This window comes from Hylaeus anthracinus, unplaced genomic scaffold (genome assembly GCF_026225885.1).
Source record: "Hylaeus anthracinus isolate JK02 unplaced genomic scaffold, UHH_iyHylAnth1.0_haploid 11978, whole genome shotgun sequence".
In the NCBI taxonomy this organism is placed as follows: Eukaryota; Metazoa; Arthropoda; class Insecta; order Hymenoptera; family Colletidae; genus Hylaeus; species Hylaeus anthracinus.
The window spans coordinates 4,731,063-4,803,151 of NW_026534326.1; the positions used below are offsets into that span (position 1 = coordinate 4,731,063).

The following is a 72,089-nucleotide window of genomic DNA, read 5'->3' on the forward strand; positions in this document are numbered from 1 at the left end:
GAGAAAAATCAACAAGAATATATAGCGAAGTAAAAGTAAGAGTAAGAAAAAAAAAAGAAAAAAGACTTACCGTGGGACATCACAGACGGAGTAGGAAACAGACTGATTATAGTAGGTTTAGGATACGTGATATTAAAAAAAAAATTAGTACAAAAAAGTTCCTCAATTAAATATAAGAAACTGTTCGCAAATGTTTTTATATACTATACAAATAGAATACAAAGAAAGGTCAAACAAAAAAATATACGCTTAGATAAGGTTAAATTTCGCAAGGGAGCGAGTCAATAGTCCTTTATTTTATAAAAAAAAATTTTACATGTAATAATACATAGCAATAAGTAGCGTGAGTAAAGCATCACAGGCAATCAGCGCTGCAATACGTGTGTATGATTGATGTGATCGAAAGTACGCAAACTAAGCAAACAAAACTTAAATTATAAGCAATTAAATCATTCCAAAAACGCTAGTATACCCAATCTACACTGTGATAATATTGAAATAACTTGTGATACAAAGGATTAAATATTAAACACATGTATAAGTACAAGTATTAATGTAACATAGAAATAAGTATTGTTTATAATTGTTAATTCAGTTTTCGATAGTCTATTAGTCTATCCTGACAAGGATATGCAGGAAGTTTGTGGAAATTATAGTTTGTTAAAGAAGAAAATTAACTCACTCGATTGTCACACATAACTTTATTAACTCCGTTTCCGCGATGGAATTCTCGATCGGCATATAAATTCCACGCGATACGTCGAAATCGAAGCGAATATCGTCGTTACAGTTCGAGCACAAGCGATAGGCGCGTTGTTAGAGGTGAAAAGACAAACGTGTATTACTTTCGATGTTTTGGATAAGAATGATCCATCGATGACTAGCGGTCGCCGCAACCACGCGTGGCGCGAGGCTCGACGTTTTGTTACGTCATTAACTGGCGAGTAATTAGTCAAATGATATTTTAATTGTATTAAATTAATTAATAAATTTAAATCTATTTAACGTTATCCTAAATGTAATATTCACAACCTTAAACCTTAACAAAGCCGGTATGCGCATATTTCTCATAAAAAGACAAGACGTAGCACGTAAGTAGATAAATAAGAAAACTCAAATGTAAAAACATTTTTTTTTTTTTTTTGTAAAGCGACATGTTAACCAGTAATTGTAACAGTATAACGACCGGTGCTTTTGTCTAGAGTCTATCGGATGCACCTTAAATAAAGAAACTGAAAACTGAACAAACGATCTCGGGACTCGCAAAACAATGGCGAAAGAGAGATGTGAAAGTTTAAGTGTTGAATAATCTGGATGAATTTGAAATTTAATGATATTTTAAAGGTGAGATAAAGTGTGGAGTATTGAGCACCGCATTGAGGGAAGCTATGGAAGTCAAGGTGGAGCATAGCTTATGTGCAATAAAAAAATAAGTTGCTTAAAAGGATTAGTAAACTAAAGTGAGGTTATAGTAAGATCTAGTGGAAAAAAAGATAAAAAATGGTGGTCACGAGATAAGAAGCAGAAAAGAAGGAGATCATAGGGGATAAAAACTTTAGAGGAAAAGACTCCTCAGCCTAGTCGACTCTAGAGAATTCAGAAAGGAAACAGAGGGAGCTAGTGACTTGTCAAGAAACAGGATACGGAAACCAGAAAATAACATCCCGCCGACAGAAGCGGAAAGGAACCCTCAAAATAGAGGATCTAACAGAGGATTCGAAAGTGGAAGAAGGGGCAGTATTGCGCAGCATGCCAGTTCAGAGAAAACCGTTGAAAGTGAAAGAAGAGTCATAGGAAAACATAAAAGCGAAAATACAGATTGCGAAATTCAAAATAAAATTAAAAGAAAGTCGTGGAGAATTATCAATGAGGACGGTAAAAATGCAGAAAAGGAGAGAGCGAGAATTTGCATTAATCAGTTTTACAAAAATTTAGGTAGCAAAGCACACGTGCGCGACCACGTGGAAGTGGAAAATAAAATTCGCTATTTAAAAAGTCTAAATGAGGAGGAGATTAATCAATCTCAGAACAGCGAATCTTCTGAAGGATATAACGAAGAGAACTATTTAGAACTCTTCGAAAAGTAAAAAAATTAATTATTTAAGGATTTTTGGAACTCTCTCAAGTGAGTATGAGAATATAAAAAGAATTGAAATGATAAATACAAGGATGGCGGAAACTAAAATCAAATTTCCCCCTACAGGGAGAATTACCTTTAACAGACTAATTGATAAAAAGTTTGAAAACATGACTCTACGCATACCCAAAAGGGCAATTGAGAGATGGGGAGTGGTAAGAGATTGGGAGTTCTCCCCGAAAGAGCTGGAAGAAGTCGCTATTCCCGGACAAAGTATAAGTTCTATCAAAAGAATGAAGAAAAGGGTAAAAGTCGATAGCGGATACGACTACATAGACTCACCACTCCTCTTGGTGAAGTTTAACGGAGACAGTTTACCAACGAGGATAGTTATTTATAATGGGTTAACCAGTGTAGGGATGACACCGTACATAAAAAATGTCAGACAGTGTTTCTCCTGTTTACGATTTGGGCATTTTAAGAAATTCTGCAAGGCAACGAACAGATCATGCTTCAATTGCGGAGAGGAGTTTCATGGAGAGTGCAGAAAGGACAAAAAGTGTATAAATTGTGCTGAAGTGCACAGTGCACTCAGTAGGGACTGTGCTATGTGGCAGCTCGAGCACGCTGTCAATAAACTAATTGCGTATAAAAACGTATCGTATACCGAGGCTAGAGAATTAGCCAAGAAGGAGCTCGGCATCTAAGAAAGGCGAGGAGAAAGCTACAGAACAAGATAAGAAAACGGGTATTTATATAACGAAAGAGAATTTCCCAAGATAGGTGACAGATATAGATTTAGAAAAGAAGAAATTGAGAAATGGGAAGAAAAAGAGTGTTCCATTAAAAACGCGTACTAGAAAAAGAGGGAAGAAGAAAAGAGGACAAACGAATTAAAATAGACGCAGATAAGACAGGTGGGAGGAAACGAATGAACCAGAGGGTGATCCGTACCCTCAGGAGGCCTACTATAGAGACCCTAACGATAGAAATTACAAGAGTTATTGTACTTTTTCCAAAAGAGGGAAGGAACCCTCCACGGAGGACTGGAAGAAAACGAACATAACTGGACAAGACATCCAACCATTGCTTGATTGGATCAAAGAGTGCAAAATTGAAGACTTTGTCATAAACAAAATCAATTGCAACAGAAAGATCTGGCACCCGAGGAGAATAGACAGAGAGGATGAAGATTACTGGAGAACGAGGAAGTAACACCAAAAAATCAGGGTGGACAAGGGGCCCGAGAACCCTAAATTTAACCTTTCAAAATATACACCCACAACCACTAGGGATAATGACAGTTTCAATTACAGAAAGCAAGAGAAAAGCAAGGAAATCTTTCGCTTTGGCAAAACTTACGAGAGAACAAGGAAAGAAAACGTATACAAAAGATAAGAACAGAATGACAAGTACGAAGGATGAGCATCGACGCTCAAACAACCAGATTATAAAGAGAAGGAACAGGAACTCAGAATTCCTGGAGAAATCAAGGAAGAAAGAGATAGCAACACAGTGCAAATTATTCAAGATGTTCTCATGTTGGAGGAAGATTGGGAAGGCACCCCAATAGAAAACGCTTTGACAGACGCTGAAGATACAGTAATTCTGGATTCTCAAGGAGAGGAAGAGCTCGAAGTGGATGAGGATGAAACACAAATAGAAGAGAAAGAAGACTGTGTAATTAGAAAATCCTGTCAGTCCAGTGATAGTAAACATGAACGAGGATCTAGGAATTATGACGCAGAAGGAGTCAAATCGATAGAAAACGGGAAGACAAATAACACAAACGATGAAAACAACGACTACCCAGACGGAGGAATCACCTGGGATGAAGAACTCAACCATACGGGGTAAGTCGAGCTTGTTAGTAAATCCGATATTCTCAGACTCTAAGAAAAAAGAAACTAAAAGTAAGAATAGATAAAGTTAAATACAATACCAAATCAATTCATAAGATAGTCAGATTTTAATATAAAAGCAGCTAAATATAAAGATAAGAGAAAATTAGAAATATACTAAGGTTTAAGATCAAAGAAATAATTTCCAACTTTAAAAAAGAGACAAAAGCCAACAAGATAATATAATAATATTGATATAAACAATAGTTTCAGTCAACTAATTAGTTAACTGGACGAAGTTCACTTATTTATATAAATTCCCCAGGTACCGAATATGTGCAATAATGTGAATTTAGGAATTTGGAATGCACACAGCCTTTTAACCCTTTCCTTACGGATGCCGACTATAGTCGGCGGCCGCGTGATGACCTGTGTGTACGGGTGCCGACTATAGTCGGTGGCCGTGCGACGTCCTGTGTGTACGGGTCCAACTACAGCTGACCGCGGGGCCCACGGGATGACCTGTGTGTATGAGTGCGGCACATTTCGCGGCGCGATGCCCCGTTCAGTGGTGTCACTTCCGCGGCGCGTACTGCCGTAAGCAAAGGGTTAAAGAAAAGCAATGACCTATTAAATATAATTGACGACTTTGATATAGTATGTATATGCGAAACTTGGTTAAAAAAATTTCCAATCAAAAATATAAAAGGATACAGTATTAGACATAATAATATTCCCACCACGAACAGAAGAAAAACTCATGGAACTCCAGGAACAGGGTTGGTAGTTATATATAGAGATGAATTAAGTATAAAATTCACAAAAGAAAAATATATTCCGTTCGAGATAGAATGTATCAAATTTGATATATTAAATTGCGACGACACCGTCCTGTTTCCAATAGCATGTTTGCGAATCGGCTTTCAAATGACGCGCCGGGAGGCTGCCGGCATCCCATCGATCAGTCATCGATCGACAGCGGGCGCTTTTGTCCAGCAGACAAGATTTCGGCCGAGTTTCGGAACGCGCAACGGCCGCATGCTCGCGCCACGTGCGCTGAGCCGCTATTGTGAATCTAGCATTCAACGCCAACATATCGCTCATAGCATTTTTATATATTTCGCTCTGTCTATCTCAAGTGGAGCTCAAATTGTTGGATAAGCTCACTCCGGAGTGCGTTAAGGTGAAAGTTCAGCTCTGTAAAGAATCTACTCATCGACCACCGGCGGAAGAATTTACATATTAACTGCGCCAGGCGGTGGAGCCAGCTCAGAAGACCACAGAACAGCGTTCTTCATCAACCGTCAGCTCACGCATCGATAGTACGACTCATTGTTGACGGGTAGCTCTTAAGCCATCTCATTAACACCTCGATTTGACTTATTTTATGAATAGACGAGAATAAACGTTTTTATACTACAACCAAGGCCGAGAGCATTCATTTCTGTAGTCCGCGCAAACCCAACACCAGTTCGCGAACACATTTTGCTATAGAAACACGAGAAACCACTTTAGTAGAAGGGATTGGGCAAACCTTTTCTCTGACATTGAAATTACAGATGAAACTTTCATAATAGGCGACTTAAATGCTAAAAATACGTACTGGAATTCCACGAATACTGATCAATCGGGAAATTCGTTAGAAAAAGAAATGGACACCTGGGACCTGATAGTACATAACACGGACACGACGACTAGACATGGGACAGGTACAACTGAATCAAATATTGACTTAATTATTTCACGCCCTAATTTAGCCAGCTGCATTAAATACTCGGAAACCAATATATGTTTAGGTTCAGATCATCAAATCTTAAATTTACAAATATACTCTAACAAAGACTTCGGATTAAATTCAAGGTACAACGTCAACAAAATTAACAACAGATTATACAACCAAAGAAAAGGAATGGATTGGATAGAGTTCAGAGAACGTCTCGAATCAAGAAAAAGTAAGTTTATCCAGGATTTTCAAGTAACAAATGACATTACCGAAAAATGCAATATATGGAAACAGTGTATAATAGAAACCTTTAATAATATAGATGAAGAGCACAAGAAGCGATCAAATATCAAAAGAAGCAAGGGAATAAGGACTCGGTTACAAAATCGTCCAAACAACAAAAAACCTAATCACAATAAGAATAAAAAATCCTGGTGGGATGAGGAATGCAAAGAAGCATGGGAGAGCTGGAAGAAAAGTATGAACAACGTTTGGAAGACAGGAAACATGGAGGATTTTATAATTACGGAACACAATAGGAAAAAATGGACTGAACTAAAACAACACAAGAAGGAAAAGGCATGGACCTTGTTAACAGAAGAAATAGCCAAGGAGAAAGATATAGGGAAAATTTGGAACAAAGCTAAAGGTATTCAAAATTTCTTTATAAAGGAAAATTCGGCATTAAACCCACGAAGGAGGACGGAATTAGAAGAGGCTGAAATTATCAAGCTAAAAAACAAAAATACAACTGTTGCAGGTATCACATGCGAAAATAACTCGACAGGTAACATAGACATGAATTCTCTATACTATATTTGGGAAAAGGACATAGAAAATTACGAAATCATCATGACAATAAACAACTCAAGGAATAAAACGTCAGCTTCAGGGGATGAGAGAATAGACTATAGAACGATGAGCGAACTACCTTCGTACTTGAAAGAAGCCTATTGCGAAATTGTCAAAGAGAGCTGGAAAAATACAATAATCCCGAACGACTGGAAGATAGGAAGACTCTGTTTTATCGACAAGCTTATTGTAGCAGGTAACGCTACAATAAGACCGATTACCCTGACCTCCTGTCCGGAAAAAATTATGGAGAAATTAATAAATAACAGGTTAACATTGTGAGCGGAACAGTACAAAATAATAGAAGAAACGCAGGCTGGATTCAGGAGAAAACGATCTACCATCGACAACTTGAACCAGGTGGTGTCTCAAGTGAAACAGAATGCAAGGGAAAATCTAAAATCTGCTACAGCATTCATTGACATAAAAGGAGCCTACGACAACGTAAATTTCGACATTCTATTGGAAATTCTTAAAAAGAATGGCTGTCCTGTTAGAATATGGAACTGGATAAAGGTATGGCTAGAGGATCGTACGGTTGAAATAAAATCTACACAAGGGATAGAAAATATAATTCCTTGGAGGATCGGGGTCCTACAGGGATCGATTATTAGCCCGATTTTATTTAACATGTACATTACAGGATAAACGAAAAGATTAATATAGAAGAGGTAAAATTCGTCAAATATGCAGATGACATTGCAATAATCACTCAAGGAAAGAACATAGACCAAACCTCAATAAGGATAAAAGAGGGAATATCACAATTTCGAGACTTTTTAAAGGAAAGGAAGTTAGAACTCTCGATAGAAAAAACAAAAACACTATTCTTTAGCAACATCCAAGTGAAAACAATATCATGGTAAGGTTAAATGGTCAAATAGTCCCTATTGAAATAGCTCATCATGCAAAATTCTTAGGTGTAACTATTGACTATAAATTAAACTTCAATTTACAATATCAGGACGTAATCAGGAAAGTCAGGAAAAGACTAGACATTATCAACTACTTATGTCATGGAGAGAAAGGCATCAAACAAAATTACATCAGTGATGGAATATAGGGTTTCCATATACATGAATGCGACAAAACAACAAATCCTACAAGAGGAACTAAGGAAATTAGAATCGAAAGCCATCAGAACTGCGATAGGATACAGAATATCCACTCCACTAAACGTGATGTACCCAGAGGCTGGATGGATTGGCCACAGAGAAAGAGTAACATTTTTCTCGTGCAAATACTGGATTAATTAGATGGAAAAAGGTATAATGCAGAATCCTACATTAAAATTATTCAATGAAATTAATAATAAATCAGGTTTCTCCCAAGAAGGTGTAAGAAGAGGGAATGTAAATATCGCCAATAACCTATCGGAGAAGGCATTCAAAACTACAACAAAATACAAGGACATTATTCTCAAAAGAGATTTAACGAGAGATTTGAATATTGGAAGTGGATCTTCTACATAGAACAATCAAAGACAGAAAACAGAGGAATGATACTAGACACAAACACAGGAAGAATAATAGAGAATAAACAGATACCAATAACAAGAACGGTGGAATTTTTCAAATTTACGCACAATATAACAGACAATACCATTGTATTTTTCACAGATGGAAGCAAAATTCCGGAACGTATGTCAAATGGAATAGGAACTATTTTAATAAACAACGATACAACTGTAACAGAACGAATAGCAATAAGCAATTTATTTACGATTTCTCGTAAAAAGTTTCTCAACAACCAAGAATACACGAACTGTCTTATACTCACCGACTCTATGTCAGCCATAGAAGCGTTAAAGAGCATCAACATAAAATATAGAGAATCCAGAGACAACCAATGGATCCTTGACACTTGGAAACTAGGAAAAATAGAAAGGGAAAGGAAGATAATCATCGGATGGATACCAGGACACACAGGAATACATGGCAACGAGTTAGCAGATCAAGAAGCGAAATCACAAACGATGAGAGTTCCTGATAAGGAGATAATCACAGAATTAAAACAATCGTTTTGGAACAAATTTAAAGAGAAAATGACAGATTTAGAAAGAGAGAAATGAGCTCTATTCATGAATGAAATAGGAATGGATTATAAGAGATCCAGGTATATACCATGGTTTCAGAAATTCAAGAACTGTTTGAACAGGGACACCATAAGAACAATATCCAGAATTAGATGCAATCATTACAACTTGAAGGTCTCTCTGGCGAAGAAAAATATTATCGAAGATCCCATGTGTGATTGCGGTCAGGAAGAGGAAAATATAGACGACACGTTATATTTGACTGCGGATTGTATAACCTAGAAAGAACGATGATCTGGGATAAATTAGGCCCGGACATAGCTCAAGTGGGCAAATCCACCATAGCCCTTATAAAACTAAACAAACGTAGAATCTTTAAGACGATAGACCAATTTCTGAAACTTATCAGGAAAAAGTTATAACCAACGAGACTGAAACAGGTACAAACCAAAAAACTGAACGGAACTAGACGCTAGGATAACGATAAGCAAAACAAATAACGTAATGATAAAGGCAATAATATAATTTGATATTAGAATTTGAAAGAAACCTCGAGTATAGATTAGTCATGTATTAACAGGGTAAAATATATGAAATAAGGAATGAGAAAAATAGACAATAACTTATAAATACTAGGCATGAAAGTATGTAAAAAGAATGAGAGACGACTATAGACATAAGAATCACATAGTAGTGAAACAAGGGCTGTAACACCTTACCATTTTAATAAAGACAGAATTACAGAATAACGAACGATCTCGAGTATCAGTGGCGAGTGGCGAGCATGGCGCCGGCGGGTTGAGTTGGGAAGCGAATAGGAGAATGGTTTTGAGTCCAAAAACGTGGTAAATAGGTCCGGACACAGGAAGAAAGTGTATCGCCTCGTAGTGGTAGGTGCGTGTGCGCGCAAGAGCAGAAAAGGAAAGCGCAAGTGCAGGAAGAGTGGAAAACCAGCTTTTCTCCCAGGAAAGGGGCTGCTCTTTCCGGGGGGATAGTGGTGGGGGAGCCCTGGGGAAGGAGTATAAATAGAAGAAACATGGCAGGTATAGGGAATAAAAAACTCCCTAGGCTAATAAATATGAGAGTGGAGGAAATTATAGGAAGATTTGACAGTGGAACTCTACAGAAACGTAAGGTGGCGAACAGATCACCGGATGTGACTGAGAGCGAGGAAGAATGGGCGGAAGTACAGAGAAGGGGAAGAATAGAACAAAGTAACAGAACACACGAAGAAGCGACGCATAAGCACGAGGTCAGAACAAGAAAACCGAAGAACTACGTTGAAAGAGAAAAAATGAGAAGTAAAGAAAGCATAGGGAAAAGGTCTACAGAAAAGGAAGAAACTAGAAAAAACAGTAATTATAATACCAACAGTTACAAAAGGGATAAAGGATATAAAGACGCACGTGATAAAGCGGTAATAACAAAGAATACAGGTAAGAGTATCAAACTAACGGAACTTTATAGAATCAACCAAGATGAGGAAGAAGTAAATATCAGACAAGCTGACTATCTCAAATTTTGTGAATGTATAATTGACTTCAAGGAAGCGTCAAAAATTAAAAAAGTAAACTACATAAGAATATTTAAAAACGTAAGCACATTTAGTTCACAGATTGAATCGATAAGAATGATTACATATAGAGGAGCAGAGATAAAGTTCAAAGATCCGTATCGGGGCAAGACAATAGTAAAGGAGTTACAAAATAGGAATAAAGACAACATAGAAATCCAGATCCCATCTAGAGCAAAGGAAAGATGGGGTGTAACGAGGGAATGGGAGTTTTCGCCAGCCGAACTTCTCCAAGACGCAGAGGAGGGACAGGGAATAATTTCAGCCGAAAGGCTAAAAAACGTGTTAAAATAGAAAAAGAAACGGACTATAAGGAGACAGGTTTGATTTTATTAAAATTTGCAGGAGACTCGCTCCCAACGAGAATAAGTATATATGATGGGGTCATAAGTTTTAATATAACCCCATATGTCAAGGCGATGAAACAGTGCTTTAATTGCCTGCAGTATGGACATTTTAAACAAAAATGCAGAAGAGATGTTAAAATGTGCTTTATATGTGGTGACACTTACCACGGTAACTGTGACAGGAAGCCACAATGCGTGAATTGCGGGGGCGAACATGGAGCACTCAGCAGAAACTGTATACATTGGGCGCTGGAATCAGCCACTATCAAGATACACCGTTAGAACCTTTCGATAAAGTATTCTTGGATACAGTCGGACCCTTACCTACCACACCTAGCGGCAATAGACACATCCTTACGATGCAGGACAATCTGACAAAATACTGCATTGCCGTACCCATTCCCGATATAAAAGCTGAGACCGTTGCACATGCTCTTGTGACGAATTTGATACTACAATACAGATCCCCACGAGTCATCTTAACAGATAAAGGAACCAGTTTTATCAATAGACTAATTAAGAATCTGGCAAAAACCTTCAAAATTGAACACGTAACTACTTCCGGTTATCGACCCCAAACGAACGGTTCCCTGGAACGCAGCCACATAGTTTTAACCGAATATATTAGTCACTACCTAGGCGAATTTTACGATTGGGACCAAATAGTACCGTTTGCAATGTTTTCATATAACACCTCCGTTCACGAAGCCACCAATCTCACACCGTACGAGTTAATATTTGGCAAAACTGCTCGTTGGCCCACCTCATTCCCTTTCGAAGAGAAATTGGAAACTTACAGTTCATATCTGCAAAATTTAATAACTCGTCTATCCGAAATAACCAAATTGATTAAGAATCAAACACATATAGTTAGAAGCAGTTTACATAAGATACACAAAGCAATAGCGGAGAACAACCTAGCTATTGTAAGAACATTAAACAAAACAAAAGAAATAGCCAATAGACTAGACCGGGTTGAACATGTTGAAGAAATACTACGTTACACTTTGGAATTAACAAATTACGCGAACTCTCTCGAGTTGGGATTGAGTCAAATAATAAAAACCGAACAAAATTTTATCGCTGCAATAAACGCAGCAAGAGAGGGTAAATTTCACCATACCTTACTTGATAGACATAGTTTGAAAACCATTTTAGATGAAATTCAGACCTCAGAAACCAAATTCGAGGTCCCGATTCCGCGTGCTCATAGAAGAATAGAAGAAATTTCCAAAATTGCTCGTGTAGATTATGGATATTACAACCGAAGAGTTCTGTTTACCCTTCATGTACCACTTGTAGACTCTGAAACATTCCAACTGTATCAAGTACACTCTTGGGCTATCCCTCACAATTCAAATATTTCAGCTCGAATAGTTCCAACCGAACCTTATTTGGGAATATCAGCGCTCCATAACTCATATTTTACCGACAAACAGTCTTTTCTAGAGTCTTGTACTAAAACAGCGTATTGCTACTTATGTCCTACCGACGTACCATTAATCGAAGTCTCTACGTAAAAATCCTGCGAAATAGAACTCTTATTACGACCGAATAAAAAGATCTTTCCGACCTGCGACACACGCGTCACCCGCCATCAAAATCCACATTAGATCAAGCTGAAGACAACGGGATCATGGCTCTACTCCACCAATAGTCCGGAATTACTGCAAATCATCTGCGAAAATCTACCGGCGAAATTCATCACCATCCACGGGTCAAGCATCCTGAATTTCGACCCGAGTTGCATCGTTAAAACCCGACACACAACCCTATATGGAATCAGGATATTCAAAAGTTCGCAGCAGCTCGAGTACAATCCTAGTTTTCTACTGAACCTTTCGGAAATCTTGCCCAAATTAGAACTACATAAAGTTTTGGAACTCGTTGACGATATCGGTTACCCCAAATTCATGGACCAAATTCAGGATAGCGAAGGAATACCTCTCAAAGAAATAGAGGAAAAATTGGAAACCCTAGGAAACCATGAACGCGATAAACGCCACCAATCCAGATTGACTTACTGGGATTGTTCCTATATTACTTCCGTGCCTAGCTGTCGAAAGCCTCCGGAACCCTCCTCAACAGACGCAGACAGCGCAAACGCCTCAACGTTGCCAGAGAGCTGAAGAATTCGAAATGCAACCTCATCAACCGATTAGCAAACCAATCAGACGATCCAGTTCTTACGAACATGTCAGAACTACCGCATCGACCACCCCAAAGAGAGCTGAAACATTCCGACCTGCTCTGCCCATTCAACGGGCATTACTTAATTAATTAATCGATAACCTTCATCCTTCTTCAATCAAAATTGGTTATGAATCAATAATCCGCACCCTGGACCTGTCTGGAGTTATCATCCGCCCCATTGCTCTACGAGAAATAGCCACTAACATCCAGAGCTGGAGAAGCTTTACCTGGGCCAATGCATTGGACCTACCGATCTACACGTACTGGAAATCTTCAGGGAAAACAGGTCCCCATCATTCATCCACCCGATCAACAATAACCTTACAGGGAAGTGTCTGTCCGTTTTAAACGATTAAATAATTAAATTTTCCATATACGCTTGCCATAGTTTAAAATTCAATTATGCTGCAGAGCTCATTCAGCGCCAAAATAGACTTGCCGTTCTGGCGATGAGTAGATGTGATGTCCTAACCGGGGATCCGCTGATTCGTGCCTTCGTCCGCAACCCCAACACTGACCGAATCATTAAGATAATAGCAGTTTCACTGACATTGTCGGGGACGACGATGATTTTAAGGACTAAAGTAAAAGGATTAAAATCGTCGTAAAGCGAGAGCGAGAGCGAGAGCGACAGCGAGAGAGAGAGAGAGAGAGAGAGAGAGAGCACAATTAAACATTGTAAAACCGTGACCTGTCGCATATTGTCGTACTTGAAACCGTAATACCGATTTTTGTTAATTTTATCATTGTTAGCCCGTAACATCGCACTCCAAAACAATTTCATTTAAATACATTTTTATTTAAATTTCCTAAGTGGTGCCATTTCAATTGATTTCACCATGTGTTAATTTCCACTCCGTATCCCACCGAAGCCCTGTAGAGGACGAAGTACGAACCTCGTGTTCTGACCGCTCACATCCTTTTAACTTCTTAAACATTGCTCAACAGCGCGAGGAACATCCTCATCGATATTGCTCGAGATAGTTGGGCTGGTGTCACAATCCTGTCTTGAAATTTATCAAATTCTTTATAAATTCTTGTTATTCTTATAAACACTTCCACCATAAATTCCCTCTCGTTCCCATTCGACTACATTTTACCTTATACTTAACATTTCTTATTACGATTACTATTATTATTATTACTATTTTTTAGAATTCATTTATATAGAAATTTTTTCAGCTGTCTTGCGCGGTAAACGCGACACGCGCCACCATCACCACCTGGTACGTAACATACTATAGGAAGGTAAATATGGTTTACGGCCAAAGAAGAGTTCGTACGGCGTGTAATTTGTTGATTTCTGTATTGAGACATTACAGCTGAACATTGCGAACAAGATGTATTCATCCCAGTCTACCTGATTGGGTTTCATATAATGCTTTCAGTAATCTTTAAGAGTTAGGTGATATCTTTTAAGCGCGTCATTAGTTTGCGGACGATACGGCGTTGTAGTTACGTGTTTAGTCTTAAATATTTTGCTCAGATCTTTAATTAGCTCATCGGTTACAAATATTTTCGGTATTCCGAACTTAATAAAGATTTCTGTTAAGACCTCAGCAATAGTTGAAGACTCGACATTAGAGATTGATTTTCCTAGGCAAAATCTTGTCAGATCGTTCTGAATGGTGAGAATAAATCTATTGCCTGACTCCGTAAGGGGTAATGGGCCTACTATATCGACAGTTATCTTTGATGAGCTGTTTCAATTTTAATAACGTCTCAAAAATGTTTTTATATTTTAATCGATCAAAATGCAGATTTAGCGGAAAGATTAAATAAAGGGTATGCGTCTAGTTTTTTAGTTCTGTTATTCCATTAATACTTGGGTTGAGACTAGTTATATCAAAATTTAAACGTACATAAACAGAATAGGGATTAGCTTCAGCAAGTCTTGTGACCATATTAACACGATGTGATCTGTTATTTTGATTAAGTGGCCATTTTCTTTTTCGTAGATTATTACGTTTTGATTCGTGTAATGAAATTTAACGAAGTCCTGATAAGTTAACGTGGTAGCTAAATTTACGAATTCTTGATCTTGATTATTTTTTGAAACGAATCTAGAGAGACCATCTGCATTGGAATTTACACGACCCGGCTTGTATTTAATGTCATATTCATATTCGCTTAGTCTTAATCGCCATCGAACTAACTTAGAAGTTGGATTTTTATAACTGAATAACCATTGTAAGGGTCGATGGTCAGTGAAAATTGTAAACTTTCGACCATAAGAATAAGGACGGAAATGTTCCACGGAATTTACGATCGCCAATAACTCCTTTTCTATTGTTGAGTAGTTTTCTTCGGCTTTATTAAGAGATCTTGAATAGTATGAAACCGGTAAATCGCGACCCTCGTTGACTTGGGATAATACAGCACCGTTTACTACATTTGATGCATCGATAGTTCGAACGAAAGGTTCCTTGAATTTGGATATTGCAAAACGGGTTTTTCGATTAATTTATTTTTTAAAGTTTGAAATGCTTCTGCCTGTTCGTTTGACCACGTGAAACTTGTATCTTTCCTTAATAATTGTGTTAGAGGTTTAACGATAGTAGAATAATTTGGAATAAATTTTCTATAATATCCGGTCATTCCTAAAAACATTTTTATATGATTTTGATTTTGAAGTCGCGGCATGTTTGGGATTGCGTCTACCTTTTTTGGATTCGGTTGAATGCCTTTGTCCGTAATTACATGACCTAAAAATTCGCACGAGTGTTGCAGAATGTTACATTTGTCCGGTTGCAATTTGAGATTGTTCTCACGAAGTTTGAAAAATACGTTTTTTAGTTTTCGGTTATGATCTTGTAACTCTGCGGCATACACAACAATATCGTCAAGATAAACAAAACATTGCATTCCTATTAATCCCGTTAAAACAACATTTATTAATCGTTGAAACCGTGCAGGCCCGTTTTTAAGCCCAAATGGCATTCTAGTAAATTCGAACTGAGCCTGGGGTGTTGCAAAAGCAGTTTTAGGACTATCGAGAGGATCCATTGGGATCTGGTGAAAACCGCTTGCTAGGTCTAAAATTGCAAAATACTGGGCATGGCCCAACTGGTCGAGGATGTCTTCAATATTTGCAAGCGGGTAAGCGTTCTCCACTGCCTTTCATTTAGCTGTCTGTAGTCAATAACGATACGCCACTTCCAATTACCTGCAGCGTCCGTTTTCTTGAGGACAACCCATAAGGGGCTAGACCAGGAGCTAACAGACGGTTTAATTATACCCTGTTGTAGCATTTTTCCGATTTGCTTGCTGACCTCATTTTTATGAATATCTGGATATCTATAAGATTTTACGTGAATTGGTTGTTCGTCGCTAGTTACAATATTGTGAGACATTGTGTTTGTACAAGTCAATGAATCCGTAGGTAAATGAAAAATGTCATTAAATTCTCTGCATAAGTTTTCAATGTAATCGCGCTCCTCAGAATTTAAATAATCAAGGCTGAGTTTTTCATTCAATACCTTTAATATTTGTTCTAATTGATTATTTCCTTAACCTGGGGCTAATTTAAAAATTCGAGCTTGTTTAGACATTCGCTCAAGCGAGAGTTGAGGGATTGGAATTTGTTTTAATTCGGAAGAGGTGTTTATGACCGTGAGAATGCAAGTATTCTGACCTTCGACCTTTACAATTGCATTAAGAATTAATATCGATCCATCGTCTAATTCTTATGATCCAATAATTCCTTCTGTTAATTTTAAGGGATTTGAAACATTTAGTTTGACAACTGTTTCTGATCTAGGCCTCAATAGGATAAACGAAGTAGAAGGTTGTGTAACGTTCAGATAAATCGGTACTGGAAATGGAATTGGGGAAATTGAAATAGTGAGATTAGAATAATCGATTTTGCAATTGTGAGATTTAAGAAAATCAGTACCGATTAAACCATTGGACGGTATTCTAGTATTTGTTGAAAGAACTTGGAATTTTACGTCAATTTTCTTATTATGAATTCTAAGACATATTTCTGTTTCTCCTAGGGTGCTGATAGGCGAATTCAGTGAAATGCCGTTTAATGGAAGAGTTGTTGTGTTTTTAATTTTGAACCCTTCAAGGCTAGATACTTTTATGAGAGAAACCAAAGCGCCAGAATCAATTAAAAATTTTAGAATTTTAGAAGAACTGTTCCTAAAATTTTTGGAGACAGATCTTCTAGCCTTTGGTAAAATTGGTAGAGGTTCCCGTTACACTCCTGCCGAATACTGCTCAATTCCTCAAACATCTGATCAATTGATTTCTTATCTTGATATAAACGCATTAATAACCTCGATATTTCGTCCTAAGTGGTTAAATTGTAATGAACATCAACTTGTTCTCTGGCTTTACCAACGATGCGGCTTTTTACGAATAATAGCAACACTACGTGTTATTCTGGTTTGGCTAATTCAAACACGCCATCAATCTGATTAATGAAACTCCGAAATTTTAATCTATCGCCGTCAAAATTATCCGGAATTAGACGAACCAAAAACTCTAAACTGAGTTTTTCTGTTTCTTGCACTGAAGACGTTGTCGGAGGCGACATTTTGAAATTGAATTCTTAAGAACAAACTTATCAAACAACAGGATTAGATCTTTTGATTCAAATGATTAGGATAGAGATTGAATATTGACCTTGCAAATATTTGATATTAAAAGAATACTAGAATTCCGGTACTTACCGTGCTGCTTCTTCTTGTTTGAGCAAATCAGCAAAACAGGGTAAATTTCTTCCTAGGTACTTCGTCCACAAATCTTTTCCTTCGCTCCGACTTAATGCAAGTAAATTCAAACGAATAATTTCGCCGTTGCTTTATAGCGAGTTATCCTCTTGACATTGAGAGTAAAAGCATCACCAGAATCAAGCCTGTCTAGTTGCCTGTCTAGTATTCCAATGTTTTCGTAGTTTTCGTCTCTCTTCAGGGGAACACTGCTCAGCTACTTAGAGTCCTGTGACTTGGCCTAATTCGCGTCCGTCGAGGAGAACAGAAGCATTCTTATCTAGAAAGGAAAGTTCGGTTTCGTTTCGCGATGCGTGGCGAGTTGTAGCCGGAAAAATGCGTCTGGGTCCACGCTGGGCTCGTAAGAATCGGGTCCAACCTAGTTGCGTATTGCTTGTTTTAGTACTTGTTCGAACAACTGGAGATTGGATCGACACGCTTCGCTCAGCGTGAAATGCAAACGGGAGAAGGTTTAGAGAGTAGCATTTGAAAAAATAAACACCCTCGGAGAGATAGGCCCAGACCCACCAAATAGTACTTGACTTCGCTCGGTTCGCGCTCGACCGTGCTCCACTGGTCTGTTGGTTTTTTGACGAACCTCTTTGATCGTCTACTTTTCACTGAACTTAGTAGGAAGCATTGAGAAAGAGAGAGCACTATTGAATTTGACAAAATTTATAATCCAAGCGTATAAATAAATTTCAATGTATATTATTTAGAACTGTTTGCTTAAATATTTATTTTTAAAACATAAATCGATGTAAAAATGTCTGAAGGATGGGAATCCAAAGCGATTTTAGGATATTTTTATAAAAACGCATAATGAATTAATTATAAACATTGAAATGGGTATCCGATTATCAACATATAGGTTAAAAATTTAAAAAAAAATGGAAACCCTATTTATCTCCTTTGTGGAGGAACTTTTAAAATAATGGAGCAATTTAAATTGCCTGAGTGGAAATTAATTTAAGTGAACACTAATTGGTGTGCGTTACCACACCGTATGAAAAATTTCGTCGCGCGATTCAATTACCGATCGTATAGACCGATTGAAATGATGAATTTCTTCACCAGTTTACAATTTCTTTTTAAAATATAAAAACAGTGAATTGAAAATTGAATCTATAATGAAAGAAGTTAGTGACGCCATTATTGTAGAGTTGGAACGAAATATAAAGGTAAGAATTTTATACAAATTGCATTTTGCATCAAATTAAATTTGATTAGTATTTAATTGTTAAACCTAATGATAACTCCGGCATAACATTCAAGCATTCGCGGGTTAGAACGGCTGAATGTCTCCCGCGTTGTTCGTTTGTTGGGGTGTGGCTGTTGGAATTGGGCGTTGAGCTAAGTGTGATTGGCGCGCAGCATGTGGCTTGTGTATTCAGTTTATTAAATAAATTATATATTCTTATTCACCTTAACGGTGTTTATCGTTTTTCACTGCAAACCTTCCAACATTAATTAATATCTAATTTTTTAATACATAATTTCTCAATATCTAATTTCTTAATACCTAATTTCTTAATATCTAATTACACAGGGTGTCTATAATTTAAGCGTTAAAACTTTGGAGGCAGGTAGGGCACCGATAAACTAAGAAAAAAAGTCCATTGGAGATTTGCTCGTTTTTTCTCCGTTTTGGCGAAAATCGTATAAAAGAAATAAAAAAGTTTTCGTCTTTCTTCTCATTTATTTACACTTACTTATTTTGTTATCACTTATTTAATGCGAACGATTCGGCTTCTCAGCTATTCTCTCGAGTAGTTTGGTATCAACTAAATTTTCTACTTCAAAACTCCAAATAAATGTAAACACTGATCTTATTCTGTAAATTTTTGGGAGAATTTTGAAGTAAAAAATTGTACCAACCAACTCGAAAGAATAACTGAGTAACTGCATCCTTGTTCGCATTAAATAAGTGATAACAAAATAAGTAAATGTAAATAAATGTGAGAAAAGACAGAACCTTTTTTATTTCTTTTCGCCAAAACGGAGCCAAAACCAGCAAATCTCCAATACACATTTTTTCTTAGTTTATCGGTGCCCTACCTGCTTCCAAAGTTTTGACACTTAAATTATAGACACCTTGTACTACTAATTTTTATACACTATATTATCTAAATCTCTCTTAAATTATGAACACCTTGTACTAGTAATTTTTATACACTATATTATCTAAATCTAACGAAATTGTCTAATTGGTCTAATTGTTAGTTTGTTTCCCCGAAAGTACCGGGTTGAGGTTCATACTGCCCTCTATCCGCATTGAATAGGACATTTGAAATTAAATGTTAGACGGTGCCACTCGTCCAACTCGAATAGCTTTTTAATTTATTCGTTACAAATAGACCGTAACTTTCCGCTTCATCTAGATCACGGTCCTATGCTTCCCTCGGTTTTGCGGCATTAGTTAAAATATTAAACGCAGAAAACATCATTTCTTCTCCATTAAAATTCTTTTTTTTGCCGCTTTTTCGGGGGAGATATATCCTCCGCTGCAGGAGGCTCCTGTAAGGCTTCCACGGCATCTTCTTCCCATGATGCGACGAGTAGTCTCGATCTGAAATAAATAAGCACCCTAACTGCTAATTTTTAATTTACCGATACCAATATTAGCTGGAGAATGCATAAGAATTGTAGATCTGTTTTATGAGATATTCAATTTCCCTCATCGCCTTGGAGCATTGGATGGAAAACATTTTGTTTTACAAGCCGCTGACTTGACAGAGTCAATAAGTAATGTGACGTGGCAGATTGCCGCGTCACAAAGTGGGCGAACTCTCCACGGGGAACGAGACCGATCAAGATCGCGAGCGCCACCAGGGTAACTCAGGGTTATGACTAATCTACGTGTCTGAAGGGCAATAGCGTTAGGCTAACGACGGCAACATCGAGCGATGCGGCTTAGAGGCTACCGATCCCGTCCAACCCGGCGCCGGTTGCACGGACTGGTCAGACGAAGCTCAAATGGACAGGGGCTGGAGGATCTTGGTAACAGCCCCTGGATACCACTACGATCTTCAGGAGGCAGGAGGCAGGAGGCCGTTTAGGACAGCGGAATCGGTCGGGTTCTCGAGTGCACTGAAACCCGACTCGCTCCAGAGCCTTCGAGGGATGCCAGCACCGACACGCCACCAAAGTGGCTGAGGGACAGGACTGGACGACCGCCGATGACGAGCGCGCCGATAACGCGATTTGAATTTGGCCGCCATAGAGTGCCGCCTGCCGCCGAGCAATGGGGTAAAACTGGGGAATCGCGTGAGCCTACGCGTGCGACGAGCTCGCTTGGCTCGTCCTATTTCGTCAGCGACGCACGTGTGGAACGGTACGGTAAGCGTTTCCTCCTTTACCTTACGCTCATGGATAGGAAATCGTGTATTGGTCGGGTTACCTGGTGGCTGCCGAGCACCCTGTCGGGCGAAATAGCATTGTTAGCGGGAAATCGCCTTTTCGTAGGTTATCGAACGAAATAACGCACATCTAGTCGCGAATCCATTGTAACGCGCACGGTGTTTTGGTCGCTGCCGGTTAACGTTCTCGTCGAAGAGGTCGAGCCCATCGCGACCGCGTCAAGACTGTCCGAACATCGTTTCCAAAGTCACTTTTGTGCAAATCGCGACGGAACGTGGGCTAACGCGAACAGAATTATCGAGTGTTAACGACGCCGTAATTCTCGTGTCGGTTATCGGTCACCTCAGTGTCCTTGGACGCTATGGCAGCTCGGCAGCTACACCGAATCTTGTAACCTCGCTAGAATACAATAAACCGCAATATTTTTAAACGAGCGCTGTGTTAATCCGCCCCGTCTTGCCGTGAAGACGGCTTTCCCGAACTTCCTTTCCTCGCCGACGATCCACGCCCCTCTCCGCGATCCGGATCGCTAGCTGCGGTAAATTTCGCGAAGTTCGGCTTCTCACGCCGATATCTCCTGATACCTGGCGCCCGGGTTTTTTCCGAAAAGGCGTGAGAAGTCGGAAAACTCCCATTTTGCACGCTTCCCGGCGCGGATCGCGGACCGTGTCGGGAAATCACGTTGCAGTACTTACCGATTCTGTAATTGGTCGCGGTTTGTTGCGATCCATGATGAACGTCAATGCTTCGAAAGCAGACCATGTGCTCTTATAAACTTCATCGGCACCTATAGATTTACAAAACATATAATTTGTTATTAATCACGCTAATCATTATTTAATAAACCTAACGAAATTGAGAATAATAAACGCTCAACATTAATTAACCTTAAGCGTACTCGAGGTAACAATCAACATTTAACGCTCTCGCAATGAGCGATGCTTTATAGGTACCGCTTCGGAGGTGTCAGAGTGGGGGGCAATTGCCAGTAATTTCAATTTGAACCGTCGAGCGAACGGCCCGACGAGGTCAGGTTGCGTAACAACACTCGCTAATGGCCACAGGTGTTCAGCGTTTTTGCAACGCTTGCTGTGCCGTCAGCGAGCGAGGATGCCTTTGTTACTGGGCTGTGGACTCCAACCGTCTTCCGAAATTCGAACCTCGCCAAGACGCCCGATCTAACGCACTTCGGTCGAACTCTTAGTTATTTAATTAAGTTAAATTTAATTAAATTATTAAGAAATGTAAAATATATCGCAATATAGTACGACATAATATTGAAAAGTTTACATTTGTTAAAATTTCTTTCAACATGTTATTTAACTTTACTGGTTACGTTTTTCATTAAAAAATCGTATTCTACAATGTTTGATGTATGTTCTATCGTTTACTTTCTTGAATCATCATGATAATTTTAAATTAACAGCAATTTCAAAATCAATTGGGCACATTTGATACGGTGTGTTAATCGCGAAACCTTATGTAAGTGTGGCAATAATCAGTTAATTAGCCCGATAATTAATAAGTCTTACCTTTTCCTGTACTTGTGCTTTTGCTTATTTTTGCTTTTTCCTGACGGAATGATGCCAATAAACTGGATATTTTTCGTTTACATTCCTCTTCATTAACTTCCACCTCCGTCGCCAGTTAATGCCAAGCGTCATTTTTTTTTAATTTGTTGTAATAATGTGGATCCAAAGGATCCCACAAAACAGTTTTGTTTTAATACGCTTCGATCAAAAACATCGTCTTCACTTGATCCCACTCCATTGTTTGTATTTCACAAAAAATGATTTGACACGACGCGCGTCGTGAACACTGTTGAGGTGTACTCGTAAATGAATTTTCTTGGACCTTGCCGGTAGGTTAAGGAATTTTTAGAGAAGTGGAAACATTTGCTAAGGGTATGTGACCGTTGTCGAAATGCCGTTAACCGATGTCTCTATTTTGACGCTGGTTTGCGAGCAAATGTTCGCGTTGGTAGGTGTTCTATTTGTTTGTCGATTGTTTAACGGCAACAGTCAAGCGTTTACAGCGGTGTAAACAACCTGTACATTGGATTGTTGATGATTGGAGGAAAATTGTTTCTGTGACGAATCTCCTGTTTGTATAGGAACAGACGATAATGCTAGAAAATTCGTTTGGCGAAGAACGAATGAAAAGTTTCATTCAGACTGTTTCAAGTTTTGGTAGAAATACCCACAATCGTACATACTGGTGAGAAGTTGTATAAAGTTGTGTGTAGTTGCCATCGTAGCAAATTAGTACAAAATTATTTAATGAAAAATGGAATTAGAAGTATGAAATGGCCAGCCAATAGTTCAGACGTAAATCCAATTGAAAATTTATGGACAATACTGTAGTATCTGCGCCTCCCATACCCAACAATAAGGAGTCAAATAAGAACACGAAACGTAGGGTACGGGATTGGTCGCGTAAATAAAGCGGTCGACTGTGGATCCGAGCATTGTGGGTTCGAATCCCCGTGCCTTATTTTTCGTTTAGACTTCTTCAATACAGAAGAATGAAATTCATAAAAAGCTACCACAAAATAAAGGTGGATTATCGAGGGCAACTAAATCAGCGTGGAAAGAAATTCGTCAGAGAAATGCAAAATATTAATAAACTCAATGCCCACACGTATAAAAGTCGTTATACATGTGTTACGTCCCAGCTTATCCGTGACTCTTTCTTGGGATCTTCGTCTTCAATTAAAGAGCTAAAGCTCACCTTAACTGTATTCGCTAACGGGAAAGAGCAATTCGGGATTGCAATGATTGTTTTCAAGGTTTAGCATATAAATATGTATTTTTACAAAATAACGAGTTTATATTACAATATCGGTTTTAGGAAATCAAGTATACAATTATGTAGATACGTTACCGCTTGTCGGTCTTACAGTTTGGTTGTACCAGCTGTCTGTTGTGGTCCCAGGGCTGTGCTGTTGCAAGGATCTGTTTGTCGGCAACTATCACTCGCGACATGGCTCTCTACTAATTAACAACGTACTTTCCTCGGCAACGACGCGGCGCGCGTACGATTACTCTATCCGTGACTACAATAATTTAGTAATTAACGACCAAAGCGCGATGCTGAGTGCGTGTTCAATTGACGATAAAGGTTTGATGTGATCTTAACCGATTATACGTCGGACTTTCGTAGGTAACGACAACGCGTGAAGTTAACCTGTCCGCGACTACAAGATTTCGGTAATCACTACGATGAGAACGTACTGACAGCGGAATAAAAAAGAACACAGTGGGGCGTGTCCACAGGCTTATATATTAGCTGATCACCGCATTGCACGAGCCGCGTTCGAGAACCTTCGCTTCGGCATCCGTTGAAATCGGGAGGGGTCCCAAGTTCAGCGGATGTGCTGGCGTTGAGCGTTGACGCCTATATCGCTGATTCGCAGATCGCACGATTCGGTTCCCGAGAAACGGTTTCCGCATCGTTTGTCAAGCGCATTCCTAAAAGTATCTGATCTAACTATGTGCAATGCGAGATCAATGAAAAGGGACACTATTCGGCAGGGCCGAATGTAACACCCCCTTCGCCAGACACAAAACAATCTCGAGAGGCTGTTTTGTGTAGCAAGGGTGTACCTTTTCATCGAACGCTTATTTCATAACTGACTGATATTTTATTCTATTTTATTTTATTTCATGACAATGTAATAATATAAAGTAGTGTGTATCAATGTATATATAGAGAGAAAAAAAATATATGAAAATTAATATAAGATAATATATATAATATAATAATATAAAATAGTGAAATAATTATTCGGGGCCGGGGGGAAGGGGTTTGGTCCTGTGAGATGGAACTTGTATGGTGTGCCGTACCACCAGCTCGACCCAGGGTGTTGCAGCGATGGCCGTTATGCACTCCATGCATTCTTCTGGGTTGCCTCGGTTGAGTGCCCGTCTCCGGCACTCCAAACAGCGGGCCGTTGCGTGGGCCATACAGCCTTCTCGCACCAGCCGATGTACATGCGCCGGTGTGTATTTTCTTGCCTCGTCTTCTGAGAAGGTCCAATGGCATCCATCACAGACTATGGTGCCATCGGAAGCCACCCAGGGTAGGCGGCGGGAGCAGCCTCTCTGCTGGGGTGGTAAGTCGCGGCATACGTGTTACATCGAATACGGGCATAGCAGCTATTTAAGATGAAAGAAGGGAAAAGAAACTTCATTAGTTATGGGTTATTACTAGGGGGGCGTTGTTCTTTAATTATGTAGTTTCATTAAGATTCACACCGTTTCCTGGTTTTCTATAGAAACCCATTTTGCTTTATAGTGGTCTTTGTAGTTCACACGAAAAAAAAACTTTGATAATGGTATGGTGTAATTGTGCGATGGTTTATATAGGGTATATTAGGTATGAATGGAGGTGGTAACGGTGAGTTCTGATTGGATTTTGACATTACGTCTTTACCTGTGCTGTTTAGTAGAGGTGGACATTCCTTATTTTTTCCGCGAGATCTGCTGTGAGTGCAGGCGGACTTCTTGGAATTGGTGGTATGCAAAACGGTGGCGAGATCGTATGTTGTATATAGGGTGATGCTAAATTTTCTGTTTTCCTATGTTTTAGTGTTCCCATCTCTATTTGTTCAGTTGGTTTCTTTGCTGTTATGTTGAGTTTTGAACAATGATTCTTATAAAATTTTGTAACAACCCATATTATGCCAATTATGATAATTAGTATCCCTATCGAGGATATTCCATAGGTTGAATAGGATGTTAATCTTTGCGTACGGTGATGTGTCGCTAAATTGTTTACTTGTTGTTCGATTTCTAGTAAGGCAATGGATTTCTCGTTTATTTTATCATGTAATGGTCCTAGCGGTATTTCTTGTTGTTGATAATCGGATATTATTTGTATGTGATGAGGTGTAATCTGTGGTATCAGGTGCGTTATATTTAGGCTTGGTAGTTGTTTAAATGTCGAGTTTACTTTAGACGTTGTTTCTTCTGATGCAATAATTCTTGAATTATTTATTTGTACCTGGCAATTCTTTTTTAGTTTCAAAATTCCTGGACCTTGTATCAGTTCATAGCCTGTGGCGCGGTAATTGCATTTGATTTGCACCGGTGTTTTCTCTTTGACAGAGTATAGCTATGTGTTTGTAGTTTTGAGTTGGTTGATAAATATGCCAGTTGATTTTAATGATCTTATGTTACAGTTTTTCCATTCTATGGTACGTATTTAAATAAGAAGGTCGGTTTCACAAATTGGTGCTTCTTTCTAGGCTGTATAATGGCAATGTAAGCTGACAGATGTATTTGGTGGGATGAATCTTACATCCTTGTATGAAGCTTTCCCTTGGCAAGAGATATTCCTTATGAGAGTCATCGATTGCGAGGTACGGGGTTTGTGGTACAATGAGAATGGCACTGGAAATGTTACGTGAAATTGGTAAAAAGGATGGTAATGGATGTAGCCGATATAGATTGAAGGGTGCTTTATCTAGGAGGGGAATTTCGATTGATATTAGCATTCTTCCATTTGAATATATTGTGCTGATTGTGATTATTCTATAAAATCTTTCTAATCGTAGTTCTGTTAGAGAGAAGGGTAATACAGTATGGTCAAGAGTTATGCATATTTAGAATTAGGTGGTAATAAATTTTATTATTTATTTTTAGATCTGTTGTTTAAGTTGGCAAGGTTAAAGTTTTAACTTATTAAGCTTTGTATTACCGTATCGGCTATTGTTAACCGATACTAAATACCTTCAAGGCGGTTTTTCCTTGGAATGAGCATGTTTTAGCTTATCGAAGTGTTTCATGAATTTTTGACCATTTTCTTTCATTAGAATAGCATTATTTTGTTCCGTGATATTGCAAATTTTAAATGGTCCTTCATAATGGGAATCGAATTTCCCTATTCACGGTATTTTTAAAACGTAGACCAAGTCATTCGGTCTGAAGTTAACTTCGTTACTTCTACGGTCGTAGTATAATTTGGAACGTAATTTGCTATCATTTATATTTTTCCGTGTTATTGAACGAATTTCGTTTAATCGCTGTACCAAATTTTGTACATATGATGGGTAAGTTAGAATTTCATTGCGAGACAATGGCGTAAATGGGTCCCTAGCTAACTGGCCGAATACTACTTCGTATGGAGTGAAATTAGTTGCTTCGTGTACCGAAGTGTTGTACGAGTAGGTTGCAAAGGGCAATAGTAGATCCCAGTCTTCGTATCTCTCCAAATAGTGTTTCAAATATTCGGTGAGAACGATGTGGCTTCTTTCTAGTGAATCGTTTGTCTGGGGGCGGTAACCGGATGTTGTAACGTGATTTATTCTAAAGACGCGGGCTATGTCCTGAATTAAATTATTGATGAAACTTTTCCCGCGGTTGGTCAGAATAGCACGCGGTGTTCCGAAAATTGTGATAAAATAGCGTGAGAAGGTATCAGCGACGGTAAGCGCACGAATATCCGGTAATGGAATTGCTATACAAAATTTTGAAAGTTGGCATTGCATAGTTAAAATATGCCGATTTCCGCTGGGGGTTATAGGGAGAGGACCAACAGTGTCGAGAGCCACTTTATCAAACGGCTTTGCTGGCGTATCCGTTATGAGCATTGGTTCTCGCATTTTTATACGAACGAGCTTTTGTTCTTGATAACTGTAGCAATTTCGTATGAAGTTTTCAATGTCCCGACGCATTCGCGGCTAATCGAAGTGACTTCATATTCGCTGATATGTTTTTGTTACTCCTTTATGTCCCCCTATTAAACTTTCGTGATAATATCGGATGATATCCTCGCGTTGATCTTCCCCGGGCACTTTAATTTTCCCTGTGCATGCTGTAATTTTTATTGGTATATTCCAGAATATTTCTTCTAAATGTAATTTAAGGATATTCGCGTTGAAACGGTGTAAGGTTTCGCCGTGCGCTGCTATTCGGAACGGGGTAATGCGCTCTTTCTCTATCGTAGTTCGGAGAACGGTTAGCAAGCGTTCTAATTTTGATTCTCCAGCGTGCGAGCCGCGATGTTGGGTCTTTAATCGAAAATAGCCATTGTAATGGGCGGTGATCGGTAACGAGGACAAATTTCCGTCCATAAATATACGTCCTAAAATGTTTTACTGCATAAATAATAGCTAGACATTCTTTCTTCGTGGTAGAGTAATTTTGTTCGGCCCGTGTGATTACTTGTGATGCGTATGCGATTGGCGGGTCTTGTCCGACTTTTCCTTGGCTTAGAACTGCATCGACCGCTATATCAGAAGCGTCTGTCGTTATTATAAATGGTTCATCGTAATTTGGGTATTTCAAAACTGGTTCTTTGCATAGGGTTTGTCTTAGGTCTTCGAAGCTTGTCTGATGGCTTTCAGTCCAAGTGAAAGAGGTCTTAATGCTGGTTAAATTCGTAAGTGGTTTTGCGCGTTTTGCCGTATTAAGAATACATACAATTCCTTTCCAATTAACCCTCGTAATGTCTGATTCATTAACCTTTGGAATGTTGCTGGGACGTTTTTCAATCCGAACGGCATGCGACCATATTCATAGTGTCCTTCTGGTGTGGAAAATGCCGTTTTTCCTTGATCTTCTGGTGCCATTGGAATCTGGTGAAATCCATTTGCCACGTCAAATACCGAAAAATATCGAACTTTTCCTAATCGATCCAATATATCGGAAATGCGTGGAATAGGAAATTTGTTTTCTATTGTCTTTGTGTTTAATTTGCGAAAGTCAACTACCATACGCCAACGTTTATTGCCCGCGGAGTCAGCTTTCTTCGGCACTACCTAAAGCGGAGAATTATAAGGAGATTTTGATGGAACGATTATTCCTAAATTTTCAAGATTGATAATTTGTTTTTTAATTTCTTCTTCTGGAAACGGTGTGAATGAGTATTGCTGTGTATATACAGGGACGGAATCAGTTGTAGGGATCGAATGCGTTGCTGTCTCAGTTTTTTCGAATGGATCACCGGGAACGAAAAATCTGTCCGAAAATTCCTCTACTGCCTTTATTACCAGGTTGCGTGCCACGTTGTCTAAATGATCTATTTTCAGTTTGTCCATGATATTATCTAATCGTTCGTCAGGGGATGGGTAGCTAATTTGATATTCTCCCAAATCATATGCTTCGTGTTCAGCGAGCTGTTTTTCTGAAAGCTGTGTGAGAGGATGCGGTGAAGGTGCTTGTTCCAAATTTTCCTTAGACTCGTTTTTTAATTCTGGATGTTCAGCAAGGAAAGCCTGCAAGGTTTCGCGTCCCCTTTTGCACGATCGAAGAGCATCGTTCATTGAGGCTGAATTAGAGAAACGTATCGGGTGTATTGGGCGACTAGTCGTTAGTAACGAGCGATGAAAATACGATACACAGGCCTGTTCTTGTAGGAGATACGAACCACCTATTAGGCCTGATATTCCTGGAGGTAAATTTGAATTTTTAACAACATAAAATAGCACCCAGCTACCGTTAATTTTCATACAAGTGGCGCCTTCAGAATGAATTTTTCCCTTTAATCCTTCTATTTCGAACCGGTCGCGATTAACGACGGGTGCGTCAGGGTGAACTGCGCCTAATTCTACTATGCTTAATACGGCTCCCGTATCAATTAAGAATTCGCCTTCTCCTGCCCCCAACTCCTTCGCTTTGACGCGAATTCGTGGGGCGGGTGCCTCTCGAAGGGAGTCCTCGGAGTCTTGTTCCGGAAGGTTACCGTCCTCGAATTTGAGGAGGTCGCGCGATCCGCGCCCGCTCTGTTGTCGTTGCGTGAACGGGCGCCGTAGGAGTTTAAATGTTTCGTCTGACTCCGATTTTCTCCGTGTTGTTGACGCGATGCCCTAACATGTTGCGATTCATCATAGTGTTGCGTACGTCGCGGTGGCGTTTGGTTTCGCGATGCACTCCTACCATGATCACAAGGGCTACTCGATCCACCCTTGATCCTACGGCAGTTAGAGGCGAAACAAGGCATGGATAACCAAAACCCCTAACACGCATGTCTACTTTACATACATCTTATGCGAAGACTTACATTGGTAACGCATTATTCTACATTATTCAAGATTATCAGTAGTACTATCAAGTCTTATACACGCTAACTTAAGTATATTAACATGAACAATTTTAAATTTATTTGCTGATAAAACAATTTCAACATTTAAATCGTTTAATTTTCGAATTATTTTATAAGGACCAGTCCAATAAGAATCGAATTTCGATGTTTTAGGTTCCCTTAGCAGGTATACATCATCATTTAAATTAAATTTGTGAGAGTTTGCATTTTTGTCATAATGTATTTTACTTTTTTCTTTAGCTCTTTCAAGGTTTTTTTTGCTGCCATTGCCTGAGTAATAGTGACCCTTGTGAGAAGCTGATCTAAATACTGGATAAAGGTTCGCGGAACTTCCTGCTTCGCAAACTCGGAAGGAATTACGGCCTTTGCACCAAAAACCAATTCATGTGGAGTAAAACCTGTGGACTCATGTACAGAGGTATTGTATGAAGATATACCAAATCTTATCCAATCGTCCTAATCTGATTTTGTGCAGTAATGTTTAAGATAGTCTATGAATACACGATGAGCTCTTTCCAGAGATCCTAATGACTGAGGGAGAAATGCAGTAGAGGTAATTCTTTGAATTTTAAAAATCTTACAGAAGTTTTTCATAATTCCACTAATGAAATTACTTCCCTGATCTGTATGAATAGCCCTAGGACAACCAAATTTACTGATAAACTGTTCGGACAAAGCGGCAGCGACAGACACTGAATCGATATTAGGTAAGGGAATAGCATCAGAATACTTTGTTAAATTATCCTGAAGCGTCAGTAAATAACGATTGCCTCTTAAAGTTGAAAATAATGGACTCACAATGTCCATCTGCACCTTTTCGAACGCGACCTTGGAAGTGTCAGTAATTCGCATGGGTTGTCTAGTCTTTGCAGAACGAATTTTATTCCTTTGGCATATTAAGCAGGTACGTACAAATTCTTTAATTTGCCTTCCCATACCAGGCCAATAAAAATGTTCTCGAATGCTGCTATAAAGTTTAATTATGCCTTTATGACCCCCTATTATAGACTCGTGAAACTCCTTAATAATTTCAAATCTCCTTGAATGAGACGGAGTTTCAATTTCACCAGTGCAAACTGTAATTATGTATTTGGAGTCATTCAAAACTTGATTTATCGTATCTATAATAAAATTCTATTCAGTGGGTTCAAGATTATTGTCATTCTTTCATATACTAAAGGTTTTCAAATTTGAGGAATCTAATAGGTGCTTTAATGGAGGAAACAATGTGAACAGGATTTGGTTTATCCTGAGAAACAGCTTTAAAGAACAAATGGTAAATACGAATTTTATCAGCAGGGAAGGTCATGGCATCACCGACATTCAAAGAATACTGTTTGAGTTGATCAATGGAAAACCCTCTTCGTGGTAGAAAATAGACAAGGTTGTCTCTACGTATAAAAAGGTAATCCTTACTATTAAAAATTACAGGTAATGGAGAGAGAACAGTTGTATCAGTTGTTTGTCTGTTAGAGTCCAATATTAAAATTTTGTCTTTTTCAGAGTCATTAGCGGTTTTTTCACCTGGGATCCCCCGCGCGGTCTTGGTCGCGAAAAAACTGGATATGTGCTGAGCAATCACTAGGTTCCTCGGGGACCTCTGCCGTGACATCGTCGTCAACAATCTACTGGGCATCACAGCCTCCGCTACAGCACACTCCGAAAAACAACCAGGCTCGTCAGCCTCTGCCACAACAACAGTCGCAAAAACAGGCTACCCACACCTCTGCCGCGATCCAAGATTACGCAAGGCTTGCAACTCTGGCAGCCTTATCGGAAACGGACTACCTCCAATGACATCGGGAGCGGTTGCCTGGGGCACAGTCATCCCGTCCAACCGATCGCCCAAAGGAGGCTCATCACTAGTCCCCAACCGAGGTGATCCCTTACCGTTAATATTAGCTTGAATACATTCATTCCCAACAGAGGGCAAACTAACATGAACTTGTATCACTTTATTTAAAATGTCACATCTGTCATCATCATCAGAACAAAAGCATTTTTCCACATTAAGGTTTTCCATTACCTCTTTTACTTTTTCCTTTCCTTTTTCTTTTGCTCCTCCATTCACCCAAAAAATTGAAGCTATCATTTCCTCATTACTATAGTCAACAAAACGGTTATCAACCCTGCTCGTACAAGTATTTGGAACCGATAACTGGTCTGCGCAGTCCAGCATCTTTTTCAAACGCTTTGAGCAAGGTTTAAGAGACTTTTCTACTTGAGGAAGACTTGACGGAGAGTCATGAGTTTCGTTGGATGGAATTGTATTTCGAGAAAGTGCATCAGCATTAGAATTTACTTTACCAAGTTTATACACAATATTGTAATCATACTCGTTTAATCTAATTCTCCATCACATAATTTTAGAAGCTGGATCTTTCACATTATGCAGCCAGATCAACGGCCGATCCGTAACGATCCGTAACTAAAGTGAATTGGTGACTGGCGTTAGAACAACCTAATCCATCTGCGGAAAGGTGAAATTGATAAGGAAATTTATTGATTATTTCTAAAATGCTAACTTTCTCTATTTCGGTAAGATGCTCAAAATTGAAAATTTCTACCAACTGGGCAAATCGCTGTGCATGCGCATTTGATCGATTTAGGTTAGAGTCCGTTTCTCGAGATGAACGTTGTGCAGGGTTCCTAACCTCGAAATCCTCTAACTCAACAGGGAGTACATTTAGGACAATTTTATCAGTGGTAGTATTAATTACAAATACTTTCGTATACATTCTCTTGAGCTGCCAAAACCTCCCCCATATAAACCCCTGGACCAACGTCCATTCTTCTTATATATCCCGTTTCATTTTTATTCCTTACAGGGACTGAAATTAGGACCTTAATGCGTGGAGGAAGATCGAATTATGTAAATGCTGAAGAAGACTGTACCTTTTTCCTAATTTCAAGACTATTCGGAAGCTTGTCTCTGAATATCACCGTAGCATCCTGTTTCTCGAGGAAGGAAACCCCAACGATTCCAGTTTGCTTTATTGGAAAATCATTATCAACGACTTGGAAGTTAATGGGGATTTGATTAATAGGGATAATAACCTCACCACAAGTTATGTTATAAAGTAAGACTTAGTGTATAAGTAGTGTTAAGAGGAAGAAATGTAAGCGGAACGGAGTTCCGCTTGTACTCCCCAAAGAGAATAAAATATAACTAACTAACTAACCTCACCACAAGTCTGAATGATTCCCGGAGAGATTCCAGTAAGATTAAGAACAATTTGTGTATTTATTACTATTAAATCCATATTCCAGTCGAACTACTAATGAACTGGACTCTGAGAAACTTGAACAGTGGGCGATACAATGGTATCTACGCGTGCAATTAAGGGTTTGTCCTGCGATGCGTTTGTTCGAGGGCCCCTGTTGAAGTTTAAATCCTGTGAAAACTCTGCGGGGAGAAATCCGGATGTCCTGAATTTAGAAGGCGAGTTCTTATTAAAACACTGTTCCTCTGTATGCCCGCTTTTTCCACAAAATCTACATCTAAGTGTCCTGCGAACATTTGACTCTGCATTTAGCGAGTTTTTACTAAAATACCGTTCCTCCGTATGCCCGCTTTTCCTACAAAATCATGGACTCCAAACTATCTGCCTGATCTCTAATCATTAGCATTCTGATATTAACATTAAATAAACCTCTCTTGAATCCCGAAATCGCAGATCTCTTAAGGAGAACCCTGACCCCCTCAGATTGCTGAAAATCAAAGTTCTCCTTTACCGCCGTGAGTCACCTATCCAAAATTTCGTTAACCCGTGCTCCATAACCCTCGACACTCTCCCCATTACCTTGATAAGCATTTTTAACTCATCGTAAATTCGATCTATATCAAAAGACTGCACAAAAATTGATTTAATTATATTTATTAGTTCCTTTAAAGTATTCGGCTCGCAGCTGCCTGCAATCAACTGGTCTACATGCCCACATATTTTGTTCCGTATTAGAGCTAGTAAATTTATCCTATCCCCAGCCCTAACTCGGGAATTCGCGAGGTTACATTGTCTGATAAATTTTGTTAAAGAACTAGCTTTACCATCAAACATCGAGACTAGATTAGCGGCCATTTTTAACGGCATAAACGCAATTTCCGAAACATTCGAAGGTATTTCAATATTTTCAGTAGTAGACGTATTTGAAGATGAATATTCACTATTTGTACCAGAAGAAATATTTTCACCCAAAGCAACTTGTAACGGCACTTCACCCATTTCATTGCACTGTTCTACAATAGAAATCTGATTATTCGCGGAAAACTGTACTCCCACATCCTCAGTCTCAAAAGAACCACTACTACTCAAGGCTCCTTTTCGCCCTTTTTTGAACTTTCTAAATCCCGTAATGTACGGAGGCATGTTTTTTTTTACAACAAAATCCGAAAAATATTATATATTTATATGTATAAGCTTTGCGAGCGGAAAAGAGCGAATGTATATATATATATGTACGCAGCAATCAATAATTCACCAATCCTTCTCCTGAATCCTCGTCCAGCTATCCTTCTCCTGAATCCTCGTCCTGCGATCTTTCTCCTGAATCCTCGTCCAGCTATCCTTTTCCTGAGTCCTCGTCTTGCGATGATCGTCCCTCGATCTGATTCAGCAGGAAGACCCGTGGGCAAGGTGCATGTGATCAACGATTATTAACTTGCACAGTCGTCGAGATCACCTTTTCCAACATTTGCCCTTGCTCCTGCAATGACTCAAATGCCCCGAGTTAATAAAATTATTTAATGTAGGAAAGATCCCACCGCTGTCACCAATTTTGTTCCGAGTCCGTGCGGTTTTATTTTTAAGGACTTAGGGTTTTTCTGGCGTTCAGGCCGCATGTGACAAGATTATTAGAACTACATGCGACTTAGCCAGGAATAAGTTAATTTAAGATAAATTAAGAAATGAACTTTATTATAACTGTTTAAATATAACTAATTTAACACAAAAGTTGAATTTCTTTACTTTAAATACAAGCTTTTACAATAGAAGTCTATACTAGTTAACGGTCGCTATGCGAGTGAGTATTAATAAATTGTTTTAAATAAAATGCAATAAAAAAAAAAACGAAATACCATAAATTCAAGAAAATCGTAGTTGGCGCTAAACTAACTTCAAACAGAATTGCCAAACGCAAGGTGTTCGCGAAAACTGCCGAAATAAATAACAATTGGTTTTATTGACTCGAAAATATTTCGCGTCTTTTATTTTTAACGATTTGCCGGCTTCGATGATTCGAGCGTGGTTATTTTATTCTTCTGCGCAAGAATAAGAAGCGGAACTTTCGCTAATTCGCGTGACGGTTATAGACAAGAACTCGAACAGGTGATCGAAAACTTGTAATGTTCTGATTAGCGTTTTGAAATGTAATGAATACGATCGACAAGCGCGCGGCCGGCCCGAAGGCGATCGGGATCGATCGGGGGTCTTCGGTTCCTCGCTCCTCTCTCCGCCGCGGAAGTCAAGCTACTCGATCCACCCAAACTCCCGAGCGGAGAGAGGGGCACCCCGCCGGCGCAACCACTGCTCCTCGATCGGTAGTTTATTGTATATACAGATATTTACAAATTAAAATTAAATACGTACAACATTTACAATCGGGATTATTTCCCGAACACAGGGGCTCATTCACATTCGATAACAACGGGCAAACGGGTCTCTGCTGCCATCTAGGAGTGACATGGGAATTAATTTATCTTTATCAAAAGTAACGATACGCAACACATGATACTCGAACGAGGTGATACGAGTACTGCGCGAGCGACAAACGAAGAACACACACACCGCGACAACTTTACCCATATCGTGTCAAATAAATCTCCCTAAAATTGATCTTCCTAAATTCGACGGTCGTATCGAACAGTGGATCACTCTCAAAAACGCTTTTACGAATATGATACATAAATATTCTGGTTTGAGCAACGTCCAAAAATTAAACTATCTTCGACTCTCATTGTCTGGCAAAGCAGAAGACGCGATTGACGCACTTATGATTAGCGAAGATAATTATGAAGTGGCGTGGAAACATTTAAATGAAATGTATGATAATAAACGCGCACTTATTCTTCGACACGCTACTCTTATTCGCGATACTCCCGCGATGAAAAACAACTCGTCTGAATCGATTCGAGACCTCGCAAGCTACATGCAACTTCACATACGTTCTTTACAACCACTTGGGATTGGCTCAGATCTTCTTACAAGCATCGTAATCTCGAAAATGTCTAAAGAGATTAGAAAGGGTTGGGAAACGACACAGACAACAACAGAAATCCCCAAAATTACAGATGTTTTTAAGTATTTACATATGGCCGCGCACCAATGCAAAGAGTACGACATAGAACAGACTGACGATTCAAACTCGAATAACAACAAACACGTTTATCACTGAAAAAGCAAGATAATGGATATGCGGTGTCACAAATTTCAGAAAATAGATAAGAAACGTATAAACCCGTACCAGTCTCGCGATTTCTTACCTACAAAGAGACAGAAAACACGCGTCTTTGCGACAACTTCCAATTTGCTATGTAGAATTTGTAACACTGGATCACATCCAATTTATTCATGTAAAAAATTCTCAATCCTACCAGTTGATAAACGAATTGAAGCTGCGGAAAGGGCACAAGTATGCATCAATTGTCTCCGACCAGGCCATAGTCCTGAAAACTGCAAAGCGGGACGATGTCGCATTTGCAATAAACTCCATAACACACACCTTCATTAGAAAACATCTTCTAATTCGGAAAAAACGACATGAATAGAATTAGATCATTCACGACCATGCGTTTCCAAGTGTCGTCACATTTCTCTTGTAACTGGTGGGTTATTGAATGGAATAATGGCCACCGCAATTGTTTACGTTTTCGATCGTGATCAACAACCGATTAAATGTCGAATATTAGTAGACACATGTTCGAATGCAAATTTTATGACAGAGAGATTAGCTACAAAATTACGACTTCCCAGCAAAAATCAATCAATAGCCATCGAAGCTTTAAATCAACTAAATACTGTCACCAAAAAGATTGTAATTACCGTAATAAAATCTCGCGTTTCAAATTACCAACGAAATTTAATATTTTTTACGATACCAAAAATTTCTGGATTCTTACCTGACACTCAAATAGATCGATCAAAACTTTCAATTCTGGCTAATATAAAATTAGCAGACCCACGTTTTCATCAACCAGCACCCATCGACACGCTGATCGGCAAGCACTTTCATGCCTTAGCATCGGACAAATAGTGTCCAATAGTGAGAGTGTGGGTGTGCGACCGCTACCTGCTCGACCCCTTTGGGGCACCGTCATTTCCTTCCCGACCTCCCTGGGGATGAGTTGCATGCATCCAGGCTAAGCAACACTCGAACGCGTAACCTGGCGACCGACTGAGTCGGCGCCCCGACCCGCGACGGTTCTACCGCACCGCACCGAGCCCGAACCTGTTACAGGGTAACGAATTACGATACTCGCGGCCTTTACTTACCACATCACGCAGTGGTAAAACTCTCTAGAACGACGACCAAAGTACGTGTAGTTTTTGATGCATCAGCAAAATCCAGCAGTGGATTATCACTAAATGATACGCAAATGATAGATCCTACCATTCAAGATGACATTTTTTCACTACTTTTACGATTCAGGATGCACCCGTACGTGTTAACCGGAGACAGAAAAAATGTATCGCCATTTTCTTGTACGACCAGAAGATCGAGAATATCAACGTATCCTATGGGGAGACGACAAGGGTGAAATCGGAACATTTGAATTAAAAACCGTTACATTCAGATTGTCATCAGCCCCATTTCTCGCTATTCGTTGTTTAAAATGACTCTTAAAAGGGATCTTTACGTGGACTATTTATTGACCGGTGCCAATTCAATTGAAGAAGCTATCACGTTGCGTGATGAAATTATACAATTACTTAAACGGGGATGTCTCAACATAAGACAATGGGCATTAAACGAACCAAATATTCTAACTGGGTTAACTAAAGATAAAATTCATCCGAAATACTTTGATGATTCTTCGATAGTTAAGACCCTAGGCATTTACTGGAACGCTCAAAATGATTCGATTTCATACACAGTGAATTAAAAAATAGAAGTAAAATTGACAAAACGCACAATTTTATCCGACATCGCAAAAATCTTTGATCCATTAGGATTACTTGGTTCAATTACAATAATAGCAAAATTAATAATACAACGCCTATGGCAATTAAAACTTGATTTGGACGGATCATTATTACCAGAAAATATATATACAGAATGGATAACTTATGTAAATCAGCTCTAGATACTCAATAGTAGTATATTTGATCGATTCGTTTCACAACAAAATTCACAAAAAATAGAATAACACGGATTCTGCGACGCGAGCGAACGTACCTATGGTGCTTGTTTATATGTACGATCAATGAATAAACATGGGATTTGGAAGGATTTCGTTATCAAGCGAAATTCAAAGTGTAATTTTTTGGAGTGATTCTACCATTGTTCTAAACTGGTTGAAAAAAGAACCACCCGTTTTAAAAACTTTCGTGGCTAATCGCGTAGCCGAAATTCAATCAAAAATTGAAACATCTACATGGCGTCACGTCAGATCTCAAGACAATCCTGCGGACGTACTTTCACGTGGACAACAACCGCAATTTTTCATAAATAATTTCATTTGGCGTCACGGGTTCAGCGTTCATCTGGTGCTAACGATCCAATCGCGTTAACACCTGGTCATTTTTTGTTTGGCAATTCCCTTACGAGCTTATCAGAACCCGATTTTCGATCGTCTCTATCCAACAAGTTGTCAAAGTGGCAACATATACAAAAAGTGAAACAAGACTTTTGGTCCCGATGGCACAAGGAATATATCAATCATCTGAATGTTCGCCATAAATGGACCAAGGGTTCACATAACATCATGGAGGGCACTATCGTCGTGCTAAAAGACGATCATCTACCACCACTACAATGACATCTCGGACGTGTCGAAAGAGTACACCCTGGCAACGACGGTGTCGTTCAAGCAATCACTATACGAACAGCAAATGGTGGCATCTATAGGCGGAATGTGAAGCTCTTGGCGCCACTTCCTGTAGAAAATTGACCATTAACAACAAACAGGTGACAATTATTCATTCGTTTTTTAACTATGTCGATCGATTAAATCTCTCAACGGGGGGAGTATGTTCTGTTTCCCACAGAGTCGTTCAACCGTCTTGATCTTTCGAGAGTCTGTCGTTAACCAAATAACGACGAATCAGCTGTTCCGAAAAATCAATATATCGATTGGACGTTGACACGGCTAACCAGACAAAGACAGAATTAATATATTTCTCGTTTCACTCATGTTGAATTCATTTGTCTTAACCCATTGACAGGGTTCCCGGCATACTTGAATGCAATTCACTCGATTTCCTCCTCTTTTCTCAAGAGGGGTCAACGAAATAATCGAATCGAGCTGCAGTTGTTCAGTTTCTCAAAGACTTTAGACCGAAAACGATCGACCTCATCAGACACAGTTCTGATCAAAAAGTTTTCGTGTTAAGGTAAACGGACGCGATATCAGACACGGTGCTGAATTAAAATCACGTATCAATTGGTCGTTAGAATCCTTGATATTCGGCTTATTCTGATTGTACAGCATTCAACGTAAGATTGATTGACTGAGGTCGATCATCGAGACTTCGTCAACCATCTTCGTTTTCCATAATCAATCAGTCGAATAGTGCCGAATAATCTTTGTGTTTCGGCCGTTTGGAATTTTTTTCCGATCGACGGTGTTTGTCGCACGTCTGGCTTTGTGCGCGCCTCACGGACCCCCACTCTCGGTACTCCGTTTTTGTGTGCTAACGGCTTATCGTCGCCACGTTCCGAAACCGAAAAAGGTCAGTCGGCCAATTGTATCGCCTGCAAATAAACCACCTGCTAACGAGGATCGATCATAATCAATTTTGTCGCACTTTTAATCTGCCTGATTCCGAATCCTTCTACCGCTTCGCGGTTGTCTTGTGCGTCGAGTGCAGTCCCGAAAATCTTTCGACGACTCTCGCACATTTTGGATTCAGCCAATTGATGTATCGAATTACTAATGATTGGTCGAATAGAGTTCAACGCGGAACTCAACCAATTATTTATCGTTCTCGACTTGCGTTGGTCGAAAAAGAGTCGTAATATCGAGGCTCAACCAATCGTCACGATTTCGAAATTCATACATCAAGAAAACGACGCGTCTAGGGCAGGAATTGTCAGATACAGCCCTACCGATGAGTCTACTGACAATTCCAAGACGAAACGCACGCACTCCGTAAATTCGATCCATTTGAATCAATCACTCAATATTAATTTGGCGAGTGATAATCCGATTGTTTGTATCTTTTAAAAAATTTCAGAAGTAAAAGTATGCAACAATAAGCAAAAATTTACCAATGAAAGTAAATTTGATTGTGACATCTTCCTAACGTCACTCGTGCCACTGCAGCTATTATCAAATAACCAGTCAATTAAGCCAGAAATTTTAGTTTGGAAAAATCCACGACCTTCAACTCTACGATTTTGCAGACCGATTAAAATCGAGTTCCTGCACGAAAATATAGACGCAACTGTACGTAAAATAGAATATATTGAGGAGCAAATAAAGTCACTTGTTCCCTTCATTACAGTCGTAGATGGAAAAGAAATTTCTATTTCATATAAATTGGCAATGACGATGATTGATGGTAAAGTTTGCAATGCTGCATCATCCACATCATCTACACAGCGTTGTTATTTATGTGGAGCGATATCAAAAGACTTCAATAACATTGACATGATGTTACAAAAAGAAGAAGGCCATTTGCGTTTTGGACTCTCCATGTTACATGCGTGGATTCGCTTTTTTAAATGCTGTTTGCATTTGTCATATAGGCTCGACATAAAGAAATAGCAGATACGGACGAGAAAAGAAAAAGAAGTAATGAAAAACCGTAAAGCCATTATACAAAAAAGTTTTCGCTCACAATTGGGGCTAGTCGTGGATCGTCCAAAGTCTGGATACGGAAGTTCGAATAACAGCAATACGGCTCGGCGTTTTTTCCATAACCCGGAAGTATCTGCGGCTATAACAGGAGTTGACGAACACCTAATAAAGCGATTTCACGTTACTTTGCAAGGGTGGGAGGTTGTGGGGGGGAGTGGGTGGGTTTGTCCGAGAGGGATTTCAAGGGGTGAATTTTGTAGAGGGCATCAAGGAGAGTCGCCCCAAAAGTTTTTTTGAATTTTTCAACCCCTTCCGTCATCCCTAGCCTGTTTCAAAGAGGCGTTTTTCTACACCCTCCCCTTTAAAGGGTGAATAAACCCCTTCACGTCAACCCTTGCCAATGCAACTTTACACACGCCTAGGGGACACTTCAAAAGTACTCTTCACGCAGTTTCATTTCAATCGGTTGAAAACTCCCATAGTTACGACGGTTTGGAAAAGTGTCCCGCTAATTGTTTGAAGCAGTGTAGAAGCACTAACTGATGAAGCACTAGCTTTAGAGATTGTCATGATTCAACATCTACTCAGCTATAACATCTTCTTGGAGATGTTATAGCTTGGAGAAGTCATAAGCAATCATATGTGACTCTCTCAACCTGTCAAGCTGAATACTTGGCAATGAGTGATGCATGTCAAGAGTTGATTTCGTTGAATAAGTCAATCAAATATGTCATTGGAAAAAATCTTTTTCCAGTCACAGTTTGGTGTGACGACAGATCAGCTGGTGACTGCACAAAGAAGGACGGAAGTCACAAACTTTAAACATTTGATGAAAATTTAGAGGACAATAATCAGAGGCTTCTAGACAGAGAGAAAACTGGTAGTCGAAAGCATATGGCTGATACTCATAGAGATTTTGTTAAACAATGTGTTGATGAACGAAAAATTAAAGTCAGTTGGATTGCAACTAAAGAAAATTTAGCAGATATAATGACGAAACCATTGCCATTAGACGCACATAAATATATAAAAGATAAGGTGTTAAATTATAATTAATTTTAGAGAATTTAGAGATATATTTCGTAAAATTATATATATATTAATTTGTATTGTTATGTTCTGTTTGTTCACAGATAAACGCAATTAAGAGAATAGAGCCTAAGAGAAATCTAGATCTCAACTGATTTCAAGAGATGAACTTAAGAGGAATAATGTATTTAAGAGAAATAACATTAATGTTTAAGTTGTTTTCTCGATATAAATGTTATACTTTTATCTGATAATATTACTGCAATAGCTTTATCAAATGAGATAAATAGGATAAATTTTAGAGAATTTAGAGATAAAGGAGGGAATGTGAGGAAAGAGCCGAGTTTGGGCATTCAAATATGAGTTGCGAGTGGCGCGAGCGACGCTAGGCCGGTGGGAGGGCATAGAGAGAGCGCTGTGATTTTGGACTTTTGCCGAGGATAGTGGGAGTGAAATTTGGGCTATCGGTGAACCCGCGAGTGCCGGAAAAGCGAGTGAAAAGGGAGAGAAGAAAGGAAGATCGAAGAGGAGGGAGGAAAGAAGATAAATCAGTCTCCCTAGCGAAGGAAACCTTCCTCCAGGGAGTATACAACTATGGAGAGGGGAATGGTAGATATTGAGAAGGAAGGCCGCCTGGGGGAAAAAAAATTCCCCAGGCTGGTCGACGTGCCTAGTGGCATAATGTTCAGAGAAGAGACTGTTACGCTATCACCTGAACTTAGCTTTGTAGCGTATTTCTACGCCTAAACTTTTATGGAACAATTACTTTTGCCAGGGGAAGGTAATCTCGTACTCGTATATAGAACACAGCTTTTTGGATTTTCTTTTCTTTATTTTCTCTTAATCAGACGAGCACGTGTCGCGACGCTAACCACGCTAACGAACTTCTCTAAAAACTCTCTTTGCTGCGTCTCTTATTCAAAAACGACGAAAACCTCTTTATGCTAAATTCTCTAGCTTAGATTGGTAACGCTGCTTGAACCTATGACTATATGTAGGTCCCTACAGCTTCATGGCATGTAGCGCCACAATGCGGAATAGCTTTAACACTACCGCATGTAGTATATATTTATATTCAAATTAGGAGCGGAATTCAAATGGATTAACGCATTGAATCAACGAACTGCCACGTACATTGTTAAAACATTCAACGTGGGTGATCAAGCGTGGGAAAGTCGAAAGTCAGGAGAGAAAAGGGAACGTTCGCTGAAAATACTTAATAGATTCATTATAGGCCGTGTCGAATCGCCGTTTCCGTTGGAATGCATTTCTTTAGAATTTGAGTCGAGTTAGCTTTTGTTCCAGCTCGTAAGATCCTTGAAAATAACAGACTCGCGCTGTACCTCGGTTCGCGTTTCCGGCGACTTCTTTAAGAGGGTAATAAATTTCCTTAAGGGTTGCTGTGTCTCGCTGGCGCGAGAAATAGGTATTTATGGGGAAAAAATTACCAATCATAGAATTTACGAAAAACAATAGCAATGCGCAGAATTACGTAAATAATTTAGACACGCACTTAAACTTTTTCGAGGCAGTTTTAGACTATAAGAATTCTTCGATCAAGAAAAAAGTAAATTATATACGTATATTCCGAATATTACAGGAGTTTCACGGGTATATTAAAAGTATTAGGATAGTGAACAAAAGAATCGCTGAGGTTACGTTTAGAGACGCGTATAAAGGTATGGAACATATAGAAAAATCAAAGAAAAAGAAGAAAAGACTTGTGTGTACAAAATCCCGCGAAGAGCAACCGGAAGGTGGGGGGTTTGCAGAGAGTGGGAGTACTCACCCAAGGAATTAATAGAACTAGCGGAAGAGGGTCAAGGTATCATCAGTGCGGAAAGGCTGAAAAAACGTATAAAAACTGAAAAGGCAATAGACTATAAAGAGTCGATGTTAGTGCTAGTGAAGTTTGCAGGTGATACGTTACCTACCAGAATAAGTCTCTACGAGGGTGCGCTCAACATCAACATCGATCCATATGTCAAAGGAGTGAAACAATGTTTCAAGTGCTTAAAGTATGACCACTTTAAAAATATATACAGAGCGGAGGACAAAAAGTGCTTCATCTGTGGGGAGAATTACCACGGGAGGTACAACGGTGTGCCAAAATGTGTGAATTGCGGCGAAAGCCATGGATCATTGAGCAGAATGTGTCTCCACTGGCAGATGGAAAGCGCCACAAATAAATTGATGGTTCATAAAAACATAGCCTTCAGCGAAGCAAGAGAAGAGAGAAACTTCCCAAGCTTACCTAACAGGAGAATGTACAGAGAGGCAACGTGAGAGGACAGGCCGTGTCCCATTAAGAAAAACCCTTGGGAAAAGAAAATCAAAGAAAAGGAGGTAACGTTTGTAAATAAGAATAGATACAATGTTCTCAACGACGAAAATGAGGGTTATGAGCCAGGTAACTGGGAGGCGAAAAACTTAGAGACGGGAACAAGATACTAGGATCATACCTACCAAATAAACAAAAAAACACAAAAACCAAAAAGAGAATTCTCAGAAGATGACATCGAGGCAGTCATAAGCTGGATCACAAACTTCAACATGGAGGGCATCATTATAAATAGAATTAATAGAAATAAAAAAATATACCATCCAAGGAGAATAGATTTGGACGACTCGGATTATAAACCAGCAAGAGCAAAAAGAGAGTATATGGAAGGTAGAAAAGCATGGGAAAGAGAGGATAGAGTGAGGAAAGAATTGCCTAAATACGCCCCAATTAAGGAGGTCGAGAATAACAGAAAAGCACTAGTAAGAAAAAATCATGGGATGATAAGGTCAACTTTTAAGAACGAGAAAAGATTTGGAAGGACATATAGCAGAAGGCCGAGGTTTCCGAACGTGATACCTAGGGATACGGGGAGAGACGAGGAAGAAAAGAAGAAGGCGACAAAGATCGCAAAGGAAATAGATGAACTAAAACCAGCCCAGATCATAGGCAGTTTGGGATCAGAAAGAGATGCAAGGGATGCACAAGAAGGAAAAGAACAAGAATCGAACATCAGAACAAATATGATGTCGGACGAAGAGTGGGAAGGTGAAACATCGATAACCGATAAAAAAGAAGAAGAAGAGGAGACGATGCTCATACACGATGAGAATATGGAGGATCTACTGAAGTTCGAATCCATTGGGGCCACGGTAGAGGTGATAGAAATCAGCACGGTAGAAGAAAGAAGCCCATCAGAGGGACAAGCGAAAGAAAACAAGGAAATGGAAAATAACGAGTACCCGGAAGACGGAGAAGAATGGGGAACTCCGCAACAGGGAAGAGAAAGGTAAGCGGTTGCCTGAGTAAAATAAAAAATAATTTAAAAGTCAGTTACAGGTAAAATCAGTTAAACTTGAGGACTGTTTACGACACAGTAGGGACATAAGAAACTAATAGGTGAAATAATTCAGATAACTTATACAGTTTATTATTAAAGTATACATCTAAAATATAATTTAATAATAAATTATTTTCAGATTATGTCGAATTATGTAAAGATAGGCTTTTGGAACGCGAATAGCATTATGAATAAAACAATAAACTTATTAAATTGTATCGACGAATATGATGTGATGTTTGTATGCGAATCATGGGTAGAAAAAATACAAGAAAAGAATATTAAGGGATACTTAGTAGTATATAATAATATTCCGGAATTCGAAGGGAAAAGAAGAAACGGAACGTCAGGTACGGGTATGATTATACTATATAGAGAAGAATTGAATATTAAAGTGGTAAATGAGGAATACGAGCCGAGAAAATTCGAATTCATGAACGTAGATATTATGAATGAAGATAACGAGGCGGTTTATAATATAATATTTCTATATAGAAATCCAGGTAGCAATTTCACCAAGGAAAAATGGAAATACTTGTTTGATAAAATGAATATTAAGGATAACACTGTAATAATAGGAGATCTAAATGCAAAGCACACGAGTTGGAACTGTAAGAGGGAAAACACGTCAGGAAGTGCATTGGCTATAGTATTAGAAGAAATAGAAATGGAAATAGTTAACACGGAAACAATAACTAGGATTGACCTTATCATTACACACCCATATATGTTAGGTAACTTAACATACTCTGAGTCTAACATTAACCTAGGATCTGACCATCAGATAATTAACTTAATATTATACGCAAATGATAGTATAGGTTTAGATAACTATCGCAGCAAATTTGCGAGAAAATCTGGCAGACTGTATGATAAAAAAGAAAATGTGAATTGGGATAATATAAGGGAAGAATTAGAAAGGAAAAAGGATAAAATAATGGAAGAATTCAAGAAAGCTGAGGATATAGGAAACAAATATAAGGTATGGGTAAGCAATATCAAGGAAGTATTTATACTAGTTAAGGGAAAGGAAAGTAGGACAAGTAATAGACAGGTAAACAATCGAGACAACATACTACAGAATAATAACCGAAAAGTAAGGAATCATAATGAGAGGAAACCGAACCATGCGAACAATAAAAAATTCGGGTGGGACGAAGAATGCAGAGTTGCTTGGGAAGCGTAGATACAAAGTAGTAAGAGGCTATGGAATGCAGGGAATATGGAAGACCATATTATCATGGAACAAAATAGAAAGAGATGGAACAAAATGAGAAGAGAAAAGAAAGAAAAAGCATGGGAAGAATTCACGGATCAAATTTCCAAAGAAAACGACATAGGCAAGATCTGGCAAAAGGTAAGGAGTGTAAAAAATTACTACACCAAGAAAAAATCAGCTATGAATAACAAAACTAGGAAAGAATTAGAGAAAAAAGAAATGGAAGAAATTAAAAGGAAAAATTATGAACTAAACAATCCATTCATAGGAATAGAAACAGAAATCAAAGAGTACAATGAAGGAAGGGAATCTATATGATCCAAAAAGATAGAAAACACGGAAATAATGTTAACAATCGCATCACAAAAAGGCAAAAGATCGGCACCAGGAAACGACGGGGTGGATTACAAGATCATAAACGAATTACCAGGGTTCATGAGGAACGTGTATTGTGAATTGATAAAAGAGAGCTGGAACAGAGAAGAAATTCCCCAGGAATAGAGAGAAGGCCGAATATGTTTCCTGGATAAACCGAATAAAGCTGCATTGAGACTCATCACACTTACCTCGTGCGCAGTAAGATTTTGGAGAAAATAATTAACAGAAGGTTGTTAATGTAGGCGGAAACTAATAATATAATCGATGACACGCAGTCGGGTTCCAGAAATAAGAGGTCGACTCTGGATAACTTGAATAGATTAATAACAGAAATCAAGTACAACCGAATGAAAAATCTGGACTCGGCAACAGTGTTCGTGGATATCAAAGGACTGTACGACAATGTCGACTTCAAGAAATTGATAGAGATACTCATGAAATTGAAGTGTCCCGAAAAAATAGTAAAGTGGCTTAAGGGGGTAGACACGGCACGTGACCTCTCCAATTCGGAAGGTCGGTATTACAGCAGCTACTCTCTGCATAGAAATAGTGTTACCATTAAATATGCGGTAGCGGAGGAAAACTAGATGGAGCTGCTCGTTATTGCCATACAGTATAATTTCTTCTCAACAACATATACTGTATACTTCTTCCTTGAGTGATTCTGAATGCTCAGCGTAGGAAGTAGTAGTATTCTGTTCCACGTTGCGTATTATGTTTGTGTAGTGCGGTCACACTTCACCATCACGCGTGCATATACAAATAGGAGCTAGGTTGGGGGACCCTCGGCGCCGCTGCGGAGCCTCGTGAGTTGCTCCGCGCTATCGAGAATTTGGAAAACTTTAACAATTTTTTACGCGACAACGGTTCATCTCCGACACGTGGCCCCTTTGAAGCTGTTTACCTACTCCTCGAGTAGAATTTTTTAAAATTAAAAAAAACTTTGACCTTAAATTTTGAGGTCATAATGGATTTTGAGGACGGTGACCAATAATTTTTATATACCCTGTACACCCTGATTTTATTTATAAAAATAAAGAAGTTTAACACGGCTTCCATTTCCGGTGGTTTTAGCGAGTGAATGTAGAAAAGGTGTGGGCAAGGAAAAGTGAAGAAGTTGGGGTGAAGGAAGTGAGAAAGGAGGTGCGATAGTGGGTGTAAGGGGAAAGAGTGTAGGGCGGATGGAGAGTGTGTGAAGGGAGAGTGAAGGGAGTCGCAGGAAAGTGTCAGGAAGAGAATGATAGTGTGAGAGAAAAGTGAGGTTAGGAAGATTAGAGGTACGATTTGAGATAGCAAGGGAGACGAAGGAAAGACGCGGAGAAGCAAGGGGAATAAAGGGAAAGAGAGGAAAAGGTGGAAGGAGTTAAGAGAAGAAAGGGCTGGTAAAGATGAAGAAGGGAAGTGGCCGGTACGGTCAGGAGGAAGAGGTAGGGTGAGGGGAAGAAAGAGATTTAGGCGGGAAGACGACAGAGTAGGAAAGAGAGGCACGTAGCGAAAAGGACGGGAAGAAAAGAGTCGATAAGAAGGAGCCGGTAAAGTAGGGCGCGGGAAGCAGGTGATAGAGAGCAGGTTAGGAGCGGAGGAAGAAGTGAGGGATATAAAAGGAGAGAAAAAGGGGGGAGCAGAGGGCTGGGGCTAGAGACAAGGAGTGCAAAGGGAGGAGGCGGGGAGAAGGTAGTGAAAGGGGTAAGAGGAAGAGAAGGGAGCGAGGGAAGGAAGAAGGACCTGGAGGACTTCTTTAAAGGGGGGAAAGGGAGGGTAAAGAGGGGGAAGCATCGGGGGGAGGAGGAAGGGACATATTTCAAAAAATTGGGCTGACTCCAAGGTCGCCAGGCAGGAAGGATGAAAGAGTGGATAGAATGGGAATAGAAAAGTAGATAAGGATCATGACGGAGTTGAGGGGGGAGATGAAAGAGATGGGGGAGAAATTTGAGGGAAGGATAGAGGAGACGAGGGAGGCGGTACGAGAGATGGGGGAGACTTCGGAGAGGACAACGAGGGGGCAGATGGGAGATATAAAAGAGCTAATAGAGGGATCCATTCGGGAACTGAGGGAGGAGATGAGGAGGAGAGACGAGGAGTGGAGGGCAGAGAAGGAGGAACTAAGGGAAAAAATAGAGGAGCTGGAAGAGTGGGTAAGGGAGATAGGGGGGAGAGACAGAAGAGAGGAAAGGGGCGAGGGGGAGAGGGAATGGAAGGAAAAGCTGAAAGAGCTAGAGAGAAGAGTGGAAATGGCAGGCAGGGCCGAGAGGAGGAAAAATATAATAATTAGGGGGATAAGAACGGATAGGGGGAAAGAGATAGAAGCGGTAAAGGAGGTGTTGAAGAGAATAGGGGTAGAAGTGGAGGTGGAAAGCGCAAGGCAGGTTGGGCAGATTGGGGAGAGTGGAAAGGGAATGGTGGTGCCAAGGCTACAAAATGAAATGATGAAAAAGGAGGTTTTTAGGAAGAAGAGGGATTTAGGGAGAGGAGGAGAAAGAATAGAGGAGAACCTTACGCAGAAGGAGAGGAGAATACAGCGGAAATTGAGGGAGATTGCAGAGCAGGAAAGAAGAGCGGGTGGAAAGGCGATAGTAGGATATGGGAAAATATGTATAGGGAACACATGGTGGAGGTGGAGTGAGGAGGAGGAAAGGTTAAAGGAGTGGGGAGGGCATGGAAGAGAAGGCAGGGAGGTGGAAGGGATTAAGGGGAAGGGAAACGGGGAGAGGAGGGAGGAAGGGGAAGGGAGAGGATAATGGGTAAGGGTAGGAGGGAACGAAAAAAGGATGGCGCGGAGGAGGGGAGAGGGGGAGGGGTTGCAAAATCGCATTCTGGAACGTGGCGGTATTGAGTAACAAGGACAAAGAATTTTGGCAGGGACTAGAGGAATGGGATATAATGGTGTGGATGGAAACTTGGACGGAGGAAAAAAGTTAGGGGAAGATAAGTAAGAGATTGCCGAGGGGTTGGTGGTGACACCAGCCAGCGAGGAGGGTAAATAGGAAAGGGAGGGCGATTAGAGGGATGGTGTTAGGGGATAAGGAAGGAGTTTAGGGGGAATAAGGGAGAGGAAAGAGAGGATTTGAGAGAGAAAGAAGGGATTATAACAAGCAGATTTGAAGTAGAAGGGAAGAAGTGGAGAGTGGTGGGAGTATATATAAATCAGAATATAGAAAGAAAGTTAGAAAGAATTAAAAAATGGATGGAGGAGAGCGGGGGGGAAGGATAATAATAAGAGGAGATATGAACGCGAGAGTAGGAGAGAGGGGAGGGGGAGCATGGGATGATGAGGAGGAAAAGATAGGGGGAGGGAGAAGATCGAGGGATAAAAAGGTGAATGGGGTGGGTAGAAGATTGGTAGGGGTAATTGAGGAATGTGGGTGGGGAATTTTAAACGGGGACATAGAGAGAGACGAAATAGGGGAGTATACATACACGGGAGGGAGGGGAGATTCGGTAATTGACCTGGTGATGGTGGATGACGAAACCAGGAGGGCATGTTCCAGGTTGGTGGTAGAAGATAAGGTGGACTCGGATCAAAGGGAAGGGAACGATAGAGAACATACATGTGTTAAACTATCTGGTAGACAGGGCATTGACGAGGGAGAGAGGAAAGGTAGTAGCGCTATTTCTAGACCTGAAGGCGGCCTTCGACACGGTGGATAGGGAGGTGTTGTGGAGAACGATGAGGGACAGGGGAATAGGGGAGGGGTTGGCGGAGAGGGTAGAGGAGATATATCGGGTGACGGAAAGTAAGGTAAGGGTGGGGGGAAGTTGGGTAGCGGGTTCTGGACGGCAAAGCGGCTGAGACAAGGGTGCCCGTTAAGCCCGATCTTATTCAATATCTTGTTATCGGATTTGGAGGATAAGATGAGGAGGATTGGTGCAGGAGGAATCAGGGTGGGGAGAGAGAGGGTTAGGGTGCTAGCGTATGCAGATGACATAGTGGTGGTTACGGAGAAATAAGAAGAGATGAGGGTGGTGATGGCAGAGTTGGAGGGGTATTTTGAGGGCAAGGGGCTAACAGTGAATGTGGGGAAGACGAAGATAATGAGGTTTAGAAAAGGAGGGGGGAGATTAAAGATGTTTAAGTGGAAATGGTGAAGGAAGGAGGTGGAAGAAGTGAAGGAGTTCAAGTATTTAAGATGTATATTTGAAAGGAATGGAGGACAAGAGGAGCAAGTAAGGGAAAGGATTGCGAAAGCGGCGGGGATGATGAAACAGGTGTGGGGGATAGGGCAGAGGGTGTTCAGAGGGAAGTGGGAAAGGAGGTTGTGGCTATTTGATAGGCTAGTATGGACAGTTGTGAGTTACGAAGCGGAGACTTGGGGGTGGAAGGAGTGGAGGAAGCTGGAGGCGCTAGAGGAGAGGTATATAAAGTGGGTAATGGGGGTGGAATGGAGGACGCCGGGATATATGATTAGGGAGGAGTTAAAGAGGGACAAGATGAGGGTGAGGACAGCTAAGAGGGGATGGAATTATGAGGAGAGGTTGAGAAGGGGAGGGGGCAATAAGTCGGCAAGATTATGTTGGGAGGAGTTGAGGAAGAGAAGGGGAAGAAGGGGGAGGTGGGAAGAAGACAGGGAGAGGTTCTTTGTGAACAGAGGATGGACAGGGGAAGAGATGGAAAGGATTAGAGAGGCGGGAGGGATTGAGTACAAGGAAGTGGAAAGGGTAGATAAGGAAGAACAGAGCAGGGAGAGAGGCGCAAAGGCGGGGGAATCAAGGTATAACAGGTGGTATAGGGAGATTAGGGTTGAAGGGATCCCGGAGTATTTAAGGAGAGGGGAGATGGAAAAGGGTCATGAGATACAGGATGGGGGGGGGGGGGAATGAGAGAGGCGAGGTATTGGATGGAGGAGGAGGAGAGGGTTTGTAGAGTGTGCGGGGGGGAAGAGGAGACGTGGGAGCATGTATTGGAGCGGTGCGGGAGAACAGGGGGAGGAAAAAGAGAGAGGGATAGGGGAAAGGACTAAGGAAATTTTGTGCGAGTCGGGGAGGGGAGAATGGTGGATGAAAAAGTTAGAGAGGATAAGAATGGATGTAGGTCCACTCTCTCTCTTGCGTTGTCTTGAGTCTTTTGTTTTGTTTTGTTTTTTTTTTTAGAGATTAAGTGTAGGATAAGGATAGGTTTAGGATAGAGTAAGTTACGAATAAGGTTAAAGTAAGTTTATTATAAGTAAGGAAAATGTAAATGGAAGGGGGCCATGCGAACCCCTTGGAGATGCATTAAATATATACATATAAGAAGTTTAATACAAATTACTTTTTGAGTTGATACTAATTGATTATAAAAACTGATACCTACATATCCTGAAAAATCTATTATTAATGTTTCCTATTTCCCATAAATATTTTAAAAGAAGCGTTTAAAAAATATTCGGATAATGTGAAATTTATGTTTAGAAGATGCGTATTGAATATTCGGGCAATGTTGAATAAATCTTGAAAATTAAGAGATTCAAAAAAAAATTAAATCAATTTTATATTGTGTTTCATTTATTCATAGATTTTACTTTTATTACTTTATTTCTTGTGATTGAATTAAATTGAAACAAGTTATTTTAATTTTTTTTATCTCGGTGGGAATTTGAATATCAGATGAATATATATTTTATATTCGGGAAAAAATATATTGTTGCGAATATTAAATAAATATGTATTTTATATTCGGGAAATAATATTTTGTTATGAATATCAAATAAATATGTATTTTACATTTGGGAAAAAATATTACATTCTAAATATTGAATAGATATTCATTTTATACTTAAAAAAAAGGATTTTTTTTTCTAAATCTAGAATAAACATCACATGTGTATTTAAATATTAAAATGAGATTCAATCTCTTTTATTGGATGAATATGTATTCAATATTTTGTGCTACTAGGGTATGTAAACCTGACACAAATTGAAAAAGAAGTCAGAAAAAAAAGGAAGAAAAAAAAGAAAGAAAGAAAAGGAGAAGAACAGAAGAAAGAAGTTGTGCAATGTTTGTTTAATATAATTAAATTGTTATTTACAAACTATAAGGACGTAAATTTTGATAAAAGATTGTAGAAACTCCTTTCGCATCATGACTTCTTTTTCAAAGCGATAAAAAACATAAAAATTGCACAATATTGTATACAAATAATCTCAATATATAAAAACGTAGATTCCATAACAAAACATGGTACAAACGGAAGATAAAGTAAAAAAAAAAATAAGTGACCGGGGTCGTAACCGCTTCCAGCGCAAAGATGATCGTCTTCGCAACATGGCACTCTATCGACTGTACCACACTGCTTCTATAATATCTCCGGCTCTTATAATCGGTTGACACTCGACAATCGAAATTTAGCTATTTTTAAAAATTTATTTCTCGAAAACGAAAGAGAGTCGCGTCTTCTCACTTGCAGAGATTGTTCTACATACCCTTCTTTACATATGAAAAAGATTTGATTAAATAATTCGGGGGACACTACGCGATGTCTCCTTGTAAGCTATGTGAACGTGGAACCTGACTTAAAAAATTAACTTTTTTTACGGAAAATGATAGTATTTCGTTTGTAGTTCCATCAATTGATAAGTAAAAAAAAAATTGTAACAACCTAATACTAAAATCGAAACGAAACACTATCATTTTCCGTAAAAAAAAAGTTAATTTTTTGGCAGTTGGGTGTCAGGTTTACATACCCTAGTAGCACAAAATATTGAATACATATTCATCCAATAAAAGAGATTGAATCTCATTTTAATATTTAAATACACATGTGATGTTTATTCTAGATTTAGAAAAAAAAATCCTTTTTTTTAAGTATAAAATGAATATCTATTCAATATTTAGAATGTAATATTTTTTCCCAAATGTAAAATACATATTTATTTGATATTCATAACAAAATATTATTTCCCGAATATAAAATACATATTTATTTAATATTCGCAACAATATATTTTTTCCCGAATATAAAATATATATTCATCTGATATTCAAATTCCCACCGAGATAAAAAAAATTAAAATAACTTGTTTCAATTTAATTCAATCACAAGAAATAAAGTAATAAAAGTAAAATCTATGAATAAATGAAACACAATATAAAATTGATTTAATTTTTTTTTGAATCTCTTAATTTTCAAGATTTATTCAACATTGCCCGAATATTCAATACGCATCTTCTAAACATAAATTTCACATTATCCGAATATTTTTTAAACGCTTCTTTTAAAATATTTATGGGAAATAGGAAACATTAATAATAGATTTTTCAGGATATGTAGGTATCAGTTTTTATAATCAATTAGTATCAACTCAAAAAGTAATTTGTATTAAACTTCTTCATATATATATACTTTCTCCGGAAAACATACGAAAACAGCGATACGGAATATGAGGGGATTATGAAAATCTGCAGGCAGTGACATCATAGTAGGAGCATATCATGAGACAAAATCATGTGACAAAATCACGTGACCAAGAGTATAAAAATTGTGCTGCAGATTAAACTGCATTCAAACCGTTCTGTAGTGACCCCCCAGCGAAGAAATGAGTGCAACCATGGAAGAACTCTTGGAAATGGAAAGTCGATTGTGGGACCAGGCCGATCGATTAACTTCGCAAGAAGAATACCTCGCATGGGAAGAACGATGCAACGAGTGCCTCGAGTCGCTGGAAGAACATAGTCGAGCAAAATGCCCTCGATTATCGATCGGTGTTCAACAATCGTTGATCGCTCGCATCGCGCGTCTCGATAGTCTAAAGTATTCGTTACGCAGACGTTTCGTGTACGAAGGTGCCGGCCATTCAAGCACTGGACTCTTGTGGCGTGAAATAAACAAACAACACGTGTTGTTTTAAATTCCCACTACATCGAACCGCGTAACTTTCTTCAGGATGCGAGAGATGTTGTGCTCGAGCATATATGGGGTGCATTGGTGAAACATAAGACACTAAAAGTGAATACCGCGTTTAATGGAGAGTTTGTAGCGGGTGATAAACGCTCAAACAAGACTATCAGCACGAAAAACTGTGAAATCTTCGGCGCGATCAATCTCGAAGAGTGGTACGAGCAACGCGTCGTCGAACCCATCCTAGCATCGCTGGAAGAATTTCAAGAACGGGATAGCGGATGGGCGCTGTCGCGTATACTCAATTTAATTGTTAACGTGAATAAATATATACCATTGCATGCAGGATGTACCATACAATTACCACGAGAAATACAACTAAAGAGAGCTGTAATCAACGTATGCTCGAACGACAATGCATGTTTCGCGTGGTCAGTGGTGGCTGCTCTGCATCCAGCCGAAAGTCACGTATATCGGACATCGGCATATCCTCATTACTCAACAGTGTTGAATATCCAGGATATCGAATTTCCAATGACATTGAACCAAATTAAAAAGTTTGAACACGCTAACAGCATCTCCATCAACATCTACATCACTGAAGAAAAGAAGGTTCTACCGATACGGCTCGCCACACGGAAGATGGAGAGACATGTCAATTTGCTGTATTTAGAAGGAGCAAACGGCGTGGGGCATTTCGCGTGGATCAAAAACTTATCGCGCCTCGTGAACTCACAATTGAGTAAAAATAATCATCGAAAATACTTTTGCGATAGGTATGTATATAATTCTTTTTCTTTTTAAATATGCTATGTTTAAAAAAAAAAAAAATATGTCTTTTTTTCGTTGCAGATGCTTGTACTACTTTAGTTCCAGTGAGAAGCTGGACGCTCACACCGTAGATTGCGAGAAGATGAATGATTGCGCAATCGTATTACCAGATGATGACAGCAAGTGGCTCAGCTTCAACAACTACATCCAGAAAGAGCGACTTCCATTTGTGGTGTACGCCGACCTCGAGTGCATTCTAGAGAAAACTGATCGAGGAGCGCGAAAATACACGTATCAGCATCATAAAGTATTTAGTATTGCATATTATGTTCAATGCGCGTACGATTCGTCCTTGTCGGTATACCGATGTCGTCGTGATGCGAATTGTGTTTCCTGGTTCGTCGAAGAATTAAAGAATTTGGCACATTTTTTTAAATCAATTTTATCAAATAACATACAAATTGATGATTTAACGAGCGAACAGCAGGAGACATTTCGCAACACGACGCATTGTCACATTTGCGAAAAACCGTTGGGAGAAAACGATACGAGGGTGCGCGATCATTGCCATCTAACCGGTCGGTACAGAGGTCCCGCGCATTCCAATTGTAGTCTAAATTATAAAAACTCTTTTTGCATTCCCATAGTTTATCATAATTTGTCCGGTTGCGATTCGCATTTTATTATCGAAGAAATAGCTACAGCCTTCTAGGGTGCCATCAGCGTATTGCCGATAACAAAAGAGAAATACATCTCATTCACAAAAAGTGTCGAAGATCCAAATTGACCGTCGCGAAATTGTATAAAATTGAGATTCATCGATTCATACAAATTCTTGAGTACCAGTCTCGATAAATCAGCGTATTTCTTAGATAAAAGCAAATTAAGAATTTTACGAACCGAATTTCAAAATTTGTCTATCGAAGATTTCGAATTATAGACACGGAAGGGTGTTTTTCCGTACGAGTACATTGACTGTGCCGAAAAGTTGGAACAATCATGTTTGCCATCGCGCGAATCATTTTACAGTTCCTTGACCGGGTGATACAGTATCGGAGAGCGAGTACGCGCACACCGAGAACGTGTGGACACGGTTTTCCATTCAAACGCTGGGCGAGTATAGCGATTTGTATTTGAAAACAAATGTCTTGCTGTTGGCCGATATTCATGAAAATTTTCGTGAAAGCTGTATAACAAGTTACGGACTCGATCCCGCGTATTATTACACTCTGCCCGGTTTTATGTGGGATGCCATGCTGAAGCATACAAAATTTAATTTCGAATTACTAACAGATATCGACATGGTCCTGTTTATCGAACGCGGTATACGCGGCGGATTAAGTCAATGTTCAGGTAGATACGCGATAGCCAATAATAAGTACATGCAGTCGTACGATCCATCGAAAGCGTCGTCGTACTTGATGTACTTTGATGTGAATAATCTGTATGGGTGGGCAATGTGCCAACCATTGCCATACGCAGAATTTCGATAGGTCGACAACGTTGCAAACTTTGACGTGTCTTCGACTGCTGCCGATTCGCCCACGGGTTAAATTCTAGAGGTTGATCTAGAATATCCGCAACGCTTGCACGACATTCACGCGGACCTGCCGTTCTGTCCCACACGTGCCAAACCACCTGGCAAAAGAGAGGACAAGCTGCTCGCAACTCTATACGATAAGCAGCGCTACGTTATCCACTATCGTAACCTGCAGCAATGCACGCGACATGGTATTCGTATTACAAAGATACACCGCGTCCTCCAATCCGCACAATCACCCTGGCTCCGCGACTACATCGAATTAAATACAAAGTTTAGAACTCTCGCTACAAACGATTTTGAAAAGAATTTGTATAAATTGATGAACAATGCGGTGTTTGGCAAAACTATGGAGAATGTACGCAATCACGTCGATGTAAAATTAGTAACAAAATGGGAAGGGAGATATGGTGCGGAGGCAATGATCGCAAAACCAAATGTCCACAGCCGTAGCGTGTTTTCGGAAAACTTAGTCGCCATCGAACTGTGAAAGTTTGCGGTGAAGTTCAACAAACCAATCTATGTGGGTATGTGTATACTAGATATATCTAAGCTTTGTTTGTATGAATTCCATCACGATTACATGTCACCCACACATGGCGATAAATGTAAAGTTATGTACACCGATACGGATAGTTTAATTTACCACATCGAGTGCGAGAATATTTATGATACTATAAAACGCGATATTAATCGATTTGATACCAGCGATTATCCGGTAGTGAACGTTTACGATATACCGCTTGTAAACAAAAAAGTCCCCGGTTTGCTGAAAGATGAAAACAATGGGGCAATAATGACAGAATTTGTTGGACTCAGAGCGAAAATGTATGCACTGCGTGCAGATGGTAGAAAAGATACAAAAAAGGCGAAAGGTGTAAAAAGTAACGTTGTTTCCAGGATGATAACTTTCGATGACTACACGCAGTGCCTACGAAACGAAATTGAAATGATTCGTAATCAGACATGTATAAGATCAAAATTACACAAAGTATACATAATGACGGAATCAAAAATCACTCTGCTTCCGTACGACGATAAGCGGTATATCGTACCCAACTCAACGGATACATTGCCGTGGAGTCATTATAAAATACCGCTTTAGATATATCAGTATATGTATTTTGTAAATCATTTTTACCTCGATTTTAATAGATGTACATATATATTTAGTTGTAAATAAAAAAAAAAAAACATTGTAATGTAACTAATTGTGTGCACTATTCAATCCTAACCATTTCACGTACACCTTATTCCCTTTCCGACGTAACACTTTTTCCACAAGGTACACACATTAGCGTCGGCAACGCGTTGCAACTCGTGTTCGTAGAATCCTCTAGCAATTGGTTTTCCATAAACATCTTTTAGCAGATACGTTGCGGGATTAGTTTTATGAACCTCGGCGATCGTAAATATTTCAGTACCCCAATTAGGTGTGTAACCTTTTTCAAAAATTGTTTTGAATTTGCTCACACGTACCGCATCTCCCACTCTGAATCGTGCGGGAGCGGCAATCTTTACGTGATTATATACCGTTGTTAGGAGCTTCGTGGCGTTTCTTGGTGTAACGTCAATTGATCGCATGCCGATAGTTCGATGCTTACGTGCATTGTAATTTGATACGAATTGCTGCAGCGAGTCGATCCATTTATAACTTCCATTAAGCGTAAACAGTTTCCACATGTCATTTTTGAGCGTACGATTGAACCGCTTGACGACTGACGCTTTCATCACTGAATACGTTGAATAATGATTTATGTTGTATTTTGACAAAAGTTTTTGCACATTTGCGTTGTAAAATTCCTTTCCTTTGTCGGTTTGCAAATTTTTCGAATACCTTCCACTGTTTTGGATTATCTTTCCGATCGCTGTAGAAACTTCATTTCCACTCTTGGATTTGAGGGGTATGGCCCATGCATGCTTACTCAGCACATCGATAACAGTGAGTATGTAATGGAAGCCTCTGTTATACCGCGCATAAGGTCGCATCTCGACCACGTCCGCTTGCCATAAATCGTCGTACTCGTGTACTATGACGCGTCTTCGGGGAAAATTTCTTCTCGTCGGAGCATGCAATTCTTCCACAAGACGCCGTTTCTCGATACTGGGAGTTTTCTTTGCAGCCATGTATGACTCGACACTGACGCAAAGACTTGACGTACACGTCTTATCAAACATCAAATCGGTGCTCAACCCTACGGTTGGTCGGTTGACCGGTCTGTTGGCCGGTATGTCGGTCGGTTAACCGGTCTGTTGATCGGTATGTCGGTTGGTAAATAGTCTCAATGTCCAGCTATTGATGCGTCTGCATTAGATTCCGGAATTCGGTAATATCCCACTGCCATGTTTTCGTGCAAGTACAGCTTGTTGATAGCATCGCCATCCTCTAGAGGCGGTGCTACCCGTCGAATCCTGCGCGACTTCGCATCATAATTGGTGCCAACAACACAAAGAGCGCTGTCGCGTACATAATTTCTGACTACTCTGTTCCAGTGATAGTATGATTCCATTCTTCCAATCGATGATCCAAACTTGTTGATTGACATTTTAATGACGATTGACTGTATCGCCAAGGTGCAGCTTAATTTATAATGAATTCTGCCTCGCGAAGTTCCTCGATAATCGATAGCATCTCATTGTCGTGAGCATTGTGACCAGCTTGACGCGAAGCCTCGAGCAATCGAAGCCGATCTACGAGTTCCTTGGGATCATTCCAGTGAACGTATTCAATGTCGTTTGTGGTTAATCTCATGGAACACGATATGCCTTTTCCAACTTTTTTATCTTGCAATAAAGGTTTGATTACATGGTTATACTTGTATCCTCTGTTACCTAATATTTGACCATACGAATTGTGCTTGTGCTTATGCGCACTCGTTGTGAGCAGTATGTATTTGCGTTCATCAGCCTCAGTGTAAATGTCGTTATCTGGAGTTTTCTTGAATATCAGTTAATAAAGGCCGGGTGTCTCCGAATATCGTATGCCATCGATAATTATGTTATCCGCATTGTCCACGTCAACATGTTTGTTACCGAGCATCAGTCCATCATTGGTGAGATAAAGACCGTACACGTAATCCGTACCAACGTCTATGTCGCCGCGTAATACAAGTGCGATGTATTTTTGACTCAGTGGACCTAGATGATTATGTACCGTTTCTTCGCCTTGCGGCGTTTGCAATTGGCTTCGAACAGATGTCGAGAAATAGCTGTTTGGACTTTCAAAAACATCTTCGTTTGCTAAGCGTTTTGTTGTTGTTGTTGTTGTTGTTATTGTTGGTACTGTCTTAATCGGTGTAGAGGTCGGTGTAGAGGCTATCAGGTTCATATCGGGTAAACTGCTTAATCTTGAGTTTTTTATATTTTGCGGTTTCGAGAAATTTAACCACAAATTTGATTGTATTTTATCCGATTCCTTGATATTCCGGAGTGGATAATGGTTCGCTTCAGATATCTGTATTATTGTGTAGATCATAATTTCCGAAAAACGTTTAGCACGCGGCGATCAAGGTATAAATTCGTTGGATGCAGCTTGTAGAGAACACGATATTGCGTACTCTCGAAACAAAGATTTGACCAATTGTCACGAGGCGGATCGAATTTTAGCTGATCGAGCACGCCAGCGCATAACTGCGAAGGACGCTACATTCGGCGAAAGGGCGACTGCTGCAGCTGTTTGCGATGAAAGGTAAGACGAAGCTTGGAATGGGGTTCAAGAAGAAAAAGAGCCATAGTAAGAAGAACAAGGGGGAGCGATCTCTACCGATAGCAAAGCGTGGCGGTATCCTCCCGTTTCTCCTTCCCGCCTTATCAGCTATAGGAGCGTTAACCGGTGGTGCTGCTGGCGTGGCTAAGGCCGTGAACGACGCCAAATCTGCACGAAAACAGCTGGAGGAAATGCAACGGCATAATCGTGCTATGGAAGGTCGCGGAGTACATCTCGCGCCGTACAAACGCGGACAAGGAGTTCTAAAGAGAAAAAAAAAACGTCAAAATTAAAATGCCCGAAGGTGTAACCACCAACGTACAACTACAGCATCTGGCAAAGCGTATGCGTATTCCATATTTCAGGGGTATTTTTATGCGCAATACTTTACCAACAGATGGGAAACACAGGAACAAGAGCGGAATCGTAAATTTGGATACTTTCGAGGGATCTGGTACTCATTGGGTTGCGTACGCGAAACGGGAACTCGCACCATATATTTCGATAGTTTTGGCAATCTTCAACCGCCGAGGGAACTGATACAGTATTTCAAGAATAGCATAATCGAGTATAATCACGGGCCTTATCAGCGCTATAATCAAAGCAATTGCGGACAGCTATGTTTGCAATTTCTGCAGACGGTTGACAATCAATTTAAGGGCAGTCATTGCACGCTTTAACTCCAGTATTCGTTTGAACATGTCGCTGACGTTAACGATCACCGGCAAAAGTAGCAATCTCGCAGTAAGCTATTTTCCGTCCATCAATCTGAGCGATGGTGATTACGAGCTCGGTCTTACGGACTTTGAGACTTATTACACCATACCGAATGTAAATTTGTCGAATAATAAATTTTACTACGATAACGATGATAAGGAAATCATTATTCCCGAAGGATCTTACGAGTTGGATAACATTCCCACGTATTTGCGATAATCGCTTTCGCAGGGTAACGATGGGAACCTCCTGATACTATAATATAATGAACGTAAATATTATTCGCATTGAATGCAACGTGACGGCTGGTGCTTACAGCAATAACAAGAGCGTGCACCCGATATACGAGTTTTTGCCTACCGTTCCACCTGGATATAAGATATCGGAAAGACCGACACAGATCATTTACCTTCCGATCACTGCACGAACTATTTCGGACTTGACGATTCGCGTCGTGGATCAAGACGGTCGATTGTTAGATTTTCAAGGGGAGCAGATCACTGTTCAACTGCATGTACGGAGACAACGGCCGTAGTGGGAGATGCTTGTATTGAACGAAGCGGAGCAGACGACACGTGAAAACAAAGAGAAAACAATTCGATCGCCTGCGAAACTCATTGTATCGAATATTGGAGGTCTAAAACCATTGGGCGAAAAGACAATTCGATCACCTGCAAAGCTGGCTGCATCGAATGCTGAATTTCTGAAATCGTTGGGTTTCGTTGTACGAAATGGCTAATATCTTAAACATTGGAGGTGAACCGATCTTTGACGACACCATCGCCAAGATTGAGACTCACACATACAACCCATACGCCAACACAACGTTTGAGCACAACAATGAGATACGAATACCTATACAACAGCAGGATTTATACACGTTGCCATGCGAGAGCTTTCTATACATTGAAGGAAGATTCAGAGTAAAGAAACCAAAGAAAGGAAACGTTGGAATGACAAGCACCATCAAAAATTTTGTGTCCCTAACATTTGACACATCACTAATTTTACGGAATGCTGGATGGATCACACAGTCAAACATACCGATAGGTTACTTTAACTTTTGTGTACCGCTCAACATGCTGTTGGGTTTTTGCGAAGATTACAGGCTTATAGTAATCAACGCGCGTCACGAACTCATTCTTATACGCGCGCGCAGTGATAATAATTGCATCGTTGGAGATTCCACGCTGGAACCGGTGGTCGAATTATTAAAGATTCACTGCCTCACGTCGTACTGAATGATACGAATAAACTATTGTTGTTGCGAATTTTAGAAAGCGGGCAATACCTAAGCATGAGTTTTCGTTCGTGGGACCTGTACGAGTACCCTTTGTTGCAAAGTACGACAAAACATTCGTGGGCCGTTAAAACTGCGACTTAGCTGGAGAAACCACGATACGTCATTTTTGCACTGCAGACTGGTCGAAAGAATATCATGTCTGAAGATGCGAGCAACTTCGATGCATGTAAATTGACCAACTTAGAACTTTATCTAAACTCTGACTTTTATCCATACAATGATTTGAATCTTGACTTTGATAGAAACAGATATGCTATTCTTTTTGATATGTATGCACGTTTTCGTAAAGCTCATTACGGATACGACTGTTACGAAACGCTTAGCAACACGGACAACTTTTTGTTGCATGGGCCGTTTGTAGTCATCGATTGCTCGCGACAGAACGAATCAATCAAGAGTGCCACCGTAGACGTGCGAATAAAATTTGATTGCAAAGAAAACGTGCTAGCAAATACTACCGTGTACTGTCTTATTTTCCATGATCGTGTCATCGAATACTGTCCATTGTCCAACGTTGTGCGCAAAATCACATAAACTGCAGCATCAGCAATATTTGTAATATGTAAGACATGGACACCTCGCATTGTGGCGTAGTTTCAAAGATATCGTCACGATGGTACCAACGTTTGTTGACATACAAGGGTCCACCGACAGAACCAGGTTTATCGTAAAGGAAGTGGCGGTGTTGAGAAAAGGAACCGTTCTCGCCCATTACATTTTCAAAAGCCCGTATCCATGGAATTCACTATCGGTAGCCGATAAATCTCGTGCTTCTTGGGTGGCGGGAAATCATCATGGACTCTCGTGGGAAGATGGTTTTGTTCCATACAGTATGGCGAAACAATTGATTACAACGGCAATAGTCGACGACGACGATGCATGACCTATCGCATATGTCAAGGGAAGCCAAAAACGTGACCGGCTGAAAAATCTATTTGATAGAAATGTGAATGTAACTATTGAGACTATGGATGCTGATTACAAAGATATCGCGTGTTTGAAAAATCTTGATGTTACTAATACCATGCGATGTATAAACCATGTAACGAATTGCGCTTTACAAAATGTATTTAAATTATACAACTGGTGGTTGAAATACCAGAAATAAAAAATGTATTTATTTTTTTTTTTTTTTGAAATTGACTGAATCTTTAACATTTGGTTTAGATGGAATACAGTTATCAATAAAGAAAAAAAAACCATGGATATATGCGTCTTTCTTTCTAGCGCATTTCCCCAATATCATATTCTCATCCGGTGTAATGTTTGTCAGCATCCCCGACAAATGCTGATGCCTACTCAACAGTTTTTGTTTCTCGCTGGATTGGATTTTCGCTGTAACGTTTTCAAAGGCATTCGCAGTCCGAAAGTGCTTAAGACAACAACCAATTGCTTGAAAGTTTTTCATGAAGTGCTTCAATTTATAAAACGAAAGTAAGTGAAAAATACATATACAGTAGTGACCAGTTCCTGGCGTTATCGATGTGTGAAAGTGTTGCAGAAATTTTTTAAAAATGCTAGATTATTAATAGTTGTAGCATTTGACCGGTAAATGTGTCATATTGAAAACGCCACGAACTCGACAGTGAAATGGATATTCCTGAATGTGCGTGCGTGAAAGAAATATTAAAAATATCATTTCTTTTTCTTATGGAAATGCCGGTGTACAACTACTGAATTTTTAACGAGGTTCCGGAGGATATCGAGGAGTTCGACTTCGATGGGGTGCTCCCAGAGCACTACCCAGAAACGTATCAGTATTTGCTGGATATGTGGTGTATGCGGGAGCTGGAAACGGCGTACGTCATCCCGGAAGCGGATGATCCTTTCCGTCGCCGAATCTGCGTATTTTGTTGGCTGGAGCTCCCGCTGGAGGAGAGGGTTTTGCACCCACCATCAGAGGCGCATCTGGCAATACCGAGACTGCGCTTTATAAACTTCCGAAATTGTGCGCGATCCCGGCGCCAGTTATACACATGCACGTCCGCGGCACGGTGCCTATCATGTATAGAGCGACACTTCGTGTTCACGCCGTTGGACCACTTGGCATTAAGACGGGGGCAACCCGTTGATATTGTATAGTTTTTATTTTATTTGTATTTTTATTTCATTTCATAGTATATCAACACGTTTGTACCCGTCTTAATACCAAGTGGTTCATTATTTTATTTTATTTTATTTTATTTTTATTTTTATTTTTATTTTTTTTCATATTTTAAATTATATCAACGGGTTTGTCCCCGTCTTAATGCATAGTGGTTCATTATTTTATTTCATTTTATTTTATTTTATTCTATTATAGTTTTTTGTATTTATTTTTATGTATATTAATCTATTATTGTTTTATATATTAATCTTTCATTATTTTTATTTCATTTTTTATTATATTTTATTAGTTTTATTTCATTTTATCATTTTGTTATATCATTTTTTATATTATTTTTTTATTTTCATATTTTTTATAATAAAAAGAATATTCGCGAACATATGTTTGTGAAAATCAATGCCCAGCTCCCTTATCTCCAGTATTCTCGTCATCAAAAGAATGATGTCATCTCTACCGTTTCTTTAATATCTAGTCCTTGAGAAATTGTATCGCGCAAATAAAAGATTTGCTGACGGATTTTAATTTGCAAACTTTGCATTTTTGGATCTTCTGCTCGAGGCCATCGTCGCGAGACGTTCCTATCGATGGCTGCGTCAAAAATTGTAATGTAATACTATATGTTGCACGGGGCATGAGTGCGAGGAAGAAAATACTCGGGCGCGAGAGAGAGGGAACCCGCGAGGCCCGCAACGACGCACCCACTTCTGCGCGCGAAGAGGACGGTTCCCCTCCCTTACGCGTTTATTTCGTTACATGTAAAATTTGCGTTTTTCTTTCCTACCGATCACTGATAATTACAGATCACTGATCATTGCCGACCGGTGGTGTCCCCCTCTACCTTAACGACCGTAGGTAATAATTGCATCCTACCTTACGAACCGTAGGTAATAATTACCAACCCCCCACCACACGTGCCCTTCCCCCTCGGATCCCCCTCCCCCGCTCCCCCCTCGGAGCTCCTAAGTTAGAACCCGCCTCTCTTTACTACTTATCCTGTTTGAACAGGATCAGCAAATTGGTATTGTCGCGAATCAGGTGTTTCGATATTCTCGCGTACGATCGACAAAGATACAGACAATCTACATTCGAATGTCTACCCATGGAAAAATACTCTCTTATTACGTCCTGCTTGTCACATGCCACGTCATCAAATATAAATATAGAATTCGGTAAAGCTTCGTTGTGTGGAACGACATCGCTATTATTTGAGAAAGGCAAATATCTAATGTTCTCTACGGATGAGAGCAGTGTTTCCAAATATTGATACTTTGGCTGTTGCAACGACTTTGAGTACACGTATACATTTTCGAATCGCACACCGTTTGGACTCTCCAGCAAGCTAATGACAACGTTGATTTTTCCACATTTCGAGGGACCGCAGACTATGCCACGTATGGTGTTGGGTAACAGCGGTCCGTGTCTCTGGAAGCGTTGAACGGTGTCGTCGAACCTTCTGTCCGAAATTACTCGAATATCGACAGGCTGTCTTACGAAACTCATATTGGTACCGCTGTTGACGTTGTTGCGACAATAAAAGGGGGCTAAAACGATGTTGCGGGTATTTAAACAAGCGCCGTACAAACGTATCGCTTAGTGTGACAATGACTTTTGTACTTATCGATGGTGATACACTGTTTGATTTGACTACGTAGCAGCTGGAATACAAACCAAAGATTGTACTCTTGAATCGTTTTGCTCACGACATACATTACGTGTGGGACAAGCTACCGAGACATATCAGAGCCAATCCTGAGGTTCACTCTTATCGCAGGTGCTTCTTACATTACAATCGGCCGGATCAATGTACGCACATTGACGGACCACCGCCCATGATCAAAGACTGTTTTCTATGCATAAAAGGAGGGGAGCAGGACTATTGAACAAGGTGATAAACAAATTTCCGTTCGAACTTCACATACCAGGATATTAATTTTGTGGCCGGGTACATATTTGCAAAAAACGTTTAGCTCACGGTGATCGTGGTATCAATCCGCTGGACGCAGTCTGCAGAGGACACGCCCTCGCGTATTTCGAACGTGAAGATTTGGAAGACCGTCACGAGGCAGATCGAATTTTAGTCGATCAAGCGCGACAACGCATCGCAGCAAGGGGCGCGACTTTTGGTGAAAAAGCAGCAGCAGCGAAGGTGTGGGCGGCCATGAAGGCTAAGACGAAACTCGGTATGGGACTTGAGGGAAAGAAGAGCGATAACGAGAAGAAGAAGAAAAAGAAACGAGTGTTACCCGTAGCAAAGCGTGGTGGTTTCCTCCCGTTCTTCCTTCCCGCCTTATCAGCCATAGGAGCGCTGACTGGTGGAGCGGCAGATGTAGCTAAGGCTGTAAACGATGCGAAGGCTGCGCGGAAACAGCTGGAGGAGTTGCAACGTCATAATCGTGCTATGGAAGGTCGCGGAGTACATCTCGCACCGTATAAGCAGGGGGGAGGTTTGGAAAAGAAAAAAAACTTCGATCTACGAGAAAAAAAAAACAAAAAAATTAGGGAATAAACCATTCAACTAGAGAAACTTGGGAGGAAGAATATACCATACTTTCGCGGGGTGTATATGCGTGATACTCTTCCAACAAAGGTACGAGCAATGAAGGCGGTATAGTTAACTTGGATAGCAACGATGGGCCTGGTACACATTGGGTCGCATACGTGAAACGCGGTAGCATGGTGCGATACTTTGACAGTTTTGGGAATCTTCGTCCACCTCGGGAACTGATTGATTACTTTGGGCGGAATGTAAAAACTGTATACAATCATACTCGGTTCCAGAATTTCAGTCAAAGCATATGCGGTCAATTGTGTTTCAAGTTTTTTCAGGAAACCTCGATATAAACTTGTGATTTCTGATAGGTGCGCCCCATTATTAATTTCATCTTTACTAAACGAGGATGTCTCTAACATTTACCTTGACGGGTAAAAGCTGCGTGCTCTCGGTGACGTACTTTCCACCGATAGATTTGAGCGATGGACAGTATGAACTAGGTCTCATGGATTTCGCGACGTTTCAGACGATACCCAACGTTGATTCGAGTAACAATTAATTTTATTCTGGAGAAGATGATGAAGAAATTGTGATTCCTGAAGGATCATACGAATTGGAGGCGATCGATGAGTACTTGAGACGTGAAATATTGAGATGATATCCCTCTAAGAATAATTCGTACGATGAATACCCTCTCATCGTGCGAGCAAACAACAACACTATGAAGAGCGAGATACATTGCTCGTATAGAATCGATTTTACGAAACCAAACAATGTGGGATCTCTGCTTGGATTTTCCCTGAACCGTGTTTTATCGTCTGATGTATGGCACGAGTCGGACTCACCCATAAACATTACAAACGTTAACATGATTCGTATAGAGTGTAACGTAACTACGGGTTCTTACAGTAATGGCAGACCTGTTCACACGATACACGAATTTTCACCCAGAGTGCCTCCAGGATATAAGATTTCGGAGACGCCACCACGTGTCATTTACCTTTCAATCGTCACGCGATCAATAGATGATTTGACGATTCGTATCGTAAATCAAAACGATCGCCTGATAGATTTTCGTGGAGAGGAAATTACCAACAGATTGCACATACGACGACGAGACCAACGCTCTGCGTACGATTAAAAGGAGAGGGAGTAATATTATGCTAGTATACGGTAACGCGGTCAGTAAACTTAAAACCAGGACAAACGTAACCGCAGTTCTTGATAACACCCTGAAGCCACGTTCTGTTCTACCAAGTGGAAAAGAGCAAAAAGATACAAAGAAGAAGACACTGAGCGTGCAAAACAAACGTTTTCTACAATCATTGGGATTCTTCGTGAAGCAATAATGTCGGACATATTGGATATTGACGGTACACCTGTCTTTGACAATCACATAACCAGCATAGAGACACACACCTACAATCTATATGCAAATACTAGACTCGGAAACAGTGATGAGATAAGGATACCGATACAGCAGCAGGATCTGTACACGCTATCGTGTGAGAGTCACTTATACATCGAGGGAAAACTGAGTCTATTGGAGAAAAAACCAGAGGGAGTGAAGGAAGATGTTGTTCTTCATAACAACTGCGCTGCCTCTCTATTTGATGAAATTCAATATGAACTGGATGGGGTTGAAATAGATCGTTGCAAAAATCCGGGAGTAACGACTGCGTTAAAGAATTATGTATCTCTGTCCATTGAAAAATGTAAAACGTTAGGTAATGCTGGCTAGTATTTGCGTGCCGCTTGGTATGTTATTCGGATTCTGGGAAGATTATAAACGCATCGTAATCAATGCGCACCATGAATTGATTTTAATTCGATCGCGAAACGATGAAAACGCCCTAATTGGTCCTACCGTTTTGAAACCTATACTCAAATTGTTTAAAGTTCAATGGCGAATGCCTCACGTCGGTTTGGATGAATTGAACAAATTGGCGCTCTTACGTATTCTTGAAAGTGGTCGACTGATTTCGATGAGTTTCTGTTCCTGGGATCTGTATGAATATCCGTTATTACAAACAACCACGAAGCATACTTGGTCTGTGAAAACTGCAACACAATTGGAGAAACCGCGATATGTGATATTCACTATGCAAACCGATCGAAAGAACAAATTGGACAAAACAATTAATCACTTTGACAATTGTAAACTATCAAACATACGACTACGTTTAAATTAAAAATCTTATCCATATGATGACTTGAATCTGGATTTTGATAAGAACAAGTATGCGACACTTTGCGATATGTACGCAAACTTTCGAAAATCATATTACGAACACGGTGAACCCCTGCTCGATATGTTAGTGTTTTTATCATGTGGTCCGTTTGCAGTCATAGATTGCTCGCGTCAGAACGAATCTCTAAAGAGTGCCACGACTGATGTTATGATAGATTTCGAATGCAAAGATAACGTGCCGCTCAATACAACTGCTTACTGCTTGATTATACACGATCGCATAGTCGAGTACAGCCCTCTGACGAATGTAGTATGCAGAATAAACTAATACAGTAAAAATCTCTGCTGAATGTTCAGTCTCTTCGAAACTGTCGATACAGCAACATGGCTCACCTAACGTTCGTAGACTTGCAAGGTTTCAAAACGGACTCGAATGATTTTATCGTAAAAGAGGTGGCTGTCCTCACGCAAGGAAAAAAGTTATCGCATTGGATATTTGAACCTCCATTTGGATTGCATCGTCTAACGTCTAACGAAAAACGTGGTGTTTGGTGGTTAACGAAAAAACCCCACGGAATGAGATGGACGGATGGTTACGTACCCTACGCGAAGGCGAGCAGCCTGTTACGAACCGCGTTGGAATGCGCTGACAGAATTTTAATTAAAAGATGGGAAAAGAAGAGATGGTTGTACAATTTAACTGGAATGGAAGCCTTCGATGTTGAAACGGATTTAGAAGACAGAGAAATACCGAAATTGTCTACAATGAGTGAAGGACATTACAGATGTACGTTTCATGATGGCGTTTGTGCCATGGAAAATGTGTTCCAAACATATACGCTATTTGATGTAGAAATGCAAACTGTTTTTGAAATATGAAATAAACATGACCTCATGGTACAGAAAAAAGAAATGCTGCATCATCAATAAATTCCTTACACGATAAGGGGTGATGGAGGGGAGTGGATTCGATATAAAACGGAAATTTGCAATACAGCGGTTAGAAGATTGTTAGATTTTGACCAATTCAAACGTCAGCGATGTGGACTGCTGCTGAAGTTGCTCGAGAAACGGGGGAGAAATTTTTAGATGATAATTACACATTGCGGCCAGTTTCCAAGAAAATGCGTACATGGCAAGATGTTCGTTTCCTCGATGTAAAACGTAGCAAAAATATGCATCATTCTTTTCATATTCTTTTCATTTACACAGTGAAACCAATGATTCAGCCGAATTGAAGTCGAGCCGCGGAGTACGTATTTTGGGACGGAGATATCCTTTGACGACTAACTCGTACAAGTAGTTAGATATTGGAATAAGAATTGGTCGTCGCTGTGATGTGGAATTGGCTATTGGAGATAACCGCGGCAATGAAATTCAGTTTCCAATGTTTACCTGGAAAAAGCTATCGGAGAGAAAGATGGACATTTTACGGAACTTTGAAATGACGTCTAGTGATCCGATACGTGTTTGCGATATAACGATTGAGTTTCGCTGCGTGGACGATGTTAAAGTCGCGAAACTCTCCACTTCCGTCAACGCCTTGTTCCTCACAGAAAAAACGATTTGTAGAATGTTTGATTTTGAATACTGTATCAATCATATGTACACGTGGCTTTCCGAGAATACGTTTCTCGTCGAGCGCAGATATGAAACTTTTGTAAAAGTAATACATAATGTAAAACCAAATGATATTGTAAGAACAATTACCGAAGATGAAAATTTTGAACGTCATTCATTGATTGATTCTGAATTGTTAGCCTTAGGGTTGAATGTAATTCAGCATTGTGATCAAATAAAATGATGTATTTACAATTGAATAATATTTCTTTCTTCATAAGCGCGAATCACTGGCGGCAGATGCTGGTAACACAGAACGTTTAGCTTGCAGTTCTTGACTTTGTCCCTGAGACAACATAGCAGTACGGATCTTTGATGATCTAATCTTCCGCAAATAATACATTTGCAAAGAATGCATTTCATCGCGTATGACATTAAGATGGTAAAACAGAACGTTTAGCTTGCAGTTTTTAAATTTGTCCTCAACTCGCGAAACTTCGCGAATCTTTGCACGTGTCTGAAATAGATACATTAGCGCACTTTAAAGGAGTGTGGTCAGCCGATTAAATGGCGCCTCGAAAAGGTGTTCAATCAAAAGTGGGCGGAGGTGGGGCCTTATTAACTAATTAAAAAACACCCCCACCCACGAGGCCCCTCCCTCGCCCCCCACAACGCCCCACCACACACTTCCCCCGTCCCCGCGCCCCTCTGAGATCCCACTGTTCCAGAACCGGCATACCTTACCTACTCACACACCGTTGAGGAAAGGGTGTGGCGACTACACGCCGAAAAGGATACCGGCGCGACTTAACTCTATATGGGGCCTCGCAAACAAATAGTCCGCCATAGAATTAAATACAATCGAAAAGATTATACCGGGAATTAACGGTTTCGCGTTTCGAAGAGGCCCTCTCCTTCGAAACGCGGGGCGTTGTCAAACCGCGCAAGGTCACGCGGGAGATTCGCGAAACGGACGGAGAGAAGTCTAACGGAGTTCCCTCCGGTGGTGGTCCTGTCGCGGACGAAAAGGGTGCTCCGGAGCACGCTCACGGACACACACGCTCGATCCGCACTCTCGCACCCACGCACGCCTCAAAGGGAAACCCAACCAGTGGGCCCTACCTGCAAACAGCCGGCTCTAGCTCCCAGGCTCCCGGTTACGTCCTCTCCTGGAGATGGTGTGGAGGTGCTCCCACAA

The 72,089-nt window shown here is 40.0% G+C and overlaps 4 protein-coding genes and 1 long non-coding RNA gene across 27 annotated transcripts; all 5 read left to right on the forward strand.

The window, feature by feature from the left end:
* Window positions 1–4,852: 4,852 nt before the first annotated feature.
* Window positions 4,853–9,387, forward strand: LOC128896810 (uncharacterized). 8 transcript variants are annotated; one of them, XM_054160303.1, is made up of 4 exons: window positions 4,853–5,870; window positions 5,964–7,355; window positions 7,458–7,759; window positions 7,826–9,387. In XM_054160303.1, exons 1-2 carry the CDS (start codon window positions 5,570–5,572, stop codon window positions 6,773–6,775), a joined length of 1,113 nt encoding a protein of 370 aa, XP_054016278.1. In that variant the 5' UTR covers window positions 4,853–5,569; the 3' UTR covers window positions 6,776–7,355; window positions 7,458–7,759; window positions 7,826–9,387. The 8 variants fall into 8 exon arrangements, with proteins under 8 accessions (XP_054016278.1, XP_054016279.1, XP_054016283.1 ...); XM_054160304.1 differs by having other exon boundaries at window positions 7,829–9,387; XM_054160308.1 differs by having other exon boundaries at window positions 5,964–6,290; window positions 6,402–7,355; window positions 7,458–9,387.
* Window positions 9,388–29,665: 20,278 nt separating this feature from the next.
* On the forward strand, window positions 29,666–32,827 carry LOC128896834 (uncharacterized). 9 transcript variants are annotated; one of them, XR_008462126.1, is made up of 6 exons: window positions 29,666–30,182; window positions 30,240–30,471; window positions 30,544–30,668; window positions 31,064–31,169; window positions 31,268–31,642; window positions 32,593–32,827. It is a non-coding gene; the product is annotated as an uncharacterized LOC128896834 (long non-coding RNA). The 9 variants fall into 9 exon arrangements; XR_008462122.1 differs by lacking the exon at window positions 32,593–32,827 and adding an exon at window positions 32,135–32,253; XR_008462125.1 differs by lacking the exon at window positions 32,593–32,827 and adding an exon at window positions 32,160–32,176.
* Window positions 32,828–43,179: 10,352 nt separating this feature from the next.
* LOC128896814 (uncharacterized) lies at window positions 43,180–47,535 on the forward strand. 8 transcript variants are annotated; one of them, XR_008462113.1, is made up of 4 exons: window positions 43,180–45,043; window positions 45,234–45,444; window positions 45,590–46,076; window positions 46,192–47,535. XR_008462113.1 is itself a non-coding variant. In XM_054160322.1 (2 exons), exons 1-2 carry the CDS (start codon window positions 44,307–44,309, stop codon window positions 45,250–45,252), a joined length of 756 nt encoding a protein of 251 aa, XP_054016297.1. In that variant the 5' UTR covers window positions 43,180–44,306; the 3' UTR covers window positions 45,253–45,579. The 8 variants fall into 8 exon arrangements, 1 of the variants encoding a protein (XP_054016297.1); XR_008462111.1 differs by having other exon boundaries at window positions 45,590–46,889; window positions 46,967–47,534; XR_008462110.1 differs by having other exon boundaries at window positions 45,590–46,451; window positions 46,582–47,534.
* A 1,042-nt stretch (window positions 47,536–48,577) lies between these two features.
* On the forward strand, window positions 48,578–49,429 carry LOC128897005 (golgin subfamily A member 6-like protein 7). Its single transcript, XM_054160624.1, has one exon. It carries the CDS (start codon window positions 48,578–48,580, stop codon window positions 49,427–49,429), a length of 852 nt encoding a protein of 283 aa, XP_054016599.1.
* Window positions 49,430–54,108: 4,679 nt separating this feature from the next.
* LOC128897006 (uncharacterized) lies at window positions 54,109–55,988 on the forward strand. The gene is made up of 2 exons (XM_054160625.1): window positions 54,109–55,281; window positions 55,358–55,988. The coding sequence occupies exons 1-2, from the start codon at window positions 55,040–55,042 to the stop codon at window positions 55,986–55,988; spliced, it is 873 nt and encodes a 290-aa protein (XP_054016600.1). The 5' UTR covers window positions 54,109–55,039.
* Window positions 55,989–72,089: the final 16,101 nt, after the last annotated feature.

Excerpts from the sequence above, each read along its gene's own strand:
- LOC128896814 (XM_054160322.1), top strand. The coding sequence starts at position 44,307 with ATGGAGGGCATCATTATAAATAGAATTAATAGAAATAAAAAAATATAC.
- LOC128896810 (XM_054160302.1), top strand. The coding sequence starts at position 5,570 with ATGGACACCTGGGACCTGATAGTACATAACACGGACACGACGACTAGA. Across the intron at positions 5,871-5,963 it reads ACGTCTCGAATCAAGAAAAA|ATGAAGAGCACAAGAAGCGA; the intron begins GTAAGTTTATCC and ends TTAATAATATAG.
- LOC128897005 (XM_054160624.1), top strand. The coding sequence starts at position 48,578 with ATGACGGAGTTGAGGGGGGAGATGAAAGAGATGGGGGAGAAATTTGAG.
- LOC128897006 (XM_054160625.1), top strand. The coding sequence starts at position 55,040 with ATGACATTGAACCAAATTAAAAAGTTTGAACACGCTAACAGCATCTCC. Across the intron at positions 55,282-55,357 it reads CGAAAATACTTTTGCGATAG|ATGCTTGTACTACTTTAGTT; the intron begins GTATGTATATAA and ends TTTTCGTTGCAG.